This window comes from Sapajus apella, unplaced genomic scaffold (assembly GCF_009761245.1).
Source record: "Sapajus apella isolate SASKATOON/1434 unplaced genomic scaffold, GSC_monkey_1.0 scaffold43, whole genome shotgun sequence".
Classification (NCBI taxonomy): domain Eukaryota; kingdom Metazoa; phylum Chordata; class Mammalia; order Primates; family Cebidae; genus Sapajus; species Sapajus apella.
Genome location: NW_022436983.1, coordinates 18,488,918 through 18,559,342, shown reverse-complemented (window position 1 = coordinate 18,559,342; position 70,425 = coordinate 18,488,918). Strand labels below are relative to the sequence as shown.

The window sequence follows — 70,425 nt, the reverse complement described above, 5'->3', positions numbered from 1 at the left end:
GGGCGAGCGGGGCTGCACGGCTCGGGGCCCGGGCCCGCAGAGATCGGCCGCGCGCCGCAGCCTCCCCTCGGGCCGAACCCTCCCCGCCGCGCCGGGGCCCGTGCCTTCGCGCGCTGCGGCCGCCGGGGCCGTCACATGCCGTCCGCGGCGTCCCGGCTGTCCGCGCCGAGGGGCGCCCGCAGGCCCGGCCGAGCCGCCCTCAGCCCCCCAGCCTCCTGCCCGCGCTGGTCGGCGCCCAAAGTTTCAGCCTTAGAAGCAGTTTCCGGAGGGGACCGAGGCGACGGAGGGCTGGCGTGTCAGCGTCGCCCCGAGCGCGCGCACACCCGCCTCGGTCGCGACAGCACCCGGGCTCTCTATCAGGACACGTCCACAACTTTGCTCCACCGCGGAGCGGGCGCCAGGAGCCGGGAGCGGCCGCCAGGAGCCAGGAGCGGCTAGGGAGCGGGAGCAGGCACTTCCGAGCCTGCGGGTGCAAGGGGCTGCCCAGGACCCCGAGAGTGCAGGGATGCCCGGGTCCGGAGCCGCGGCTGGGCGGCTGCAGCTGCGCCCGGGAGCGCGGGCTCCCGCCCCTCCAACTCAGCAGGGCGCCGGGCTCCCGCTAGGATCACCTGTTCCCGGCCCCGCCGGCTCCGCGGAGCGCGCAGCCCCGGCCGCGCCTCCCCCGCGGCAGCTGTCGTCCTCCCAGCGGCAGCTGCAGACGGGCCGCCGCCGCCGCCGCCAAGCCTGCGCTCCACACGCGCACACAGCCGCCCGGCCGCCTCTGCCGCCGCCGTAGTCCCCGCCGCCGCGGCCGCCGCTCCGGCTTTCACTGCGACAGCGCCCGCCGCCCCGCCTCCTGCCGCCCGCCGGCCACGCCCGCCGGCCACGCCCACGCGCGCGCCCCGCGCCCCCTCCCGCCGCCGCCGCGCCGCAGCCGGGCTGAGGGCCGCGCGTCCGTGGGCGGGGCGGAGGCCGAGCGCAGGCGGGAGCGCAGCCCGCGCTCCAAGCCCCGCCCTCCCCGAAGGGCCCGCGTCGCGCGCAGTCCCCATCCGGCCGGCGCCAATGGTCCTACGGCGCGGGGCTGGCGAGGGCGGGGGTGGGAAGCGCAGCGAGGGCATTGGCTGCATCTGAGGGATACCCGCTGGGCCGTAGTCGCCCATTGGTTACTGCCCAGCCCTCGCTGGACCCCAAACGACCGAGACCACCCCACTTCCCGCCCGCGCGGCTCGGGTTAGTGGCCCCCGGAAGAAGGCCGGAGACGGGGCTGCTCTGGAGGCTTGTGCAGGTCGTTGGCTGACCTCTCTCGCCCCCCAGTGCCAGCCCGGGGTTGTCAGGGAGCTGACAGCCCGCGCCTTGGGGGTGGCCCCGGGCTTCTCAGCGCTAACGCGGAGCCGCGGCGGTGTTGCTTGTGGGGAGCCACGCCAGAGAGCTGTGGCGGCGGCCGGGTCGGCGGAGGCGGTGTTTCCACTGGCCCCCGCAGACCACCGCTTGCCTACCCTTTCGTACAACCTTAAGCGGGGCCAGGGCCCCTGAGTGAAGCATGGAGGGAGGCTGACCGTAGCCTTGAGAAGCCATGAAAGGAAGAGAGCCCCAGGCGTGTCTACAGCAGACCACACACATCCTGTGACCGAGGTGTGCCTTGATGCCTGCGTGTGTTTATGTGCACATGTGTGCGTCTGGGCATAGACACCTGTGCACACAGAGACTGGCATGTGGGTGTGTACAATGCGCTCAAACATATGCTTAATTTGGGTGTGGACACCCACGTGATTATAGCACAGTATGCATACACATATATGCAAATGAGTACAAACATGGACATGTGCACCCGCATACCCACAGACACTCAGGCAACAGATACCTCCAAAAACATGCCAGGCTGAACTCCCAGACACGCGTGTCCTCAACCCCAAGGCCCTCGCACCTGCCTCCGTGGACTTAGTCTCTGCATCTTCCCTTCCTGTTAAACCTAACCCAGGGCAAAGCAACATTGTGCTGTGTGGGTCTTTCATGCAAAACACTTTATAGAGACAAATAACAGCAGAGGGAGAAACAAATTAAGAGGTTTGTAATAGGCAAGAGGGAAAATATCTACTTTCAGCTGCAATTTAGAATGAAATGCAGCGTTGACGAGACAGAAAATACTGCAGGGAAGCCTTTCCCGACAGAAGAAGCGGGCCAGGCAGGCTTTCATCTCATAAATCTTGCTTCTTCCCTGAGGCCTGCTGCGGATGCGCGGCTGGGACTCAGTCATCCGTCTACCTCTGGCCAGACCACTGACAGCAGACCCACCCTCGATGTTTAAATATCCCTGGCATGCAACTTTCTCTCAACTGAAATTAAAGTGGAGTAACAGGTGCAAACATTTTGGTCCCTGGAGATGACTAATCCTCCCCAACCCTACAAATACACGCAGCTTAAATAGAAAATTCTAATTCAGATATTTCAGTGTCTTGTGAGTTTGCTTGGCAGGTTGATGCGGGGCCAGCTGTGTACATCAGAGATAAGCCTGTGACCCATTTGGGTACAGGAGCCCAGAGACCTGGCCTGGCCTCACCCATGTCTCCAATACCCAAGCATCGCCTCACTGGGTCCCGCTGCAGGAAAGGGCAGCCTTGTCTTTGGATAACCAGGCAGGGACCCAGCATTCATTATAGTCATCATCTGCATCGTTCCTCATTGTGAGTGTAGGGGAATCACTGTTCACTCCCCTGTGAACGTAGGATCCAGAAAGGGAGAACAGAGCTGAGTCTCGGAAGGAATTGTCTGTTTGAACTAGATCCTCACTGTGATGTGACACTCTGACCAAACTCGGGTGTGCTCTGTGAGCCAGGGTAGAAAGAGAGGCTGCAGCAGGACTGACATGACTTTCAAAGTCAGGCTACGAAAACCAGAGGCCACAGCACGTAACTCCATTTCAAAGTGATGGGATGTTGGTGATCACACCATGTTGTTGATACCATCACTTGCTAGGGAGATACCAGTCTCTCTAAAAAGCTATCTGAAAACCCTAGGTGTCCCCTTGCCCTCCCTCTAGCCCCCAGAGACCTCAGACATCCTGTGGCTCTTCTTCCACTGACTTTTTACTGTTGGTGTGCTGTCCCAAAGCAGATGCTGAGTTCTTCACCATGGCTTGCTCACTTCTCTAACTGCCCCAGGTCTTAACCACAATGCCTTCCAGATGGGCACTGTGTTTGCTCAGTAAATGATTGAATAAATGAGTGAGTGGATGTCCATTTCGCAGATGTGGAAACCGAGGCTTGGGGAATGGGACAACAGTGAACTAACATTTTTTATGTACCAAATACATATTGTCTCATTTGCTTTCCATTTATTTTTATGGTAGGTAATTATTAATAGCCCAGTTTTACAGATAAGAATACCGAGGCTTAGAGAGACTGGGGATGAGTTTTAAGTGTCTGTATTAGTCAGAGTTCTCCAGAACAACAGAACCAATAGGCTATACATAGATATATAAAAAGAGATTTATTAGGAGGGATTGACTCCTTTGATTACGGAAGGCTGAGAAGTTCCACAGTCTGGTGTCTGCAATCTGGAGGTCTAAAAAGCTGGTGGTGTAGTTCCAGTCCAAGCCAGGAGGCCTGAGAACCATGACAGCCGATGGTGTAAATCCTAGTCTGAGCCTGAAGACCGCAGAACCAGGAGAGCTAATGTCCAAGGGCAGGAGAAGACGGATGGTCCAGCTCAAGCACAGAGCATGGATTTGCCGTTCCTCTTCCTTTTTGCTGTGTTTGGGCCATCAGTGGATTGGATGCTGTCCACCCACATTGGTACAGGCAGATCTTCTTTACTCGATTTACTAATTCAATTACTAATCTCTTCCAGAAATTCCCTTACAGACACCCAGAAATAACGTTTTACCAGCTGTGTAAGCATCCCTTAGCTCAGTCAAATTGACACACAAAATTAACCTTCACAGCATCTTTCTCAGTTTAATTCAGAAATTCAAGTGGAACTGGGAACAGAAACAAACAGGTATTTCTAAAAAAATCTATTTATCTGTCAACAAATATTTATTCCAATTAGATGCAAGGTATTGCACTAGTTTTGGACACAAAGGTGAGCAAAGCATGGTCCCTTGTTATTATTGATTCATTCTTCCAGTAAAAAACTACTTATTGAACACCTACTATGTACCAGGTACAGAGAGGCAGAGGATACAGCCATGACACAGATGCAAAGCCTACCTTCATGAAAATTCTTATCTAAAAGGCAACAAACACAGACCAACCTGGCCCATCAGGAAGGGAACCACCAGGCACCAGGCACTGCACTAGTGCTTCACTCACATCCTCTCTGACCCTCGCAACAGCCCTCTCTGAGGTCGGTCTCAAGATCCCAGTTTAGCAGATGGGGAAACTGAGACTCAGGATGTGACATGACTTGTCCAAAGCCACACAGGGCAAATATGAGAAGAAATCAGGCCCATCTAATCACAGAATCTATGTGCTTTCTGTTAGTGATATTAGCAACTACTAAGATTGCTGGAGCACTAATGATGTGATCGGCCCTTTTTAAAACATGTTAAAGACTAACTTGGCCAGGCGCAGTGGCTCCCGCCTGTAATAATCTCAGCACTTTGGGAGGCCAAGGTGGGCAGATCACCTGAGGTCAGGAATTCAAGACCAGCCCGGCCAACATGGTGAAACCCTGTCTCTACTAAAAATACAGAAATTAGCTGGGTGTGGTGGCATGTGCCTGTAATCCCAGCTACTGGGGAGGCTGAGGTACAAGAATCGCTTGAACCCGGGAGGCGGAGGCTGCAGTGAGCCAAGGTCATGGCACTGCACTCTAGCCTTGACAGTAGAGTAAGGCTCTGTCAAAAGAAAAAAAATAAATAAAGACTAAACTAACTTATTTGATCCTTGCAACACCTCATGTGATGGGTACCATTAAGTACAGAGATGTTAAGGAACTTACTCAATGTCACACAGCTGGAAAGTGACAGAAGAGAGATTTGAGCCCAGACAATCAGGATCCAGAGCCCTCTATGCCTGTCAGAGTCTGCTGTCCCCCTCTTGTAATGCTGTGAGAGCAGGTTCTATAGGTGGTGAGATCAGGGAAAGAGCACTGGCCTCAGGCAAGATCAACACAGACTTGTTGGGAGGATTATATAAGTTCATTAGTCATTCAACAAGCAGTTACAAGGCACCTGATACATATACCCAACCCAAGGCAATACACTAAGTTTTAGGGATACAGTGATGAGGAAAAACAGACACATTTCTCCCACCATGGAGCCTACGGTCTCATGGGAAAGATGAGTTTAAACAAATAACCTCCAAAGGAGTATTCAAGCTGAGATGAGAGAGAAAAAGGAGAGAGAAACGTTGCTCTAAGAGCAGGTCACAGTGGATCTGGACCCAGGCTTCATTGGGTGGGCCAGGGAAGGCTTCCCCTAAGGATGAGTGCAGTTACCTAGGCAGTAGGAGGGTGAGAATGCCCAGGCTGAGGGGGCAGCACAGGCAAAGCCCCTGGGTTGGAGGAACATGGTACTTTTGAGAATAGAAGTCAGTGGGTCTGGAGTAGAGAAAGTGATGGAGAAAGACAAGTGACATCGAATGAATTAGGGCAGGAACGGGAATGTGAAGGGGGAGGTGAGTGGGCAGATTCAGATGCACATTTTTTAAGGTTACTCTAGCTACAGTGTGCAAAACAGAATGGAAGGCAGGTGTGAATGAAAGGGGTACCTTTCAGAGGATATTGCAATAGTCTGTGCTGGACTATCTGGGAAGTGGGAGACGGACAACACCAAAGGATCCAAACCATATTTAGAAGCTGAAATTGACAGGATTAGGTGATGGCTTGAAATTGGGCAGTGATGGAGAGGGAGGTATCTCCCAGGGTCTGGAATGTGCCTGGTAGGGGTATTTGTCGAGATGGAGCAGTGAACCAGGCTGTAAGGGATCCCCCTTCAGCTCCTGCACTGAGGAGGCAGCTGGGCAGTTGGTGCAGAATCTGAATCTCAAATGGTCATTAGTCTCATTTAGAATGGAAGACTAGAGATAAAGCCAAGCTCGAGCCAAGAGATAATCATCAGGCAGCTTCCTTAATGGCCACCAGACAAATTTGGCACCGGGCAGAAGAGACGCTAATGACTGCAGGAGGGGCTCCAGCCCTGAGAGTACACCAAGTTAGCCTTGAGAGACAAAAGGCCCAGTAGCTGTCCTGGGCTCACCCCAGCAGGCTTCGGGACCCCGCCATTTCCTCACTGTGCAGTGGGGCTCAATTTCAGGATCCTAGAGCCAGGAACACCTGGCACATGGCTTTTAAAATGACAGCATAAAGGTTTTATTTTTAACTCTTCTTGTCGGTCCTGCAGCAGAAGCAGCAGTCAGCTGGGGCTTTGCCGTGGGTTCTAGCACTGGGTGCTTAGTGGTTAGAGCAGGGGAATGGGGGGCAATTCTGCCCTCAGGGAATATTTGGTGATTTCTGGAGATAATTTAGATTGTTTCAACTGGGGGCGGAGTGCTACTGGCCTCTAGTGGGTGGAGGTCAGAGATGCTACTGCACATCCTGGAATACACAGCACAGTCCCCCACAAACAATTATTGGGCCCCAAATATCAACAGTGCAAAGGGTTAAGAAACCCTGGCTCAGAGCCAAGGCTGTGAAGTCAGACAGGTTCAAGTCTGAAATCCTGATTTTGCCACATATTGGCTGGTCGATCTTGGGCAACTTATCTGACCTCTCTGAGCCTCAGTTTCTCCATCTGTCAAACGGGATTAATACTGATACTCGGGACTGGGCGTGGTGGCTTACACCTGTAACCCCAGCATTTTGGGAGGCCGAGGCGGGCAGTCCACAAAGTCAGGAGTTTGAGACCAGCCTGACCAACATGGTGAAACCCCATCTCTACTAAAAATACAAAAATTAGTCGGGCATCGTGGCACATGCCTGTAATCCCAGCTACTCTGGAGACTGAGGCAGGAGAATCGCTTGAACCTGGGAGACAGAGGTTGCAGTGAGCCGAGATTTTGCTACTGCACTCCAGCCTGGGCAACAGAGCAAGACTCCATCTCAAAAAAAAAAAAAAAAAATAGTGACTCACCTCAGAAAGATGACGTGAAGATTAGATGAGATCACTGACTGTAAAGAGCTTGAGGGGAATGTTTACTCATCCTTCGAGTGAGCAGGGACTGGGTCTACTCCCAAAGCCAAGTCCTTCGTATGCTGGAGAAGGGAATGCAGAGTGGTAAGCATGAGGACCCTGCAGCCACAGTGCTGGGTCTCAGCTTGGACTCAGTCACCTACTAGCAGTGACACCTTGGGCAAATTGCTCACTTTTTGAAGCCTCAGTTTCCTCATCTGTGAAATGGAGGTGATCATAGTACCCAGGATGGAGAGTGGATGTGAGGACTTAGGAGCTAATTTTTGTAAATATCTTGGCATAGTGTCTGGTACACAGGAGCACTCAATAAATAAGAAGGAATGTTACAAAAGACAAAAAGGATCAGCACTGCCTCATTTCCTAGTGGCAGGCAAGACAGCAACCCAAACTGCTATATTGTAACTCAAAGCTTCCAGAGATGCTAGAATTTCAAATACTCTGTCCATGGTCCCTATGAAAACTTTCATTTGTCAGACTGTACATACCAATTTTCATTTTAGAAGATATGGTCCCCGTTTGGATGATAATAGTGGCTGTTTAGGAAGCCCTGTTGTGCTAAGCACTGCTCAGAGAAGCCCCTCCTCTCCAGGAGTTTCGAGATCATTCAGCCCAATGGTGGAATGTTTCAGATGTGCAATTTAAGGATCAGAGCCTGTAACTTGCAGTTAGAGGCAGAGCAGACTCGAGAGCCTAGCAGTACTCGAGAATCCCAGCTGAGACCGCTTCCACAAGCACAGGAAAGCATCAAGGTTCTTCCTGTTCCCATGGTCCTGGCTTATGTTTACCTCACTAACATTGTGAGGATAAAATGAAATAATCCATGTTAATGTCTACGCAGTGTGCCTGGCATATAGCAGAAACCAAATGTTAGATATTATTATTTACGGTCCTGGCACTTTTTAAAGGGCATGTAAAATAAATATCTTTGGATCTCATAAAAATACATTTCCAAAAGCTTACATCAAGCACCATAAAGTCAGAAATAAAACAGTCTCTCTAAAATGCAACTCTGACATAATTTAGTCACCTGGTTCCCCTTGCTAATATCAAGGAGTTTTTGTTAGTGTGTGTCTGTTTTTTAAATGTCCGTGAGTTGGGGCTCCAGGTTCTACACAGGTTGTCAAAGTATCTGCCCCTCTAGGGTTAGATTGGTAAGAAGGTCTCAAGCCATCAGGCAGGTGTTGCTGGGTGAACACCACTTGGACCTTACAATCATGGGAAGTTCCCTTAAAACATCCCTTATGCCATTCAAGTTTTTTTTTGAAGCAGATCCATAAGCCAGAGTGGCAGAAGGGCATCGTGGTTGTAGCTTTGATTCTCATAAATCCACATTTGCCTCTTCGGGGACATGTAACCTTGGGCAAGTCACCTCCTCTGAGCATCAGCTTCCTTCGCAAGGATGACAGTACTCAGCTCAGAATGTTAATTATTAAGAGAAGTAAAGAAGAGCAAGTTTAACATTTGAGGTTGATATAGGAAAGAGGAGAAATACTGGGGTTTGAAGGAATCCCATAGATTACCTTACTTGTTCCCAAGTGCCACTTCTGCCACTTGATTGGGTGACCTGGGCAGGTCACCCACCTGCCTTAGACCAGTTTCTTCATCTGCAGAGAGGTCCATAATACCTTAAATGAGATGACCCACGGGCAAGCACTTTGTTAGTGATAAAGCCAAAAAGACATATTCATCGTAGCTGTGATCCCTTTTCAGAAAGAATTGTCAACATTCCACAAATATTTATTGTGCCTCATGCATGACATAAAAAAATGTTTAAACATACCCTAATATTGAAATTTTTAAACTTTTTAAACCTACCATAGTTCTTATTTTATTCCATTCTACTCCTTCAGAATTATTCTATATATTTTAAAGAAATAAACTGCATGGAGCTAGTCATTTGCCCTGTTCACAAATAGTTCCAGATCACGGCCTTTGGGGCACTTGGTAAGATTGCCCCGCCCCCTTGTGGTTGAGTGGAGACATGTGACTAGTTGTGGCCAATAAGCTGTGAGCAGAAATGACAACTGTCACTTGGAGGCCCGAATGACAATTGTCACTTGGAGGCCCGAGCATTTAATTGAGGGTATCGTATCCCCTAGAGCTGCGGCTGTCCCACTAGCAAGGCAGTGGACAGTGATGAGATGGCAGCTGCACCCTCAGCAGAGCCCCGTGTGACTGTGACCAGCAGAGCCTTCTGAGGACCTACCCTGGCTGCACTGGCATGGGGCTTAAATGAGAGACTAATGTGTGCGGTGTTGACTTCTGAGTTCTGGAAACAGTGAATTTTTAACTTTTCAAAAGTTTACTTTTAGAGTAAAATTAATTTTAATAATATATTTTATTTAACCCCATACATCCAAAAGATTATCATTTCAATCTTTTCTTTTTCTTTTTTTTTTTTTTTGGTGGGAGACGGAGTCTCGCTCTGTTGACTAGGCTGGAGTGCAGCTACGTGATCTTAGCTCACTACAACCTCTGCCTCCCAGGTGCAAGCAATTCTCCTGCCTCAACCTCCCGAGTAGCTGGGACTACAGGCGCATGCTGCCATGCCCAGCTAATTTTTGTATTTTGGTAGAGACGGGGTTTCACCATGTTGCCCACGCTGGTCTCAAACTCCTGAGCTCGGGCAATTCACCTGCCTCAGCCTCCCACAGTGCTGGAATTACAGACGTGGGCCACCTCGCTGGGCAAAATCATTTTTTTTTTAAATCCTTTGTGAGGCCAGGCACAGTGGCTCATGCCTGTAATCCCAGCACTTTGGGAGGCCAAGATGAGCGAATCATTTGAGGTCAGGAGTTCAAGACCATCCTGGCCAACATGGTGAAACCCCATCTCTACTAAAAACACAAAAAATAGCTGGGCCTGGTGGCGCAAACCTGTAGTCCCAGCTACTCAGGAAGCTGAGGCAGGAGAATCACTTGAACCCAGGAGGCAAAGGTTGCAGTGAGCTGAGATCATGCTATTGCACTCCAGCCTGGGCAACAGAGAAAGACTCCAACTCAAAAAAAAAAAAAAAAAAAAATCCTTCATGAGAAAAGTTATATATTCTTTTTTACAAACCAAGTCATAGACTGTACTGTGGCTTTTACATTTATAGCTCATCTCAATTCAGGCGAGCCACTTTTCCTGTGCACCGCCAGCCTCAGTGGCTTATGGCTAGTGTCTATGGACGGCCGCGTTGTACAGCAATTTATCATCCCCTAAAACCAAAACTCTGTACTGCTCCCATTGCCCAGGCCCTGGTAACCACCATTCTACTTTCTGTTTCTGTGAATTTTGCTACTCTAAGCACCTCATGTAAGAGGAGTCATACAGTATTTGTCTTTTTGTGACTGTCTTACTTCATGTAGCGCAGTGTCCTCACGATTCATCCATTTGGTAGCATGTGATAGAACTTTCTTCCCATTTAAGGCTGAATAACATTCCATCATGTGTATCTGCCACATTTTCCCTGTCCGTTCATCCATCGATGCACACTTGGTTTGCTTCTATGGTTTTTGTCATTGTGATGCTGCTGCTATGAACATGGGTATGGGTATATAAATGTTGACTCCTTTTTAATTAATTTATGACTGTGTGTGTGTTGTTGTTGTTAAAATGGGATTGTACCATGCTCACTGCTTAGGCAATCTGGTTTTTTTGATGTACGAATATATCAGGAGCATTTCCATGAAATTAAATATTCTTCTACTTCATTGTTCTGAACAGCCAAATAGTATATCTCATGTGGCTCTTGATCATTTATTTATCCAATCTGCTGCTGTCAGACATTTAGGTCATTTCCAATTGTTAACTACATTTGACAAATAGTCTCTCCCTCTCATCATGCCTCATCTCTAACAGAGTGGACAGTAAGAAGACACATTCAGTTGGAGGATGGTGTGGTCACCTCAGGGCATCCACTGTCACCAGTGTTTTGCCACAGAAGACCCAACTTCTTTGTAGCTGTAGAGGGCACAGCCTTCTCTGGGCATTGCAAGGAGAGCTGTGCACTGCTGTAAAAACAGTGTTGGAGTCCAAGGGCTGTGAACAGTACCAGGTCCTGCCACGTTCCAGCCCTCGGACAGCCTCTTTTTTTTTTTTTCCTCTTTCTTTTTATTTTTTTTCCTCTTTCTTTTTATTTTTTTTCCTCTTTCTTTTTATTTTTTTTCCTCTTTCTTTTTATTTTTTTTCCTCTTTCTTTTTATTTTTTTTCTTTCTTTTTTTTTTCTCCTTCTTTTTTTTAAAAAAAAAAAAAAACTCAAATTCAAACATACTCCAAGATCAGACAGCCTCTTGAGCCTCAGTTTCCTTATTTGGAAAATGAGGATAATGATACTGGCCCCTTGATATTATTTATTATTATTATTATTATTATGTGATGGAGTCTGGCTCTGTCACCCAGGCTGGAGTGAAACAGCACGATCTCGGCTCACCGCAACCTCTGCCTCCTGGGTTCAAGCGATTCTCCTGCCTCAGCCTCCTGAGTAGCTGGGATTACAGGTGCGTGCCACCAAACCCAGCTAATTTTTGTATTTTCAGTAGAGACGGAGGTTTCACCATGTTGGCCAGGCTGGTCTTGAACTTCTGACCTCATGATCCACCCACCTCGGCTTCTCAAAGTGCTGGGGATTACAGGCATGAGCCACTGCGCCTGGCCTATCCATTCATTTGTTGATGGACATTGAGATTGATTCTATATCTTGACTATTTGAATCATACTGCAACAAACATGGGAGTGCAGATATCTCTTGAACATACTGATTTGATTTCATTTCCTCTGGTTACATACCTAGTAGTGGGATTGTGGAATCATACAGTATTTCTATTTTTAGTTTTTTGAGGAACTTCCATACTGTTTTCCCTAATAGCTATTTTTTTTTTAAGACAGTGTCTCACTCTATTACCCAGGCTGGAGTGCAGTGGTGGGATCTCAGCTCATTGCAACGTCTGCCTCCTGGGCTCAAGCAATTCCCCTGCTTCAGCCTCCTGAGTAGCTGGGACTATAGGCACCTGCCACCACACCTGGCTAATTTTTATATTTTTAGTAGAGATGGGGGTTTCATTATGTTGGCCAAGCTGGTCTCAAACTCCTGACCTCAGGTGATCTGCCTAAGGTCACATAAAGTGCTTGTGACATGCTTTCAAACCTCCCAGAAGCACACGTGCTCTCCTAACCAGCTGAAAAGAAGCCTCTAGCAGGGCACAGTGGCTCACGCTTGTAATCCCAGCACTTCGGGAGGCTGAGGCAGGCAGATCACTTGAGGTCAGGAGTTTGAGACCAGCCTGGCCAATATCATGAAACCCGGTCTCTACTAATAATACAAAAATTAGCTGGATATGGTGGCAGGTGCCTGTAATCCCAGCTACTTGGGAGGCTGAGGCACAAGAATTGCTTGAACCTGGGAAGCAGAGGTTGCAGTGAGCTGAGATTGTACCACTGCAGAATGAGACACAGCCTGGGCAACAGAATGAGACCCTGTTGGAAGAAAGGAAGAAGAAAGAAAGAAAGAAGAAAGGAGAGAGAGAAGAAAGAAGAAAGAAAGGAAGAAAGAAAGAAAGAGAAAGAAAGAAAGAAAGAAAGAGAGAGAGAGAAAGAAAGAAAAGAAGTGAGAGAGAAAGGGAGAGAGGAAAGAAAGAAAGAGAAGGAAGAGAAGGAAGGGAGGGAGGGAGGGAGGGAGGGAGGGAGCCTCCAAAGGTCAAAGCATGTAAAGGTAGATACCTAGGCAATGGACCGTTCATTTGGACAAGGGAGTGCTGCTCCAATCTCACCTGTAGGTGGCCAGCCTTCTCCGGTGTAGGTGATGTTCACTGTGCTAAGGGAAAGTAGGCGAAGGTATTCCTGCTTCTGTTTACCCACCTGGAGTCAAGCACCTTTAGCCAAGACAAACACTCCCATAGGACAAGGGCCAAGTCATTTCAGGGCTATGTCCTCTGCCCCTGGGGTTGCTAGATTTAGCAAATAAAAATACTGGACAGGGGCCGAGGGTGGTGGCTCACACCTATAATCCCAGCACTTTGAGAGGATGAGGCAGGTGGATCACTTGAGGTCAGAAGTCCGAGACCAGCCTGGCCAAAATGGTGAAACCCAGTCACCACTTAAAAAAAAAAAAAAAGCTGGGCAGGAAGTCCAGTTAAATTTCAGATAAGCTACAAAAACTTTTTAATAAGTATGCTCCATGCATTATTTGGGAACATACCTATACTAAAAGGATACTTATTATTTATCTGAAATTCAAATTTAACAGGGCTTCCTCTATTTTTTCTGACAACGCAAGCTGCCCTTAGCTGACTACACCGCACACAGGCTGGCACACGGTAGGTATTGATTGAGGGAGGGATGTGTTTCACCTTTGAACTGGGGGCTAAATCAAAATTTTACGTTTCACTGGGTCAGAGAGGACTTTCTAGTTACTGCCGTGAGTTTTAATTATCAAAATGAAACTGTTTAACCAAAAGCCAAAAGGGAACAGAAAGCCACAGATCTGCCTGAATTACCGGCAGGAGTCAAGAAGGGAAATCTCTTCTTTATAGAGCAAGTTTGCAGGTGGAGGAGAAAACGTAAGGCCATTTCCTCCTTGTCGCCGCTCAATTCCAGCCTATTCAATTCATTTATTCAACAAATATTTATTGACTGCCTACTGCATGCCAGGCACTGTTCAACAAATCAATGGAATTATTCTGATTATCCTTCTTACTGTCCCATTTGATTAAAGAGGAAAACTGAAGTCCAGAGAAGTTAGGTGACCTGCCCAAAGTAACACAGCAGGTGGGTGTTGGATATAAGATTAACACCCAATATATCCAATACCCGAGCCCTTGCTCTTTCCATTGTGTGACTGTAGAGGTACGAGACACTCTGAGTGAGGCACAGAGAACAGAAGGATCTCGTCAGGTAGAACTCACGCAGAGAGGCCACAGCCCCTCAGCCAACACCCAGTATTATCCTTTACCTCTGATGCATCTACCTGGCTCCCCTTTAATCACTGCACCTTGTCCCAAGTCACACTCAGCTCTTGACTCAACAACAGCAATAATTTCCAGGCTAGTCCACTTCTCTGGCTCCCTCCAATCTGTTCTTCACACAGAAGCAGAATGATCCATATGAAAGGTAAATGCAATCATGTCACCTTTCTACTATGTCACCTTTCTACCATGTCACCTTTCCACCTTTCCACCTTTCTTCTTTCTCTTTTTCTTCCCTCCCTCCCCCTCCTTTTCTTTCTTCTTTTTTTTCTTTCTTTCCTTCTTTCTTTCTTTTCTTTCTTTCTTTCTTTCTTTCTTTCTTTCTTTCATTCTTTCTCTTTCTCTTTCTCTCCTCTCTTTCTTTCTTTCTTTTTAGGATGATGCTTCAGCAAATGCTGGCAAGAACAAAAAACTCAGAGTGACAGCAAGTGCAGGTAGAAGGTCTCAGGGCAAGGTCAGAGGCCAGAGAGCTTGGCTCCAGATCCCAGAGAACATCAACAGGCTGAGTTTCAAATAGAGCTGAACTATATGGAGTAAAAATATCCCCAAAAATGCTGCCTTCCACTCAGGGAGCAGAGAGCCATTGGCCCCGTGTATCGGGGGAGAAAAGCATCCCGTGTCTCTCCTCTGTGGGATTGCCAATTTCAGTGCAAAACCCACAATCACAGTGAACAAAGTCTGCTCAGCTCTCATAATTTTAACATAATTTTATAAGGCAAAGAGAGAGCTAGCTATTAAGGGAAGGGCTGGGCATGGTGGTGGATGCCTGTAGTCCCAGCCACTCAGGAGGCTGAGGCAAGAGTCTGGAGTTGTAGCATACTGTGATGACACTTATGAGGAGCTACTGCACTCCAGCCTGGGCAATATAGTGAGACCCTGGCTCTAAAATATATACATGTGTGTAACACACACACACACACACACACACACACACACACACACACACATATACATAAAAAAAATTTTTTTGAGACAGAGTCTCATTCTGTCTCCCAGGCTGGAGTGCAATGGTGGGATCTCAGCTCACTGCAACCTCTGCCTCCTGGGTTCAAGCAATTCTCCTGCCTCAGCCTCCCAAGTAGCTGGGATTACAGGTGCCTACCACCATGCTCAACTAATTTTTGTAGTTTTAGTAGAGATGGGGTTTCATCATGTTGGCCAGGCTGGTCTTGAACTCCTGACCTCAGGTGATCCACCTGCCTCCTAAAGTGCTGGGATTACAGGCTTGAGCCATTGCGCCTGGCCTTAAAATATATATATTTTAAAAAGAGGAAAACAGGAGAAGAGAGGAAGCCATTATACAGGAGGGAATTAGAGTACAATTGTCATCCCTGCCTGCCTTCCCTCAGCAGCCAGAGTTTCACTCTGTCGCCCAGGCTGGAGTGCAGTGGCAGTGGCAGTGGCACGATCTCGGCTCCCCACAACCTCTGCCTCCCAGGTTGCAGCAATTCTCCTGCCTCAGCCTCCCAAGTAGCTTGGATTATAGGCGAGCACCACAACACCCAGATAATTTTTGTAATTTCAGTAGAGAAAGGGTTTCAGTTAGCCAGGCTGGTCTTGAACTCCTGACCTCAGGTAATTCGCCCATCTTGGCCTCCCAAAGTGCTAGGATTACAGGCGTGGGCCACCACACCTGGCCCATATTTGATTTTTTTTTTTTTTAATGTAGTATCTCCTCAGTTCATGAACAGCAAATTGTAGCATTTGCCTTCCCTAAGCCAGACCTGGGAATTCCTAAAATAGAAGAGTAGCATTCACTCTTCCCTGGCCACCACAATTCAGGTGACTCTAAAGCCAGAAGATACTTGGCAAAGAAAAATGACAAGACCAGGAGACCTGAGTTAGTGACCCAGCTCTGCCACTTACCTGCTATGGGACCTTAAGCAAGAACCTCTTTCTCCCGAGCCTGCTTCCTTGTTCATAAAACTAGGTCATCGGATAAGAACAAAGACTTTAAATCTTTTTCTTAGCAGCAAAATCTCTTGTTCAAGAAAATGTTACACATGCTTATTCTGTGGTGGAATGGGGATACAGAGGCCAGGAGAGGTGACTCACACCTGTAATCCCAGCACTTTGGGAGGCCAAGGCCAATGGATCACTTAAGGTCAGAAGTTTGAGACCAGCGTGGCCAACATGGTGAAACCCCATCTCTACTAAAAATGCAAAAATTAGCTGGGCATGGTAGCACACACCTGTAATCCCAGCTACTCAGGAGGCTGAGATAGGAGAATGACTTGAACCTGGGAAGAGGAGGCTGCAGTGAGCCAAGATTGCATGACTGCACTCTAGCCTGGGCAACATAGTGAGACTCCATCTCAAAAAAAAAAAAAGAATAGGAACGTTGGACTCAGCAAGGAGACCATTCCCAACCTCCTTCTGTGAGAGGCCCTTCTCTTTGAGTGAAAACAACACTGAATGAGCTGATGTCTGAGGATGCTTTGAGCCCTGCCATTTTAGAAATCAATACATACTTTCAGGAACTGGAGGATTTGGTTTGAGAAAGAAAAGGTTCTGCACTGCAGCTGGCTCACCCTGTGACCTTGCTTAAGTGCCTTCCCCATATAGACCTCAGTCTTGGGGACTTTTGGACTCCTCTAGTTCAGCTCTATTTGAAACTCAGCCTGTCGATGTTCTCTGGGATCTGGGGCCAAGCACTGGACTTTGCTGTCCAAGTCCTTCCAGCTTTGACACTCTAGGCCTCTGCCCTGGTAAGGCTGTGGGAAAAGAAGACCCAGGGAGGAGTGTATAGGGGGAAAGGGTATTTACAAATAGGTGAAAATCTGTTACAAAAAGGTGAAAAATTACCTTAAAAATAAGGTGATTTGGCCAGGCACTGTGGCTCACGCCTGTAATCCCAGCACTTTGGGAGGCCAAGACAGGTGAATCACGAGGTCAAGAGATTGAGACCATTCTGGCCAACATGGTGAAACTCTGTCTCTATTTAAAAAAAAACATGTGATTTTTCAGAGATTCCACTCAGGGACAATCCAAGAAGCAACTCAGCTAGGACTGAGGTTTGTACAAGGTAATAAGACCCCAGATCAGAAATCAATTAAAGAAGTCATGGCCAGTTTCTGTGCTAGAAAGAATAGGAGGATAACTAGGGGACTGTATTATGTGGGATTGTATTGTGTGTGATAGATGAATAGATAGATAGACGGGTGGATGGATGGCTAGATGGATAGATGAATAGGTTAATAGATGAACAGATGGATAGATGGGTAAGTCGATAGACAGGTGGTGGAAGCTTGGATGGACATATGGATGAACTGATTGATGGATGGATGGATGGACAGATGGATGAATGGATGGATGGTTTGATGGATAGATGGACAGATGGATGAAAACTTGGGTGGATGAATGGATAGATGGAGATCTGAATGAAATTTAGGTAGAAGAATGGATAGACGATTAATGGAAGGTTGGATGGATGAGTAGATGAATGGACAGATGAATGGAAGATTGGATAGACAGATGGCTGAATGAATGGATGGATGGATAGATAAATGGACAATGAATTGATGGACAGGTAGGTAGATGGAGGAAAGGATGGGAAATGTTTAGGAGCGTAGTTTGGTGGAGAGAATGGGTACATATATTTGACAGCTGGGAAGATGTTCAGATAAATGGGCAGGCAGATGCAAGTTGGTAAGTAGATAGGTTTGTGGATGCATAGGCAGATAAACAGAAAGGTTGGTGGGTGAATGGGCAGGCATGTGTATGCCCAGGTGGGTGAGTGGATAAGTAGGTTTTACAATGTAAGGGGAATGAGAGGACAAAACTTGATTGATTGATGACTTGTTCGCTTGTTTGGTTTTCTTAGCCATCTGCCTCATTTCCTCTTCCATGTCCTACTTCCATTCAGCCAGACACCTGAAAAGTTAACAGCAAGTTTCTCTATTTGTGGAAATCATACCACTTATAAGATTATTTGGCTGGGCATGGTGGCTCGCACCTGTAATCCCAGCACTTTGGGAGGCCAAAGAGTGCGGATCACTTGGGGTCAGAAGTTTGAGACCAGCCTGACCCACATGGTGAAACCCCATCTCTACTAAAAATACAAAAATTAGCCAGGCGTCGTGGCGGATGCCTATAATCCCAGCTACTCAGGAGGCTGAGACAGGAGAATTGCTTGAATCCAGGAGGTGGAGGTTACAGTGAACTGAGATTGCGCCACTGCACTCCACCCTGGGCAACAGGGCAAGAATCTGTCTCACAAAAAAAAAAAAAGATTATGTTATGTAGTTACTGAAATACAGTAATCTTAGAAAGAACGCAGACAGAACATTCCATCTGGTGCTACCATGTCTTTAACACTTTGTTGACACTTGTGACTCTCCCTTTTTAAAAAGAGAAAATAGACTCTGAAATCAGAGTCTCAGACAGGCAATGAAATATAACATTGCAAACAGTCCCGGACTTAAATGATGGTTCAACTTACAATTTTTTGACTTTATGATGGTGCAAAAGCAATGGGCATTGAGTAGAAACTGAACTTGGAATTTTGAATTTTGATGTTTTTCTGGGCTAGCAATATGTGCTTTGACTTGGAGCCACAGCTCACAGTCAGCCACAGGACTGTGAGGGTAGACAGCAGATACTCCACTGTGGACAGGCTGCCAGCTGACTTTGCCCAACTGTAGACTATTTTTAAGTGTTCTGAGCACATTTAAGGGACATGAGGCTAAGCTATGATGTTCAGTAGATTAAGAGTATTAAAAGGATTTTTGACCTAGGATGTTTTCAATTTACAATGGGTTTATCGGAATGTAACCTCACGTTAAGTCAAGGAGCATCTGAATTTTGTTTTCATTTGGTTTAGTTCTACTGTTACTTTGTGTATATCACACAAATTAGGATAGTGTTACAAAGGGTTTCCTTTTTATACGAATGTATTTAAGTAAAGTGATTCAGCTATAAGTAAAATATGAAGCAAATAGTATTTATCACAAGAGATGCTGGGTATGGCAAAGTTCCTGGAGACATCTGCAGATATTTGTTCTGGGCATGTCATGTCCAGACTTACGGGTCACTCCAGATCCTTCACGAGCCCACCCTGCTCAGCCCACCCAGTCTCTTCCACACCTCTCCTGCTCTCCCCATTCTCATACACACCCATGAATCTTCTTTATTTTCTACCCACTTGCCAGGCTCTCTCTTGCCTTCAGAACTTTGTACTTGTACGCTCCTCTATCCTGAATGCTCTCCTTTTTATTTTTATTTTTTTTGAGATGGAGTCTCGCTCTGTCCCCCAGGCTGGAGTGCAGTGGAGCGATCTTGGCTCACTACAACCTCCACCACCGGGTTCAAGCAATTCTCCAGCCTCAGTCTCCCAAGTAGCTGGGATTACAGGCACACAACGCCATGTCCAGCTAATTCTTGTATTTTTAGTAGAGACAGGGTTTCACCATATTGGCCAGGCTAGTCTCAAACTCCTAATCTCAGGCAATCCACCTGCCTCAGCCTCTCAAAGTGCTGGGATTACAGGCATGAGCCACCATGCCGAGCCCTCTCTCCTCCCCTTTAAGAGAATTCCTACTCAGCCCTCGGATCTCAGTTTAGATGTGGCATCATCCAAGAAGCCTTGCCTCGTCCTCCCAGCAGGGCTCCAAGTCCTTCCTCAGGCTCCCAGGGCAGCCTGCACCACCTCCATCACACCGCCTGCGGCCCTCGCGGGAGACAAAGCCTGACTAGCTGCCTGCACTGCTGAGAGGGGCCTGGGGAGGACTAGGACTCTGTCCTCACTCACTCATTTGCCATAGTTTTCCCAAATGCCTGCTTAGGTGCCAGGCACTGTTCTAGGTGCTGGAGATAGAGCAGTAAACAGGACAAAGTTATTTATTTATTTTAAAAAGTGGAAAAACTGCCAGGGGCAGTGGCTCGCACCTGTGATCCCAGCACTTCAGGAGGCCAAGGTGATCAGATCACTTGAGTCCAGAAATTCAAGCCAGCCTAGGCAACATGGCGAAATCCCTTCACTACAAAAAATACAAAAATTAGCCAGGCATGGTGGCATGCACCTGTAGTCCCAGCTTTTCAAGAGAGGCTGAGGTAGGAGGACAGCTTGAGTCTCGGAGGTAGAGGTTGCAGGGAGCCGAGATCGTGCCACTGCAGAAAAAGAAAAAATAATGTATTTTGTCGAACTTCCCTTCTAGAATGAAGAGGGAATCAGATAAAATGAATAAAAACAAATACATATATTTGTGTGCATGTGTGTATATATACATCTTACATACATTTTCCACTTGTAATAAGCCCTTTAAAGAAATTAAGGGAGGGCTTGGTGGCTCACAACTGTAATCTCATTTTGGAAGGCCAACGTGGGCAGATCACCTGAGGTTAGAAGTTCGAGACTAACATGGCCAACATGGCAAAACTCCATCTCTGCTAAAAATTCAAAAATTAGCCAGGCATGGTGGTGTATGCCTGTAAATCCCAGCAACTCAGGAAGCTAAGGCAGGAGAATTGTTTAAACCCAGAACTCAGGAGGCTGAGGCTGCAGTGAGCTGAGACTGCACCACTGCACTCCAGCCTGGGAGACAGAGGGAGACTCCACCTCAAAAAATACAAATAAAAAAATAAAACAGGTTTAGGGATTTTTTTATTTAAGGATAGTGATGGCAACAGCAGCTGCCATTTTATTTTATTTTTATTTTTAAAATTTTCTCAGCATATTATACCTCTGTGTGGCTGCTATTTTTGTGTGGGGTCAAATGAGGCCTCTCTGAGGAGGTGACATTTGTACAAAAACCTGAAGGAAGTGAGGGAAAGAGAAACAACGGAAGAGAAAGGGTGAACTCCCCAGGGGAAACCAGCATGGCATGTTTAAGGTCCATCTAACTAGGTTTAACTGCACACTGCACGCCTATATACCTGGGCCCGACCGCACACAGCACGCCTGCATAGCTGGGCCCGACCGCACACCACACACCTGCATAGCTGGGCCCGACCGCACACCGCACGCCTGCATAGCTGGGTCCGACTGCACACTGCACGCCTGCATAGCTGGGTCCGACTGCACACTGCACGCCTGCATAGCTGGGTCTAACTGCACACTGAAGCAGGGTGAGCTTCCAGGACGCAGCAAGCCTGGGTCTGTGACACCCATTCTGGGGTTCAAGGAGGAGGGTCCCCTAGGCCTGAGAACATGTTCTGAGCAAACAACAGGGAGAAAGCCTTCTTTTCCAGCATGCCAACCGACTCTGAGTCCAGCCTGAGAGACTGCCAACGTTTGCAGATATACTTCCTGTTAACATTTACCTTGGCTGATGTTTATTAATTGGGTCTATTAATAGACCTTTTTTTGGCCTTTCCTAAGGAATAACTTCTAGAAGAAGCATTCCTCCCCAATTATGCCCTGCCTTGCACAATGCTTCGGGTTTGCAAATTGCTTTTCCATCCTTCTCTCTTGATTTATTCATTTACTTATCCATAGCACACAATTATTGAGCAGGGAACAAGACAGACTCAACCCCTGCCCTTGAGGAGCACATATTTTTTATGAGAGACAATTTTGGAGGCCCCTGGTGGCTCATTTTCTTCCTGCCTTTGGTAGTTTAGCAGAGCTGGCTCTGCTGGACCGGGCCAGTCTGCAGGGAACAGCTGACATCAACTTTGGTGGATAGCAGTGTTCCTGCACGCAGAGGACTCTTCCTGAGTCCCAGCATGCAGCCCTGGGCCTTGGTGTATTAGTCAGGCTCTATGGAGACACAGAACAGACAGGATATAGAGAGATACATATATAAGAGGGTATTTATTATGTGAGTCGGCCCACACAATTATGGAGGCCAAGAAGTCGTATGATCTGCCATTTGCAAATGGGACAGCCAGGAAAGCCTTTGTGTGATTCAGTCCAAATCTGAAGACCCAAAAACCAAGAGCTTCAATGTTGGAGGGCAGGAGAAGATGGATGCCCCAGCTCGAGAAGAGAGAGAGAGAATTTACCCTCCTCCAGCATTTTATTCTATACTCTATATTATTCCTCCATTCTTTCATTCTGTGAGAGACTGGATGGTGCTTACCCACATTGGTATGAGTGGATCTTCTTTACTTCGTCCATGGATTGAAATGTGAATCTCTTCTAGAAATGCCTCACCCATGATGATAATGGGTTTACCAGCTATCTGGGCATCCCTTAGCCCAGTCAAGTTGATGCATAAAATCAACCATCACGCTCAACAATCATACTCCTTAGTGCTGCTCACTCCCAGCCTTTGATATATTTCTTTTTTTTTTTTTTTTTTGAGACAGAGTCTTGCTGTCTTGCTGTGTTGCCCAGGCTGGAGTGCGGTGGTGCGATCTCAGCCCACTGCAACCTCTGACCACCTGCCCCCAGTTTCAAGCAATTCTCCTGCCTCAGCCTCCTGAGTAGCTGGAACTACAGGCATGCGCCACCACACTTGGCTAATTTTGGTATTTTTAGTAGAGATGGGGTTTTGCCATATTGGCCAGGCTGGTCTCGAACTCCTGACCTCAGGTGATCCACCAGCCTCGGCCTCCTGAAGTGCTGGGATTACAGGCATGAGCCACTGCACCCAGATCATTCTACCATAATATTTTGAAATAAATTTTAAAATAGAGGGGGAGAAGTATCCCAGAACCAGAGAACGCACCCCCAAATACTGGAGTCAGTGGGCCAAGGACGTACCACCTCAGTCAACATCTGATGAAAGAATAAAGAGCTTCCCCTATTTGAGACAGAAGAAAAGTGAGACCCAAGGGGAAGCCATGGCACTGCCCAGGGCCGCACAACAGGGCCAAGGCAGAGATTGGGACCAGAACCCAGATAAGTTCCACCTCTGGGAAACCCAGGCCTGCACTGGGCGGGGCTGGATTTCACCAAGCCCCTCCCCATCTGTCCGTCTCAGTGGGATGAGGCCATTGCCCAGGAAGCTGGCCAAGGACTCAAACATCCAAGACAGAGCAACAGAGGCGCTTCCAAGGGGCAGTACTGGTAGCTTCGCACTTGAACCTGGGCTCTACAGGGCTGCCCCCTCCTGGGCTGTATTCCTAAGGCCACACTTCCTCCCGCTAACCCAAATCCTCCTCCCTCAGCAGGAGTACCAGGATGTGGTCCAGGTCAGCTTCTCCCTGGGGAAGGCACTCAGCAGGTCCCTGCCCCTCCCAGGGTATCCGTTTCCCCTTCAGCATACTCAGGTTCCATCCAGCTCTGCCGTTCCCACCCCTCAATTCTGCGCAGGCCTTGCTGACATGGTGTCTTGGAACACTTAGCCCTTCAGGTGCCCTAGTCTGAGGGAAGAGACACCCTGCTGTTAGAAGCCTCAGCCCGAGGTGGGAGATAGGGCCCTGCGTACTGGAGCTCCCGATGTGCTGCAGGAGCAAGAGCTCTGCCCTTAGGAGCCTCCAGCCCAAAGAGGGACACGGACCACCCCGGATTCAGGAACTCCTGGTCTGATGGGGGAAACCTGAGCCATCACAGCAGTCTCCTGTTGTCAGTGCATGGGCCCTGGTTGGTAGCTCTCTTTTTCAGAAACCCTCACTTCTCCCTGGCTCAGAGGCCAGGGGCCCATACCTACTTCTCTGCTTCTCAGAACTCACTCCTTCTTACTTTACTCTGCAGTGTCCCGCCCCAGGCTGCTGCCTACAGCGGCATCATGACAGACTGCCCATGTGCTGAGGCCTGGTAGAGAACACATGTTCCTGACACCCCATTTGCTTTTGATGAGAAGCTCTCCAGTCCAGCACGGCACCCCCTTGGTCCAGGACCGGCCCCCAAGCAGGCCAATGGCAGTATCATCTAGAATTAGGAAGCACTCAGTGTAGACGGGCTCTTCCTGCCTTTGCTAAGGCCAACAGACCAAGGCTGGCCTAAATTTCGGGAAGCCCCTCCAGAGCCTGGCTCTGAGCCATCCAGCATTCATGGTGTCCAGCCAGGTTCTCATGGTATCCCAAAGCCTGGGGTTACTACTGGTGAAGAAACTCAGAGCCTGTTCCCATATATTAAATGAGGCTCATAAAAGGAATACCTCTTGAAAGATAGTTGTGGACCAGGTGCTATGGCTCACACCTGTAATCCAGCACTTTGGAAGGCCAAGGCTGGAGGATCACATGAGACCAAGAGATCAAGACCAGCCTGGCCAATGTAGGGAGACTCCATCTCTTCAAAAAAAAAATTAAAAAGCCAAGCATGGTGGCTTATACCTGTGGTCCCAGCTACTTGGGAGGCTGAGTGGGGAGGATCACCTGATCCCAGAAATGTCAAGGCTGCAATGAGCTGTGATTGTGCCACTGCACTCCACCCTGGGCAACAGAGTGAGACCCTGGTTCAAAAATAATAATAATTGTGAAGATTAAATTGAGATAATGAAGCCAAAATGTTAGCACAATGTCTAGCCAAGGTGAATATTTTCTGGTTTTTTGTTTTCTTTCTCTCTTGACATTCGAACCCCTTTATTTTATTTAGCTTTTTTGTTTCAGAGATACTCTTTTACCCAGGCTAGAGTGCTGTGGTGCAGTCACAGTTCACTGTAACCTTGAACTCCTGGGCTCAAGCCTCCCAGAGTGCTGAGAATACAGGCAGGAGCCACTGTGGCAGACTCAAGCCTAGTGAGCATTACAGGAGACAGCTCCATCTTCCCCATGCAGAAGCTGATGTTCACCCTAGTCAGCTAGGAGCAGGCATGAAACCAACTCCATCCACCAGGAGCCTACCCTGAATCTGTGGAAAACAGACAGGACAGACAGAAGCAGATATCTTCTGCAGGGGCACCCTGCCTGTGTGTCCTGACTGCCAGCCTCCCTCAACAGCTGTTCTCTCTCTGAGCCCACTTCTCCAGCTGATTGCGTGAGCTCCTTGGTGTCTTTCCAATAAGTTCCTTTCTGCTTAAATTAGTGAAGGTCAGTTTTCATAGTTTTCAACTCAGAAACCTGAAGGGTTTGGAAATTGGTTGGAGGGGGTGGGTTTCCAGCTACATACCCTCAGGGAAATGGTGATCTGGTCTAGTTGGAGCTGAAGGAAGGGAAAATCCAGTTAGTGTTCAGGGATGAGAATCTAGCAGCTGTGGTACGTAGTGGTGAAACAGCTAATTAAGTTATATTAATTAATTAAATTTTGGCCTGTGGCCATCTGGAAAAAAGTGCCATTGAAGGCAGAGCTTTGAGGGTCTGAGTCCACACTGCCATTGAGTACGTGAATGGCATGAAGATTTCAGAGATGGGGTAGCCGCTTCCGTGGCACTGGACAATTCAAGGAAAAAGAATAACAAGCTGAAATCCCTAAATTCTTGGCTCAAGGCATAGACTGGAGCCTAGGAACTTTCTATAACTGGGCTGAAAAAAATTCTCTTATCTTTTGTGGCAGCAGGATTAAGTCTGTGAAAAACCAAATGTAAAATCTGACCCTTGGCATCACCACATTACAGCGGCAGCCGCGCTCACAGCCTCCTCCTCCTCTGCCAGCTGCAGAAATCCTATCAGTTCCTCCGGGCTGCTCCTGGGTTTTCTTCTCTTCTTGCCCAGCAGTCCTGCAAGGTGTGGGATGCTTTTGGCTCCAAGTAACAGAAAACAGCGCACATGGAGGTGGATCCGTGGTGCAGATCTGTGAGCAGGTGCTTTTCGCTCCCAGCTCTGCTGTTCTCAGAGCTGGCCTCACCTAGCGAGGTGCTGGAGCCGGCTCTTTCTGGCTTGCAAGAACTGCTTGTATGCATCTCAACTCCAGGTCAGTGCTGTCAGGTTGGTAGCCTGACACTGGCCATGGTGGCCATATTTATACTAGGAAATCGACAAATGCTACAAATCAAGGCTTTAAACAACAAATGGAGAGGTGGCATACTGCACTGCTAGCTTCATCACAGACCTGGTCCTCCGAAGGGGGTAGCACAGGTCACGTAAGACAAAGTGACAAATTTAAGAAGCCGAATTTCTCATTTCTACATGCCAGCGTAATTTCACAAGCCCCTGATTCCGTGACAACATGCAGCTCTCCAGAAAGATGCTTTAAAGACAAAATCCCTATGTCTCTTGCCCGAGTCACTATATTCTTTAAAAGATAAAGGACCCCACACCAGGCACGGTGGCTCATACCTGTAATCCCAGCACTTTGGGAGGTCAAGGTGGGTGGATTGCTTGAGCCCAGGAGTCTGAGATTGGCCTGGGCAACATGGTGAATCTCCATCTCTACAAAAAATAAAAAAAATAGCCAGGTGCAATGGCGTGTGTGCCTATAGTCCCAGATACTCAAGAGGCTGAGGTGGAAGGATTGCTTGAGCCTGGGAGGTTGAGGCTGCAGTGAGTCATGATCACACCACTGCACTACAGTCCAGCCTGGGCGACAGAGTGAGACCTTGTCTTAAGAAAAAAAAGGACAAACAACCCTAGTCCTTGCTTTTTCCTACACATAAGGTAATGATGTCTAATGGGGTTAGTGATGATGCCTCTGTAATCTGTCACCAAATGGACTCTTGCACCCAAACTTGGATGTGATATTTTGCTCTACTGAACCTCCACCAGCTGCATAGCAGCAGTGGAGCTCAAATGCTTTGCCAGCATTGCCTGGCAAAATGTTTCTGGGGGCTGCCTGAGGGCCATAGGCCTCTGTCTACAGTCATCAGTAAGACTTCTGCATAAAACTAATTTTAATTCTTTAAAAACTTGATTTTTGTCTTTAGTCGACAGTCTAAAGAAGTGGGTCCACTTCTTTACGTGCTCAGGAGAGAAGGACAGAGAGAGAGACAGAGAGAGGAAACTCCAACCTCCTTGAGAACCAGCCCCAGGGGATGGCCTGAGCAGCCTGGCTCCTCTCACCAGGATCCCCCTGGAGCTAGGGTGTGGGACCAGTTTTCCCTGAAGAGCAAGAGCTCTGTTGGGGTCAGATCTCTGAACAAAACTGCTTTTTTTCAGGGAATGAGGAAAGAGAAAATAGAAGCGGGAGGAGGGGGGAGGGGGCTCACCCACACCTGTCGCTTCACTGATAACAGAGCTATGTCCCCAGCCCAGATGCCGCCTGAGCTCGTGACTCGTATAACCGAGGACCTGCTGGAGACCTCCACTGCGGCAATCCTAACAACAGTTCCGATAGCGTGTGCACATGCACTGACACGTGCCAGGCACTGTTCCAAGTGCTCTCTGCAGATCATCTCATCCACACAGGAACCCCATGAGTAGGTCCCACCATCACCCCCATTTACAGATAAGGAAGACGAGGCTCCGAGGAGTGGTACAACCTGCTCAAGTCACCTGCCAGATGCCAGGCCTCTGATCTGAATTTTCGCTATACCCTGTCCTATCCCCGCCAGGTGCCTTGAACACTCCACCTTCCCCCATACCTGCTTGGAGCCCTTCCCCTCCTCGTCTAAGCGAGGTCTTGCCACAGGCCTCCCTGCTCTAGAAAGCCTTCCTAACCCACGCCAGGCTCGACGCCCATGTCTGACTGGCATGTGACTCTGCCTCCTGCACTGGGTGTGGTAATGTCCGGCTCCTCGTCTGTTGCCTGCATGAACTCTGAGTTCCTTGAGGGCAGGAACCCAGCCCAGGACCTGCGCATAGGGCCAGGACCATCTGGTAAGAAATAGGTCAGGGAAAGCCCACCCACGCCCCAGTGGTCCCGGCACTCACAGTCCCCCCTGCCTAGCCATCCAGGCTGGCATCCCGGCAGCCCCTTCCCCACTCCACCTCCCAGCTGGGTCTGCTCCTCACACTCAGCAAGGCTCTCCTCACCTCCATTCATCAGCCTCCTTCCTGCTCTACTCTTTTATTAAGATTCTAATTAAATAATTCTAATTAAATGTAATGAGCTGAATCCACAAACTTATTGCAATAAAGTGGCATTCAGGACATGCTTCCTCCTGATCCTTCTCAGGTGGTGGAAGCGGGGATGGCACAGGGTCTCTGCTGCCTGGGGTGACTCAGTGGGGAGAGGACCAACTGTCACGCTCACAGGGACATTGCCACGGGCGGGAACCATGGGCTGGACACCCATGGCCTGGCTGAGGCCTTTCCATGTGCAGCCACCCCACGGCTCCCTGCGCTGGGCAGAAGTCCCTCTGCTCTCAGAGACAGCAGGTGCGGGCCTGGACCACACCACTGGCTCCTCCTCGGCTCTGTGTCTCAGGCCAGTCCTAGTGCCTCTGCCTGACAGCACCATGCTGCCTCCTCCACACCAGGAGGGGCAGCCCCCACTCCAGGCCTACACTGGGGGCTTGCTAAGCCTATGGGTGTGTCTGCCCCTAGCCCTGCTCTCTGAAGAGGAAGGACGCCTGGGCCTCTGTGTGACCTCGGTCAAGTCCCACCCCAAATCTGGGCCCCATCTCAGTTTTCCCTGGCGGACAGGCTGGAGTGGGTGGGGGAGAACCTCTATGAAAGAGAAAGTGGATGGTGTGTGGGGTTAGGCCTGGACTCCAATCTTGGCCGGGTTCCTTCCTGGCTGTGTAGCCTGGGGCAAGTTGCTTCATCTCTCTGAGCCTCAGTAGTAATAGTCACTAGTGGCCAGGCACCCAAAGCCAGGCACTCTGCTTTCCTTTCACTGTCTCATGCTGCCACCTTTGGGGTTTTTTTTTGGTTGGTTGGCTGGCTTTTTTTTTTGAGACAGAGTTTCGCTCTTGTTGCCCAGGTTGGAGTGCAATGGTGCAATCTCAGCTCACCACAACCTCTGCCTCCTGGGTTCAAGTGATCTCCTGCCTCAGCCTCCCAAGTAGGTGGGATTACAGGCATATGCCACCATGCCTGGCTAATTTTGTATTTTTAGTAGAGATGGGGTTTCTTCATGTTGGTCAGGATGGTCTCAAACTCCCAACCTCAGGTGATCCGCCTGTTTCAGCCTCCCAAAGTGCTGGGATTATAGGTGTGAGCTACTGCGCTGGCCTACTTTTGTTTTTGTTGTTTTTTTTGAGACAGAGTTTTGCTCTTGTTGCCCAGGCTGGAGTGCAACGGCTCAATCTCGGCTCACTGCAACCTCTGCCTCCCAGATTCAAGCAATCTTCCTGCCTCGGCCTCCTGAGTACCTGGGATTACAGGCACGTGACACCACGCCCGGCTAATTTTTTTTTGTATTTTTAGTAGAGACAGGGTTTCACCATGTTGGCCAGGCTGGTCGCGAACTCCTAACCTCAAGAGATCCACCCACCTTGGCCTCCCAAGTGCTGGGATTATAGGCGTGAGCCACTGCACCCAGCCTCATGCTGTTACTTTTGAAGTCAGACTGCCTGGTTCAAATCCAGGCTCTGCTCATTCCCAGCTGAGTGACCATGGGCAGGCAAATCATACCACCTCTCTGGGCTTTAATTTCCTCTTCTGCAAAATGGGGCCATACCCATTCCAGAGAGTTACTGTGAGGAGCCAATGGGGCTGGGCACATAGTCAGTGCTTAATTAATCTCCACACTAGGCCCAAGAGGCCAGTCCCCACCTCTGCAGATAAGGAAACTGAGCAGCCATTTGACTAAGGTTTTGGAACTAGGAAATGACAGAGTGAGGTTGTTTGTTTTAGACAGGGTTTCATTCTGGCGCCCAGGCTGGAGTGCAGTGACGAAATCACAGCTTACCGCAGCCTTGACTTCCCAGGCTCAAGTGATCTTCCCACCTCAGCTTCCTGAGTAGCTGGAACTACAGGTGCATGCCACCATGCCCAGCTCGGTTTTTTGTGTTTTTTCTGTTTGTCTGATTTTGTTTTTTGTATTTTTTGTAGAGACAGCATTTCTCCATGTTACTCACGCTGGTCTCAAATTCCTGGACTCTAGTGATCCACCTGCCTCAGCTTCCCAAAGTGCTTGGATTACAGGTGTGAACCCCATGCCCGGCCAGAAGTGGGATTTGAGCCCAGGTCCTTCTGACTTCTAACTCCATGCTCTTTCCACAGTGCTAGAGTCCTGGCTTTCCCAGGAGGCCCCCAGGGTTAGGGATCTGACTCTTCCTTGGGGTTGGCAAGGCCCAAACATCATAACAGTCTTCCCACCCAGGTAGTGAGAGCCCTGGTCCATCCTTGTGACCCAGAAGGGAGGTCTCCAGGTTTAAAGCACTGCATCTGGGGACCGGGACAGTGAGTCTTCCCTACCTCAGCTGTCAGAGGCCCCTGGGGAAGAGACCCTGAACCCAAGTCCCCAGTAAGCACAGGCCAGTCCTGCTGGGTCTTGGGGGCTGTTTCAATTCATTCCAAGAACTAGAGCTGAGCTGTGGACTGTCAAGCAAGCATGACCCAATGACAAGCCAGAGTCAGACACACCTCACTGCACCCACTACGGACAAGCAGGAACCCACAGGCACGCACAAGGAAACACAAGGCCTCCCACCCCCAACTCACGTACTTACCTTGAGGTCTACATGCCCATGGCAGATACAGGCCCCCGGAGCCAACACAGACTCACTCACACATGCCCAGAGAAATGATACAGCATGCCCAAACACTCGCTGCATCAGCCTCTCACACGGCTGGCAGGGACCAGGAGACACCAGCCCCCGCATCACACGGGGATACATAAATCTCCCACACAGGCCACTGCCAGAGGCCCACAGACACCCACAGGGCTCCCGACACACAGATTTGGGCACCACCAAACTCAGGCCGCTGGCCATCCACACCTTCTTTTCTTCGACAAACCTGGAAACCCCCAATCGGACAACAGAGCAGAAGGAAATGTGGTTGCCTTTTCAACGTTTCACATGCCTCCTTTCAAGCCCGGAGGTTGCTCTCTCTTGGGCCCAACCCTGGATGACAGCTTCAGTCTCCCAGAGCCTCAGTCTCTGCATTGCCCCTGGCTGTGCAGCCTTTGTGTCCTGAGACCCCACGCTGAATCCTGCACAGGAGGGCTGAGCCTTGCTACTGCCCTGTGGTCCAGGCCTGTGCCTGCTCCGAGCCCAGTGCCCAGCTCACCTTCCTCCCTCCTTTCCAGCCTCAGACCTCCTCCTGCTCTTGGCAGATTCCAAAATGCAGTCCCGGGGCTTTGCACTTGCTCTTTGCCCTCTCAGCTGCTCTTTCTCTGGGGCCTCCATGCCTCCTCCAGGACTCTGTCCAATGCCCACCACCCCAGGTGCAGCAGCGCCGCTGGCCGGGCCACTCCCTGTCCCCTCCCCTGCCCTTTTTCGGAGTGCTTACACCACACCTGTTTTTACATATTTATAAATATTCATACATTTTTGGGGGAGCATCAGCTCCACAACTATGGGGATTTCTGTTTTGTTTGCTGCCATGTTCCAGGCGCCTGGCATGCGGTGGGCACTCAATCGGCGGGCATCGGATGAATGACCCTTGTCCCAAGCCTGGCTCAGAAAGAGGCAGGAGCAGACTCCAGCCCATGTGAAACAGCCCTGGGGTGCTGTCCTAGCTTTTCACATCTTGGTCAGGTCAGTTCATAGCCTCACATGGCTCTCCTAAGGGTTACATGATAATGTGAGTGAAGCCTCGGCATAGCTCCTGACACTGTAGGTGTGGCAGCCAGGTTTCCTCTGAGCTAACTTCCCCCAGCTCTTTTTACCCTCCCTGCCTCCCAACAGTGTCAGGGTGGTGGTGTGCCAGAGGGTCTGCTGCATCTCAGCACCATTCCCTCCCTTTCCTGTGCCCTCCTGAGCCACAGGGGCTGGATGCCTGCAAACCACCTTTCCCAACTTGCTGCCAGCAGCTTCCAACCAGCTCTGCCCCAGAATGGACCACTGGGACCTACAGGAGCGGCAGCAGCCAGATCCCTGAGCCCCTGCAAGGACCACCTGGACCCTTGCCCTGCCAGGGCGTTTGTGATCTGGCGCACTTCACTTAATGCCTTCCTCCTGGAAACAGCTAGACTGGAATGCTTTCCTGATGAGACAGTGAAGTCTGCCGAGTTTTTCCCGAGGGCACCATGTGGTGGTCTCCACGTGGCGGGGCCTGAGTGTGCACCTGGGAGCTGGTAGGACACACCTTGTCTCCCCCTCACCTCGGCTATCCTGGGTGGGCTTTACCACTCAGGAGAGACTGGTCCTTTCCACCACCACCTGCTCCTCCCACTCCCCAGGGCAGCCCCTCTCTGTTTGGACTGCACCTTTATCCTATTTTACAGGGGAGGAGACTGAGACACAGGCTACTAAGTTGTTTCTGTGGCTAAAAAGCGACTGCTGTGGCCCCAGAGGCTGTACTCCATGCTCCCTCTTCTAGGCATCTGGCCAGCAGCTTGAGCTGCACATGAGACTTCGGGGCCCTTGAGGGGGGCAGTGGAGAGAGATAGATGATGAGCTGGTGCTCAGGACATGCTCGAGAATCCACCAAGGTCCAGCCTCTTCTTATCATCACATCCAGTTCCCTGCAAGCGCGTCGCCCACTGCAGCTAGAGTGAAAGAGATTTCTCACTCCTCTCCACCGGGTGGATGGAGGACTGGGCATGGAGTCGGTGGAAAATACGGCCCAGATCCCAGCTCTCTTAACTGCCTGTGAGTCCCAGGCAAATCCTGTGCCCTCTGCGGGCCTCAGCTCCCAATTATAAGCACAGTGGGTGGGCTGGGGGTTCTTCCACCACTAACATTCTAGAATCTCACTTTGAAGACAGCATAAAAACCAAGATCTTTGGTCAGGGTAGAGGGTGGACCACACAACGTTTTACCAAACCAGGCCAGGCATGCCATGCCACAGGCTGTGTGTGACAGAGACCCAGAATGCCTAAGCCCAGTGCATACAGGGGAGCTGTCATAGGATGCATCTGATAGCCAGCAAAGTGGACCACCAGGCTGCAGGGGCTCCAGTGCTGCCCGCTAAGCCAGGGCTGCCCCTTCTCGCAGCTCTCATGGGAGCCAGGCTGGTTCTCCCCTCCTGATGACCTGACTCACTGGTGGCCGCTCTGTGCCAGGTGCTAGGCTGGGCACTGAGGCCATGGGGCGAATCAGACAAGCATGTCCTCAGGGAGCTCCCAGGCTAGCACATGCAGTCACCAATCATTCTGCCCTTCCTCCGAGGCCCAGCAGGAACAAGCCCCTCTTTTTGGAGCCTGCCCCAGCTTCCCCAGCTGCCCCAGCGGCCATACCTCAGTTCTGACTTCTAATGTCCTGCTGGCATGGCGCCAGTCCAGCCCATGCCCGGGAGCTTTCCAGGGCACCATGAACTATAACCCCTGAACTGCAAGGGGGTCAAAGGCAGCTGTGCCTCAGCCACCCTGTCAGGCCATGCTGGGGCTCAGCAGGTAGTCAGAATTGCTGTCTGGCAACAAGGACTCATGACACAGCCCACATCTGTCCCAGCCACAAACGCACCATCTGATCCATACCTCTGTGCTGCACACTTGGCTATGGTTACTCTGGGCTGGGTTCAGAAGTTCCTAAGCAAGGTCATCTTGACTTGCCAATGCCCCAAGTGACCTGCAGAGGCAGGGCCACCCAGCATGGTGGAAAACACACAGGCTCTGAGTCCCAGGCCTGCCTCCTGGTAGCTATGTGAGGCTGGCTAATCATGTAACCTCCACAGGCCTCAGTGTCATCATCTTTAAAATGGGCTAACAATACCTACGAGCACAGGCATTGAGCAGCAGCTTAAACTAGCTGGTATATGTGGGATGCTGCCCCCTACTTCCTGCCCCTCCAAGGCTGGCATTCACCTCCCAGAGGAAGCCTTCCTTCTCTGAGGGGCACCAACGCTCACTGTGGGCCCCACTGGCAGGCTCAGCAATGCCACTCAGGAAAAAACAGGGTCTCAATGCAATGAGACACAAGTCTGTGAAGTTCTAAACTAGGCATGTCCAGAGAAGTGGCCCCAAAGGTCAGCCCCTGGGGAAGATGTGGGGAGGATCTGCTCTGGCATCTAGAAGTCAGCCTCTGCCTGTGGAGACTTCCACTGGCCAGCAACTTCCAATGTCTTCTGTAGTAGCTGGGGGCACGGGCAAGGCAGAGCAGGACACAGCAGCTTGGCTGGGATTTGCCTCGATCTACACAGAGGGGCACAGTGCAGCGGAAATCCGGAGCTCTGGGGTCAGAGAACAGGGTTCAAATCCCAGATCCCCCTCTGAGTGGATGAGAGGCTTTGGTCAACTTGTTGATCTTCCTTCACCCTCAGCTGCCTCATCAGGAAAACAGGACTAGAACCACCTCCCTGGCAGCATGTGAGGTTGAGGACTAGTATCACCAGTGGCAGGTGCAAAGACCTAACAGGGCCAATGGTTACTTTTTTTTTTTTGAGATGGAGCCTCTCTTTGTCACCACGCTGGAGTGCAATGGCGTGATCTTGGCTCACTGCAACCTCTGCCTCCTGGGTTCAAGCGGTTCTCCTGTCTCAGCCTCCCGAGTAGCTGGGACTACAGGCACGTGGCACCATGCCCAGCTAATAATTTTTCTATTTTCATTAAAGACGGGGTTTCACCGTGTTGGTCAGGCTGGTCTCAATCTCTTGACCTTGTGACCTGCCTGCCTCGGCCTCCCAACGTGCTGGGACTATAGGCATGGGCCACTACGTCTGGCCAGGTTACTTAATATACAGATGGGCACCTGTTCCAACCCATACCTGGGAATGGTTGGGGGAGGCCAGGGGAAAACCAGGCCCCAAGCCATCACCCCAGATGTGGAATCTGCCCTGATTCCCTAGCCAGGCTTGTTGAAAAGTCCCCAGAGATTTACATGGGATGGGATCTCTTCCTGGGAGAGAAGACCCCAACATGCACCCAGTGAAGCTGAAGGTCACGTCAAGTCTGAAAGGCAACTTTGTTCTTCCTGGCTTCATCCCTTATGCATGAAAGAGCAGACAGCGGGTGCTCAGGATTCATAATTCGAGACATCCAGAGACTAAAGACATTGGCCAAATTTAAACCAAAAGATGAACTTGTTGGGTGTCTTTTCAGATTATGGAGAAAAGAAGAAAGGAGAGAATTTCTTAGTCATTCACAATCCACTCAGAATTCACAGGGAGTCAGCCTGATGCTGAGATAAAGGCTCTGCCTCTGGGTTCTGGACACTTAAGATACCACCATTTAAAAGGGATAAAGAGATACATGCCCAAGGGGACCCCCACAAGCTGCAGCTGAGGGGCAGAGGCCTGGGGAGTCCCCAGAGAGTGGCTGAAAGAACCTGAAGAACGTTCTGTGAAGGTCACCGCACAGGTCAACAGGAGTCCTAAGGCAGCATGGCCAGACTGGGCTCCTGGGAAGCCAGGACATGGTGGGGTGAGGGCCACACAGGTTGAAGGCTTGGCTGTGGCCCTGCCCAGCACTGGAAGCACAGGGGCCTTCCTCTCCCAGCCCTGGTGTCCTCAGCAGTAATGGGAGCTAATGCCATCTAATGACTTCTGGGCTCAACACGACTGTTTCAGTATGGCGCAGAGCTTAGCATAGCCCTTGGCACGCAGTAAGAGCTCAGTTAACACTGGTTGCTAACAATTTTACTTTTCCTTCTTAAAAGTATTTTTTGCCTTTGGCTCTGAGATAACCCCTGAGTGCACAAGTGTTCTACCAACAATGTGATGATGGTCACCACTGAGTCACACAAAACCGAGGTGGTAAAAAGGGGGGAGGTCATTGCACCCTTTTCACAGATGGGAAAACCAAGGCTCAAGAGGTGACTGATCCAGTGTCACAGCCTCCAAGTGGCAGAGCTAGGGCTAGACCTTGGGTCTCCCAAGTCACTGAAATACTTCGCACCACCCCCAACACACTGAAACCACACACCCTGAGTCTATCTGGGCCACGCCTGCACCGATGTCCCCAGTACCTTGACCCAGGCCCAGCCCACGTTCAGCCTGGGGCAAGTCTATGGAATGAAGATGTGTTGCAGATCCAAAAAGTGATGGAAATAATGGAGATTCTGCCTGGGGAAAACGCCCACGTAGACCACGTACACAACCCCATGCGCACCACAGGGGACTCACAGCCCCAGGCCAGGCCCCTGCCCAGGCTCAGAAGGTTCAGCCGAGAGACCAGATTCCTGGTGTGGCCTCTGTGAGTCATCCAGAGGTGACCTCATCACACACACACCCAGTCGCTGGGTGAAAAGGAGGCCCACTGGGCCTTCAACCCCGGGAACCTAAGGACCATCACCCCTACCCTGCTCTCAGTGCTGCCCCTGGGCATATGGCCCCACCCAGTCTGTGGTCACTGCTGCTCCCATACCTAAAGGTCAGGAGCTGTTGGACGCTGCCAACTGTCTGCTCCATCTGATGAGTGCAGCTTCAATGAGTTTCAAAAAGAGAACATTTATTGTTTGTTTTTTCCTCATTAAACTTTCACAAATAAAGCACAGCAAGAGTTATCTACAGACACACAGGAGGCACACAGCCAGTCAGTCAACCAGAAATGGAGGCAAAGGCCAGTGTGGCTCTCACAGAGTAGCGCCTCTCAGGAGCCCTGGCCAGCCTCATGCCAAGGCAGGCCCATGTCAGGCATCGCCCATGTCACCTTCTGACAAACACAGAGGCTGATGCCAAGGAGGTGGCTAGAGTTGGGCCAAGGAAGTTACCCTCAGATTCTGATAAAGACCCTACGAATCCCACCCCACCCTCAGGCACCTCCGTCTGATTCCAATGCTTAGTTAAATAAGGAAGTTCTAAGGGAGGCTGTGTATTCCCTGGGGCTAATGAAACTTGCTCCAACACGCTGGCCACTGGGAGGCACCTGGGATGGAAAAGATGCTCCAGGCTTTCCTGGCTTTCAGGATGTGGGAACCCCACGGGGGCAGAAGGGGAGGAACGAAAGAGATTCTAAAGACAGACTGCTGCTGGTATGTCCCGACCCAGGGTCACAGTGTCAGGAAAGAGAACAGCGTGATTCTGACAAAGTTGGACTTTGTTTCACCCTCGGAATTAGCACACTTCAAACACTTGTATTTTCACGGAAATCAACAAGAGAGACAGCTAGCAGGACACGAGGCTTCTGCCAGTTCTGTGTGGAAAGGCACCAGATGGTTGTTATGAAACACATTTTGGTCAGAAAATAGCTGGGGTTTTTTGGTTCCTGGGAGGACAACAAAGCTAGAAGAAAAGGAGATGCGAGTTGTGTGAGGCGGAGGCAGAGAAGAAAGCAGCTTTGGTATCAGACCTGGGTTCTACTCTTCACTCTACCCCTTCCACGCTTGAGGCCTCAATTTTCTCATCCGTAAAGTGGTCACAAAATATTTCCAAATAAATTGAGGTGTCAGGTTTCACACATCATCCCAGGAAGTACGGAGAGGCGGGGCACAGAGACACTCACACAGACAGCAGAAGAGGGGCACAGCCTTGCATGGAGGGGAGAAGGCAGGGAGGGGCTGGCCCTCGATGATCCCCCCTACCCCCCTCAGTCCCTGGGAGCAGAGAGCAGCCAGTTACACTGGTTCCATTACAGGTGGAGATCATCCCCGGGGGCTTAGGTCCCTTCTCCGGGAGGAAGGGCAGAAGGAAAGCTCCATTCAATGCAGCACCATGGAGGAGCCCTTGGGGCCACACATGCTGTGAATGCTTTAAAGTGCCAAGCTGTACTGTCTTTGGTCAGGAGCTGTACCTCAGTCTCTAAGAGTCTGGGGTCCAGGGCTCAAGCCCTGCCTGCTGGGCCCTGAGGAAGGAGAACAAGAGAACACAGTCCTCTCCTGAGGCTGTGGGTGCTCTCCTGTGCTTGGGGGAAAAAAATCACTGAAATCCGAAGCAGGATGCCCCAGGGAAAATCGGGTCCTTAGAAAGAGAGAAGGGGCTAGGAATGCTTTGGTCACAGTCCTGACACCCGCGGCCAGGGCAGAGCTTGCTCCAGGAGCCGATTACAGCACTGCACACGTCACGCAGCAGGAGACGTGCCTGACACAGACTGGCTTCCGAGCATCAGCCAGAAGTCACTGAATAAATATTCAAGGCATCTTTCGGTTCTCAGAGAAAGAGCAGGGCTTAAAAAAAATCTCTCCCCTGCCTGACTGGCTACAGCTCTGATCTTCAGGCTGACAGTGCTGAGGGCTGGGAGAGGTGGCGGGCGGGTCTCGGAGCCAGCTCCCCCACAGCAGGTGGCTTTGGTCCGTCACGTGTCAGGGCCGCTTGTGTCCGGCAGGCCCCGGGCCCTCAGAAGCTGAAGAGGTCATCCTGCTCGGTGCCGCTGCTGTCAGGCTTGTCCCAGTCGACAGGTGAGAGGCACTGGGTGTAATGGATGTCCTGGGCTGTCAGGCCAGTGTCCAGGACCTGAGGGTTCGTCCGAGACTGGGCAAGCCTGGAAGGCAGAGCTGGGTGAGCCGACAGCCTGGGCAAGGGGTGGAGAGTCCCAGGAGCCTGCCCAGCCTGGCCGGCTCCAGGGTCAGATGCAAGAGGGCATGAGTAGGGAACCGCAGGGCACGGGGCCCAAGAAGCAGGAGAGGCGGAGGAGCCTCAGATCAAAGCACCGCCCCTTGAGAGTCAAGCAGGTCAGAAAAGTGAAGGGCAGCCAGCATTGCACCCACCCCCGGGAGAGGCCACAGCACCCACAGTATGCCCCAGCTCAGGTCATGCCCAGGAAAGAGGAGAAGGGGCAGTGCTGGTAAAGGGAGTGGCAGGGGCAGTGGGGAGCCAAGCCATGGGAGGGAACGGAAGATTCTTTGGCTGTAACTGTGTCAACACCATGCTGTTCAAAAAATAAATTTACAAAGGGAGACAACCTACATGTCCAAAAGAATAGGGGAGAGTCAAGTAAATTATAGCCGCTTGCCTTAAGAGAATGTTAGGCAGTCAGTGGAAGAGGTGTTTACGAGGAGGTTTTAACAGCCTAGAGCAATGCTTCTGACACGTGGCTGTTAAGTGAAAAATCAGGATCCCAAAATGCAAATACGATGAGCAGATCAATGCAAAATAATGTATATGTATAGGATTAGCATGAATTAAGCCCAAAACTCTGGGCTGTGGGATTATGGGATGGTGTTACTTTCTGTTCAATGCTCTGCTGATTTTCAAAATTGTTTAATAAAGAGCACACGATGCTCAAGATACTGAGGAAAAAAGCAAAGGAAAGATTTTTTTCAGACAGGGGTTGTAGTCAGCCAGTGAGGCAGGGAAGGTGCCACCCTCTCCCTGGGCTGGACCAAGGGGTTTCCATCAGTCCCTGGCAAAAAGGAGGTGAGGAGGAGGAAGGAGGAGAAAGGGCAAAGACCCTGACTCCCTCCACCCACTGGACCAAAAATTGCTGACCCCAACCCCAAACAAAGCCCCTGGTGTGGGAAGGCTGCAGGAGGCTGCGGAGGGTCTCGGAGAAAGTGAGGCCTGAGGACTGGGGCCCAAGGCTCGGAACCCTGAGCTGCCCAGGCCTCTCTTCAGCCACAGCCTTCTTAGTGGCATGTCCCCAAGCTCCAGGAAAACAGGGAAATGTCACCACCCTCAGGCTTTACCAAAACACTCCTCACTGCGCCTGACCCTCCCTGCTGTGGAACACTCCAGGGGCTTCATGAAGCACATTCTCCCTTCCCCCTTTCATACATGCAGTCCTCTGGAGGGAGCAACTCCTGCAAAATCAGCCCATCTTTGAAGGCTACGCCAGGCAGAAGAAATCAACTTGAGCTGCAGTGTGTTCCACTCAGCTCAGACTGCAGCAGAGCAGCCACCAGGAACAGTTTCTGACTCAACTGTAAGAACTTTCTAACAACTCTGGCCAACACTGGAAGGGGTTTCCTTCCCAGACAGTGAGCTCCCTGCCCCTGGAGGCACTGGGGTGATGGAATGGGGACTGCTGCTCTGGAAGAGGTCTGAGTGGCTGTGTTCTCAGGCAGGGCAAAGGTGTCTGGCGGGGGCGGGGGGCAGGGGGAAGGGTAGCAGGACCTGCCCACACATGCCAGGTCCCCCACCCAGCACAGGAAGCTCACATTACCTCGAAAACGCTTCATCCAGGCCATCATCCAGCTCCTTGGGGAAAACAAATCAGGAGATAAGAACTCTGAGTAGGGGAGCCCACATTCACAGCCGGGACTTATCCCAGCCCTGAGTATAAGCTACAGGGACTCAGGACACAAGCTCAGGTGGGCGCCTGGAGGCACAGGCTCAGACAGGCCTCCTGCCTGGGTGCATTGTCAGCATCTCAGCCCAAGGACCCAAAGCTGGAAATGTGGGAGAGGAGAAAGGAGAAAGGGTACATCCTAGGCCGTCTGGAGATCCAGGTGGGTTCAATGCCCTGCTCCACCACTACCTGCCCTGAGACCTTGAGCAAGTCACTGCTCCTCTTTGAAACTCAGCTTGGGGTAGTACATGGGGCGGGGGAAGAAACTCAGCTTGTCCTTCCGTAAGAGGAGAGAGCTGGACCTGATGACTCCCATGGTTTTCAAATTCCAAAAGGAAGAGGGTGGGGAAGGAGGTTTTCTTGCCTTCACTTACTTCCAAAAGTCAAGCCAAAATTCCAAGCTCATGAGGGATAAGTGATGGCAGGAATCCCACAGTCTCAGTGGAAAAGCGATGGGTGAGGTCCCTCCCTGGCCTCCTGGTGAGGATGGGCAAGTGGCAAGGGTGGTTCCCGAACAGCAGAGAACAGGCTCGAGGGACACCTGGGGATCCCCCACTAGCCAGATTTTTAAAAATTAAAGAGATGACAAGTTAACGTGACTCTGCAACAGATCCTGGGCCAGAAACCGGACACTGGAGGGACCCCTGGAGAAATGTGTAAGTTCATAGATAATACAATGGCATGGTATCATGTTTGTTTCCTGATTCTGACCACTGTAATGTGGTTTGCAAGATGTTAACAACTGGGGAAACTGGATGAAGAATGAACAGGAATTCTTTGTACTACTGTTATAACACAGTCTGAAATTATTTCCAAATGAAAAATCAAAATTAAATGTTGGGTTCCTCGGGGAGATTCTGTTGGCTGAGGTCATCACCCTCACTGAAATGAAAAAGGTGAGACAGAGAGGTCAGGGGGCTTGCCCTGAGTCCCTGAGGGGGTCAGGGACCAAGCTGGTGACTGCCCAAGTCTCTGGCTCCTCATTCAGACAGCTGAGGGGGAGGAGTGTCAGGAGCGGGTTCTGCAATACCAGGAACAAGGGCGCCTTTGGCTGGTCTTGTGGTGGGCAGAGCCGTGGATGCTCAGGCCAAGAGGCTAGGCATTGTGAGGAGACAGCTGTGCTGGGAGCCAAGCCTATTGGGGACACAGCCTCAGGTTCAAAAGGGACATTGTTCATCCCCCATCCTGGGCCTGGGCACTGCCGGGCTGCGTCTGGTCCTCCCAGAGGCCCACAAGTCATGGGTGCCAGGGCCTGGAGCAGCCTCAGGCTTGCCCAGAGGTCAGGCTGAGGATTACTGATCTGCTGGCCACAAAATCACTCACCCAGACAACGCTGCTGCCACTCAAGGTTTGCAGCCGTGGCGCCTCGTCCATGTTGCTGGTGTTGGCGCTGACTGTGGACAGTGGGGCCTTAGCCGTCTCCTCTAAATCCAGCAGGTTCCCAGTGGCAACCGCTGTGAGGGATCCGGTCAGGTGTGTTAGTGGGAGATCAGCTCTTCCTTCCTGGCCCTTCCTGGGCTATACTGGCCCTGACCCTCCCCTAGGATGTGGCCTTGCCCAGGCCTCCCAGCAGAGCCTGGCCCTGGCACCTCCCCACAGCAGCTGCACAACTGCCCACAGAGTGAGAACCTGCCCTCAACTAATGGCTTAGACTGAAACTTTTGTATTCACAATAGTTAAGTTTTCTTAAGTGACCACACAATAGTATGTTAAAAATATAGAAAGGCAGACATATATTTATATATTTGCATAGGAACATATCTAGAAGAAAATGCACCAAAATAAATGATTTCTTCCCCTTATCTACATTTTCTAATTGACCTGTAATGAATGTGTATTATTTATTTAACAAAACAAAAGTGAAAACCCAAGAGGCTGTCCCAGCCCAGGCAGGAGCAGAACCCCCTGGGTGACACACAGACCCAACACCCCCTTTCCCCATCAGGACTCACAGCTCTTCAAGGGGGCAGTGCAGTCTCGGCGGGCTGCCAGGATGTCCCCTCCCTCTTGGCCGGCTTTGTCCCTCTTCTCTTTCTCTGCAGGACCAAGGCATAACACGTTGGAGTCTGAGACCCCAGCACTCCGTCCCCAGCAATCACTGGGCTGGGGGTGATTAGCTGTGGCCAGTCTCAAGGGGCAGTTTTAGGTTTCCAGCCGGAAGGAAAGAAACTTTTCAGATGTCAGTTAATCCTCACAAGGATCTTGGGGAGGGAGATGGCTGTTCCCATTTTTCAGATGGGAAAACCGAGACTCGGAACAGTGAAGGGACCCGCTCACAATCACAAGCCAGGTGGGTGATGAGGCTGGAAGTCAGTCCAGACCTGACCTCAGGGCTTTTATCTGCCTCCCCACCTCCCACCACACCCACAAGGTAGATGCAAAGTCTCACCTTCTTTGGACACCTGCCAAAACTCAAAGGCGACTTTGAAGGCTTGGGCTACGGTGAGGGTGACAGCCTGTGCCTGAAAACAGGAAGTGGGGGTGGGGAGGGTGCAGCGTCAGCCAGGGCAGAGCAAGTCTGCACTGGAGGGCCAGGGACCCCAGGCCTGGCCCCCTGGCTCCCTCTCTGCAGCTTCTGCAGCTCCATCCCAGGTCTGGAATGCCTGCTGGGCAGAGCAGGGTCCTGGCTCTTCCCAGAGCTCCAAAGCAACCTGGGGTGTAATAAGCCCACATACACGCAAAGGCAGGGGGAGCCCCATCTTCACCATCTCTGGCCCCACCAAAGTTCTCACCCTCACTCTAGGGCCCCTGCCTGCAAAGGCTGTTCACCTCTCCTTTTTTTCCTTCCCCTTTGGGCTTCCCTAAATTCAATGAACTGTGAGGCTTACTTCCTCCAAGAAGCCCTCCCTAATTACCTGTGGACTTAACTTAGCCCTTGGAATTGGAGAACAGAAAAGTCAGAATTGGAAGGGCCCAGCCATTGCCCCAGATAAGCCACAGTCAGACAGGTAAAAGTTAGGTTCCAGTTGCAACTAGGCTGGGGTTTATAACTGGATCCCACAAAGAGAATAGAAGGCTTGTCAATTTCTAGACAGGAGCAAGATGTCAATGAATGCTCGGGGACCAAAACTATTTAGTGCTATAACCCACCAGTAAGGAAGGGCCACACCTTGGCCCTTCACCCCAGGGGAACTCCCACCCACCCCTTCAAACCCAACTCAGATGTCACCACCTCTCCTGTGACCAGCCCCAGGCTCCTCTAGCCCCACCCACCTCCCTCTAGCACCATGTATATGAAAGTGTCACTGGCTCCCATGCCTGTGTTCCCCCCCCAGCTATGTGCACCCTAAAAGCAAGAATCAGTCTGAACTTCCCTGCACAAAGCCTCCCAGAGGTGGCAGCAATGCTGGGTGAATGACACTTGTCTGAGGGGCAGGCCTCATTCCAGCCAGGACCTATCCCCAGCCCATATTCATCTCAACATCTTTCTCTCTCAGCCATTCCTGTCCAGGGTTAATCAGCTCGGCTTCTGGGAGTGGAAGTCCCAGAGTTCGTAGCTATAGCCGGAAACATCTAGCTTCCTTCTGAAGACCTGGCTAAGAGAAGAAAGCACCAGCCTCTTTCAAGAGCACAACAAGTTCAGGCCTCACCAGCCTCAGCCCCGATCACTTCCCTCTCCCAGACAACTCAATTTAATTAAGAAATGAACCTGTGACCACTGCCTTTAAAACTCCTTTTAAAAAAAATATTTAAAATTCCTAAACAAGCTGACTGATCCGTGCCAATTAAACGTCACAAAGTATAAAACCTCATTTGAATGTCTCCATCATTTACATTTCTGATGGAAGTACAGGCACTTTATGACAAAACTTAAATATGGTAATTAAGTATGAAACTCTTCGCAGCTGTTTACAATTTAAGCTGTCATGTCTGAATCAAGTTTAATAGACCCAGTTACCATTGAGAATTGCCCATGAACTAAAAATATGGGCTAATTACCAGCCCAAGTCAGATCACTATCCACCCAAGCAAGGGCTGGTCACTCAATGCGGCAGGGATATGAAAACGCCATTATTTAAGGCTGCTGGAAATCTGGGGACACAAGCTTAGACTGCCTTTGCATAAATCTGCTTGTTCATTTGCATACATTCCTACCCTTTTGCCCCAAAGTCCCAAGCTGTAAGTTAAACTGAATACAACCTAAGATGTGGATGTGTGTGCAGGTGGCTGCAAGCCCAGGCTGGACAGGGACTGGGAGAGGGGTGGGGCCCTGCTTCCTGGGGCGGCTGCAGGAATCCGAGCACCAGCATTGGGTGGAGGGACTGCTTGGGCCTGCCCAGGTGGGGTGCCCGCCCTCCTGACTGCTCTGGCCTGCGGGTCTGCCTTATTATCCTGACTAGATGCTACCTTGTCCAGTTTTTCATGTTCCTTGTTCCCAGGAACCAGGCTGCTCATGGCTCAAAAGGGGCCAGAAACTCAGACCAAGACAGTCACGTGCCCCCCCAACAGCCCTGCTGCCCCAGAAGCATAACCTTGCACAAGGATCACTCCAGGATGCCGATGGTTGTGGGAGAGAGAGCAGCCCGGCCCCGCGCTGCTGGGTGAAACTGGGGGTAGCACTTTGCTTATCATCAGCCCAGGCCCGGCACCTGCACGGCAACCCTGAGCTCCTCCACCTTCGATTTGGAGCCCAGAAGCCTCCTGGTTGGGCAGATGGAAGAGATTCCTTGTAGAAACCCTATCCTGGCTGTGCCCAGCAGGACCAGGGAGGGGAGACTCGGGGTGGCTGTACTGCCCCAGAGTTGAGCTAACTGGTGGGTGATGTAGAAAGGAGCCCTTCTCCTCCAACTTGAACAGGTCATGAACTCATTCAGGCAGCCGGGCCAGGAAGAATAGGGATGTGGGGGCCCCCAGCCACAATGAGTGAGGTTTTGTCAACATCCTGACTCAAGGCCCTCAACAGCCCGATTCAAGGCTGGCTGCAAACAGAAGCCGCCTCACCACCCACCGCAGGGGAACCATTTCATTTTGTGCCCGCACGTATGTTAATCCCGTGCTGGTGTGCACTCCCCGCCCACCACCCGCCTCCTTCTCTCGGCCTGGCAAACTCCTCCTGCCTCCTCAGCCTTCAAAGCCCCATTCAAGGTGTCTCTGTCTCAGGGACACTGACCCTCCAGTGAGATTTACTAATTTATACCCCAGAACCAAGCCCCCTGGGTTCCAGGTACTGAATCCTGGCTGTTCGCTACCGCCTGGGATGTTTTCTTTATGGCTCAGGCCAGGATAAATGGTGCCCAACATCTGTGGCAGAGCTGCCAGCAGGTCCAGAGGCTGAGGCAGCCATTCCATCTCCTGTCTCCCCCAAGAACATTTCCACTCAGCTCGAGAATCTAGGATTCCAACATGATGAGGCCATCAACACACTCTCAGCCCGCGCTGGGCTAAGACCCTGAGGCAGCAGGTGATGTATTTACACCGTGCTGGGCTGGGCTGCCTTGGCGAGGACTCTTAAGGGCCTATTGAAGCAGGGAGGCCAGGTGGCAAAGGGTCAGCCATCAACCCAACCACAGAGAAGAACACACTAAGAAAGATGAAGAGTTTGGGTGTCTGGCAGGGCCTCTTCTTGCTGCCAGGTCTAGCTCTGTTTTCCTTGGTAGCTGACCTCATGGCCTGAGGGTAGGCTGATTTCGCTCAAGTCTGTCTGAAGTCCTCTGGCCACAAGCCAGGTCTCCCTTGTCACAGCTGGGCTGGGACCGCACCTCTCTCTTATTCCCAGACCCCCATCCCAGAGGAAGCCTCTGCACCTTGGAAGGGCCCTCCCACCCAGGGCCAGCTGTCCCTGCCCAGGGTCTTCCCTGGTCAGCGGGGAGAAAGAGATGAACAATGGGGATATAATGAGCTGTGTTTTCAAGTCTGTGTGGCCTCTGAAAAGACAAAGCCACGAGTCACATCTGTGGGAACTCACAGGAGATGCCACTTCACGAGGCCCTGGGCAAGTGGCTGGTGACACTGAGTCTGCAGGAAAGAAACAAAGTGTTCAAAAGAACCTGGGGCGTTTCAGAACAACCCTGGAGGTCACGGAGGCAACCTCATTCTGCTGAGAGGCAAACAGCCCAGAGAAGGCCAAGATCTTCTCCAAGGCAACACAGCACATCAGCCAGGATCAGACCACTGGACTGTCTCCTCCTCAGTGCCTCTTCCATGACACCTGTGGTGGGCTGAATCGTGTGTCTGCTCCCAAGATGTCCACATCCTAATCCCTGAGACCTGTGAGTGATGCCTTGCACAGCACACAGCAAGCAGGCTTTGCACAGTGAGTGAGGTAAGGATCTGGCAATGGGGATTATCCCAGATTACTCGGTGTATCCAAATGTCATCACAAGGAGCGCTGAGGCGGGTAGGAGAGTCAGAGTTTAAAATAGCAATGTGACGACGAAAGCAGGAGACTAGAAGACGCTACATTGCTGGCTCGGAAGATGAGGACAGGCCCATGAACCCAGAAATGCAGGTAGTTGGTCTCCAAGCGGGAGAAAAGGTAAGGAAATGGATTCTCCTCTAGAGCCTCCAGAAAAAAACACAATCTTGCCCACCTAGTTTAGACTCCTGACCTACCTCTGTCACACAATACATAAGAGAATAAATTTGTGTTGTTTTAAGCCATTAGGTTTGCAATCATTTGTTACAACAGCAAGAGAAAACTTACATGTAATCTGAAGTGTGCCCTGATGCGCAGCAGGAAGCGTGGGGGCCACAAAGACTATGATGTACCTGACACATCCTTTGATGACAGGGGAGGGAAGGGGATCTTGTCTCCTAGGTTCCAAGGGCTATAGGGCTTGGGGACTAGGGCTCTCAGCTGTTAACAGAGGTAAACAGGTGCCAGTACTAAATCAATGGATGTCAGGAACCACCTTCTAGGGAGAATGCTCAGATCCTGGGGGTCTCAGAAACAAAAGCTGCAGTGCCAAAGGTTGACCCACTCCACTGCTTGCCCCCAAATACAGGACAAATGCCCAATGACCACCAAGGTTCCCACTCATCCCAGCTAGATGTGATCAGGGAGGTGTCCTGGAAATGAGACCAGGAACTGTGAGCTCCCCAGTCACACAGGGAGGGGAAGGAATGTGGGTTTAAACACTCACTCTACCCCTGGCTAGCTGGGTTATCCTAAGCAAGACAGCTGGCCTCTGACAGTCTGTTTCCTCATTAAACATTAAAAAGAAGAAAAAAAAAAAACAATGGAGAGAGTAACAGTTCCCACCTTGCAGAGCTGTGAGGACTGAAGAAAAGACCTGGAAGCCTAGCACTGGAATGGACACACAGGCGGCACCGAGAGACAGCCACTGCCCTCCACACTCCGGTCACAGCAAGCCTGGTCCACTGAGGGCCATTGCCACCCCAGATCCCCAATCTCCCATGTCCGAGGACCAATCCCTACAAGGCCCTGTACCCACAGACCATATTAAAGACAGGAGATCCAAAACAACCTCAACCCAACAACGTTATAGAGAGAAAGGGGCCCAGGCATGCACTGGGGACACGGGCTAACCACTGCCCACACCAGTCTGACCGGAGGGTTGCCTGCCTGCCTGCAGCCCCACCACTGCACCCCTTAGCTCTTAGCACCCACTTGGGATTCCCACAGATTTCACCCTCTTCTTAAGTGATGGTCACCTTTGGGTCCTGCCCCCCACACCAGACGGCAAACAAGCAGGGCTGCCAAGGCCACTGGAGCCTGCCCCAGCCCTGGCCCTCCCCACTGACCATCTTCCGCTTGGTGCAGAGGAAGGCGTGGCACTCGAGGCTCTCGTTGTGCTGGCTCTGGGCAATGTATGCAAACACCTTGTCGTGTATCTTGTCTGCTGTGCAATAGGAGATCCTGAAAGGCAAGGGGGAGGTATCACCGGACCTGGCACGGGGGCCTGAGCACATGTGGGATGCCCTGCGGGGCAGCTCCCCTGAACTGCAGAGAACCTGCTGTCCCCACTCCACCAGGGCAGACTCTGGGAATCCAGCCTTGGCCTCCAGGCCGGGCATCTGGGCCATCTGTGCAGGAGGTACACACACCAGGCAGGCAGGAAGGACTGGGGTAAAGACTGGAAGCAGGGCACTTTCCCCTCTCCCTCCCATCCCACACCGAGCCACACCCCAAAAGAGTAATAGCTAAACCCTTACCACATACCAGGCAATGTGCCAAGAGTTTTCTAGATCTCACCTCATGTAATTCTCAAAGCTACCCTCTGAGATGGGTTCTATTACTATCCACACTTTTCAGATGAAAAACCTGAGGCTAAAGACCTGAGCCCACAGAAGTGGTGGCAGAGTTAGGACCTGAGCTCAGAGGCCAAGGTTGCCATGCTGCCTCTGCAGGCTACATGCCAACTGACTGGAAGGGGGAGCAGAGAACAGGACACTGCCCTGCTCACTGATGCCCTTCACCTGGCCTCTCCCATCCCACCTACCCTCCAATCCATGCCCTTGCCCAGAGGTCAGGTGAGATCCAGGTCCATCTCTCTCAGGGTGACTGGGACCATTTGCAAGTTCTGGAGCTGTGGCCAGGGGTGGAAGAGCTGGAAGTAGGGATGGGGTGTGTGTGTGAAGAGGACCCAACAAGGAGCCCCAGTGGGCCTGGGAGGAGACACACAGCAACTCCCTCTGTATAGAATACCCTCTCTGCCCCCAGTTGCCATCTGTAACCTTGGGGCTACCCAAACCCTTGGCCTCCCACCCTCCTTCACTTGTCTGGTCTCTCCTCGTTGCCTGCAGTCAGCCTCAGAGTCTCGATCAGGGGAGGGGCTGGCAGCCCAGAGGTGGGACAGGAATGCCATAGACTCACCCCTCAACCATGTGGCCCCAGCTTCAGTCACAGGCATTGACACCCCAGGGGGCAGAGCCTGAAGGTGCCAGGTCCCTGCCTACCTCTTCTCCATCCCAGGGGGTCCACCTTCCTGCTCTAAATGCTACTGGGTCCTTGGTATCAATAAACCAGATCCTGTTATTCTTCAAGCCCCAGCAAGGTGCCACCTCCCCTAGGAAGCCTTCCTGGATTTCTCCAGACAGACCTTTCCTTGCCTTCTTGGAAAATACCATGCTCTATCTCCTGTTTCCTCCCCACTATTCCCAACTAGAGTGGAAGCTCCTTGAGGGCATGAGCAGGATCAGAGTCCTCATCTGGCACAGATGCTGGCAGAATAGGTATTTGAAAACTGTTGACTAAAGGAAGGCAGGTACAATCAGGTTGGTGAGAGGAAGACATCAGCCGGGCCCCCACAACACATATCTATCGACCCTACTGGCCTGTGCACCAGCAGGCTGAGCCATCTGCTTGGAGACAAAGCACGAGGATGGAGGGATGCCTGGCAGACGGTAGCCTGCTGGACAGGGCTCCAGCAGGGCGTCCTAGTTCCAGTTCAGCCACTACACCTCACTGTGTAGCCTTAGGCAATTCCCTCTCTGGGCCTCAGCTTCTCCATCTGTAAAATGGACCTGAGCTGTCCCTTTCAGTTCTGAAAAGCTACAACAGACCAGCCAAGAGAGAAGTGGGGATAGCCTGAGGCTCCAAGAGCTGACCAGAGGACTGACCAGAAAGACCATCTATACTCTGGCCTTGGACTCTGGCTGGGGCCTCCCCAGAATGCCTGGCCAGATACCTAGAGCCGAGTCACTGCATTCACAGCAGAAAGAAAAGGCAGTGACTCTGCAGTTCTTTGCTCCAAGCCTGACTCAGCAGCATGCTGGGGTTGGGGGAGGGCTGGCTCAGCTGTCTTCTCCAACTGGTGATGATAAAAGCAGCAGCTGCCACTTAACCAAGTGCTCATCGTGAGCCAGGTGCTGTGCACTCAGCGCTTTCTAACAATGCTGTGCAGCCGGATCTGTTCCCATCCCCATTTTATGGACGAGGAAACTGAGGCTCCAAGGTCACCCAGGTAGGAAGTGGCAAAGCCCTTCTCTACCCACTGCCCCAAGCAGCAGAATGGATGGGCCAACCCCATGCTGAGCGTACCTGTAAATAGACACGTTCTCAATGAGCTGGTTGGTGAGGTTGTCCGTCAGGATAATCCCCCGTGGCGACACCTTCAGAGTCACCTTCTGCAGCTTCTTCCCACTGGCCTTAGCCTTGGAGACAGACAGGAGTCAGAGGAGCCTGCTGGCCTCACTTGAGACCCACCCTTGTGGCCTGCACCTTGCTGCTCCTCAGACCCAGACACGGGGCCCGCCTCAGCTTAGGCAACTGGCAGTGGCATGGGGAAGACAACTCGGCCAGTGCTCTCTTGTAACAGAAACAGGAGCAGCATCTGCTGCTCCCTGAGCACCAGCTATCTGTCAGGCACCATGGATCTGTAGTCATCCTCCTTCTCCCCAGGAGGAGATGGACTCAGAGAGGCTAAGGGACTTGCCCAGGGTCACACAGCTAGGAGGGACAGCAGGCTCAGCACCGAGTGAGTTATCACAACCCAGCGGGATGACTCCTGGGGACTCTGTTCCATCCAGCGAGCTGAGGGGTCCAAGGCCACCAAGGGAAGTGGATTTAAAAGCCCCATGCTTGCTCAGAGCTTAGGGAGGGGGCAATCTGCTCTCTGATGGGCTATCCTGTCTCTCAGGCCATTGGGCAGGTAACCAAGGGAAAGCAACCTCCCCACCCTTCCCGGCACTGATAAGTCACCAATGCATAGGTAGGGAGCCTGAGCTGGGGATGGGGAGGCCAGAAGAGGACATAATGGCTGGAGGGAAGCCACTGACCATGACCTTGCAAGTCCAATGGTTCCCCTCTGTCAAGGCCCCAAAGCTGGATGGAAGGAGACTCAAGGGCAGGGCCAGGCTCAGACACACTCAATTGGAGAAACAAGCTAGGACGAGGGGCATCCGGGAAGAAGCTGGGCCTTGGTCTCTGGTTCCCCCACCCTTCCTGACTGGAGTGCTCACTGTAGCCACGATCCTCTTGATGGCGGCTGCAGACAGCTCCTCGCCCTTGGGCTGCTCCACCAGCGTCATGCCCAGGTACTTGAGGCTGAACAGCATCCCCTCCAGCAGCGTTTCCCGAGTGTCTGTCCAGTTCTCAGGCAGCTCTGGGGCAGGACAGGGTAGGCTCTCAGACCCTGCAGCTCAGGGCCCACCACCAGAAACAGCTCTCACCAGTCTTCTTTCCCAGGAAACCCCTAGCAGGGGATGGGGGTCTCTCCCACCACTACTGTCACTTTTTTTGGCGGGAACTGAGTTTCACAGTCACTCAGGCTGGAGTGCAGTGGTGCGATCTCAGCTCACATCAACCTCTGCCTCCCAGGTTTAAGCCATTCTCCAGCCTCCACCTCCCAAATAGATGGTCTCAAATTCCTGACCTCAAGTGATCTGCCCACCTCAGCCTCCCAAAGTGCTGGGACTACAGGTGTGAGCCACCACGCCCAGCCTACCGTCACTTTTAATAAAGAGCTAATGCTTTCCAGCACATACCAAGGTGCCATATTAAGTAGCTTTTCATAAAATATTCATTAATCTTCATAAGAACCTATGAGGTCCACTCTTTTATCAAACCCATTGACAAGCACACGGAGGCCATGGAGGCTAAATCACATAACCAAGTCCACAGAGCCAAGAAGTGCAAGAGCCAAGTTTCAAGCCCAATTTTCAAGCCCACAGCCCTAACTCTTTACTTTAATGCTAACACTTGCTGAGGGCAAATCATACCATTTCTAACTGAATCCTTAGTGCAATCCTGTGAGGTAGTGGTTATCCCCATTCTACAGATTAGGAGACTGAGGCTCAGGGAGGCAAAGTCATGAGATGAAGACCACATACAATGAGTCAGACTTAAACCCTGAGTGGTTCCCACAGCCGCAGCCCGCACTGCTTTGCTCCCTGTGTGCATCTGTAGAGACCAATAGGGGCATGCAGGAGGCCAGGAAGGAGACAGTAGCCCAGGGAGAGCAGGGTAGGGTAAGGGTCAGTGGGGAGAGGGGGAGGTGATTTCCCAAATCTGGGAAGGTTCAAGACCCACTCTGCTTCCCACCCACTGCATGGTCCTGGGGAAGCCCCCTCTCCTCTTTGGGACTAACACTGCCCGCCTCTCTGGGCCGTGGCAATGGCGCAGAGCAGGGTCCACATGGAGGGTCCTCTAAAAGCACTAACCACATGAATGTCAGGAAATGAGAGAATGAGCCTGGCTCACTGGGTGGGCAAATGGACCAGGAGAGACATGTGGAAAGAGTGGCCCACGATGTGGGTGAGGGTCCTGCAGAGGCAAATGGGCATGAGGGGAAGTGAGGGCTGCATTGGCGGTTTCTGACCATCCCCAGCTCCTCTGAAGGAGCTGAGGCCCAGAGGCACCACGTCACTCAGCTGGGAAGCAATGGGGCTAGCACAGGAGGGGAAGTCTCCAGGGATCCTTCCGAGGATCAGTTCACAAGGATGAACGAACACACCGCACTCCCACCTGCCAGGGCCCCTGCCTGTCCCCTATCATCCCCTCACAGATGCTGCACTTGTAGGAGGTGTTTGTTATGACTGCACCGTTTTACAGATGAGAAAGAAAACTGCTCTTTAGCCTCACACACAATCTTGTTAAGGACAGAACAGAATCCAGTCAGGAATCAGGTTCAGGGGCCACCAGAGACGAGGCCAGGGCCAGCTTCCCTAGACCATCCCCCAGGGAGGGGCTGGGAGATGTCCTGGGCCCTCCCTGCCTCCTCCTGGGGCCTTCCTCCCTGGCTCCGATTGAAAACCCACAGGAAGAAAGTTTAGGTATCCAGGGCAACTGAAGCTCTGGCAGGGCTGTGGGCCCCTACTACAAGGCTCAGTCTGGCTCTGGAGTTCTGGCTCTGTCAAGAGCAAAAGTCTGAGTCCAGGTGGCATCACCAGGTCCCCTACTCATTCTGGATCCCTCCTGGCCCTCTCAGTGCCTCTCCTAGAGCCCTACGCCTCTCCACAGCCAAACGGAGCCTTGTACACCCACATTTCTCTGGATTTGCCTTGAGCAAGCCACTGTCCCTCTCTGAGGCCATTTCTTCATCTGAAAGAGGGTGCAGGTGTCAGGGCTGGGGAGCGTTCTACAGGAACTTACAGGTATACCCAGTTCCCCTCATGCCTTGAGATCAGGTGAGCAGGGACTTACTGACTGGTCATCCAGAACCCGGCATGCAGCTAGCACTCAATACTCGCTCAAGGAAGCAATGATGAGGACAACTCCATCCCCGGCTCTGGCCCCAGGCCCACTGACCCCCCAGCCCTAGCCCTCATCCCTGGGCCTCCACCCCAACATGAGGCCGGGCCCCCACTGAGATGACCCCAAAGCCATTGACAGACAAACACAAAATATGACCTCATCCTCTGTCCCATCAACCACAAGCCCATTTGATCCTCCAAAAGAATCTGAAAGTCCCTGAGGTGTCCCCAGTTCTGGGTTGAGTGATGGGGCCCTGGAGCAACTCAGACATAGACACTGCTCTCAAGCTCAGAATAACAGTACAATCATCAGGGAAAAACAGAGCTTTCATTTAACAAACGTGCAATGATAATAAAGCTGTAGCTATTAATATCACCTCGCAGCCACCTTGCAAGCAGGCATTCTTTCATTCCCATTTTGCAGAGAGGAAACTGAGGCTCAAAGGACTGACTCTAAAGCCCACCTTCCTGACCATGAGACCATACTACCTTATCATGCAGCAAACTACCTTAATTGTAGCAAAGATCAGGTTTTTGGAGCCAGAGGCATTTCCTCTCACCTGGAATTAGGTATTCCTAATATCTAAGGCTTCCCCTCTGTAGGCTAAGATACCCAGACTACCACTTTCAACCTGAGACCCATGTAAGCAAGGACAGTACTACTGTGCCTATGGCCCATGCCCTTAGCAGACATTGATAATCAATTGCAGCTCTACTTCCCTCTGATCGTTTCTCAGCATAAGGCCCCAAGCAGGCAATACTAATTGATCAACGCTTGAACATCTCATTATCCATTCCTACCTCTGGCAAACATTCTCCACTCTCCCTCTCCAACCTCCATTTTCACGTCCCCATTCTCCCATTTCCTCTGGTTCAGCCCTTCCCCGGCCCCTTTCCAAAGCCACTTCCGCTCCCTCCATTCCAAAGAGCCAAAGCCTGCCAAGGTCAGTGGTGATCTCTTTGCTGTCAAAACATTCCCTAGTCCTCCCTGGCCTCTGAAATGTTTGGCATTTTTCTGCATTCCTCCTTGCCTGGTTTGACCCTTCTCCTCCTCTAACTGCGTCCTTACAGACTGGCTGCCACTCATCAGCCTTAGGCCCTCAGCTCAAGCCCCTCAGTTGACAGATGATACAACTGGAAGCCCAGACAGGGATGGGACCTGTGCAAGGACACATGGCAAGTCATAGGGACCCTCCTCACCCCGACCAGTCCACTATAGGCAAGTTCCACAATGAACAGTGATTGTGAGGGAATTTTAAGTTTCCCTGTCTCTTCTTCCACAATATCCCTCCATACCCCCCCCCAGAAGCTCTAACCATGCAAAGCTTCTGTATCATAATGTGACATTTACTTTCTAACGTCTGTGCCTTTGCTCAAGTAGTTCCCTCCATCCTAAATGCCCTCCTCTCTTCACTTGCTCAAACCCCACACATCCAGCCTCTTCCAAGAAGCCTCCTTTGAGGCAACATAGCTTCATGGTTAACAGCATGGAACTTAATCCTAAAATATCAGCTCTGATGTTTCATGCCTGAGTGATCTTGAGTGAGTTCATTACCTTCCCTGAGTCTCAGTTTTCTCATCTTTAAAATGGGAGAAACAGGTCTGACTCCTGGGGGCTGTTTTGATCCTTGCATAAGTTTATAGAATGAGATAAAAAAATAAAGTGTCTTTAGCAGAGGGGCAGGCCCATGGTAGGTGGTCAGTACACCTTCCAATAGGGCCTCATCCCTCCTGTGGGCAGGCTGCTAGTGCCTTTCTTGAGTGCAAACCTCTTCTTCCTCCCATAGCCACACCACGCACTACCCGCACATGACTTTCCCTAAAAGAACCTGCCATTCATGTCTGCTTCCCCAGGACCTGGCAGGGAGGTGTACTCTGGCACAATGTGGCGTCCAGTCTGGTCCTGTTTCTCCTTTGTCCCCCATGTTCCCAGGCCCCACTGAGATGCCCCTTTCCCTCTAAGAGGCCACTTCCCTCCTGTGGTCTGTGCACACGATTCATCTCTTCACTAGATGTAAGGCCCTCGTGCCCACACCCTTGCCAAGAAACCAGCACCTGGGAGCTCTCAGTCAAGGCTGACTTGTAGGGCTCAGGGCCATACCCGCCCCACTCAGCAGCCACAGCCGGAGGCCTTCTTCCCAGGAGGAGCCCAAGGCTTCAGGAGGTACTCCCAGAGGCCCCCGGTCAAATACAGGCCTGAGTGCACAGCCCTGTTCCGGCCCTAGTTATTTTTGGCCCTGTGGTGGGTAATGACTGCGCTATTTTAACATTGCAATTTTACAGATGACCTGCTGCCGGAGTTAGCTGGGGACAGACCATATGCCTGGTCTAAATTACAGCTGTGAATGCACGCTCTTTCCTCATTAAGGCCCCCCCGAGCCACCAAGGAGTCAGAGCTGGGCTGAATGCCCCTGTGCCCCTTCTGCTGCTCCCAGAGACCCAGCCTGGCTGGTGTGTCTGCAACATCAGAGCTGCAGCCAAACCCAGGGGCCAGGGGGAGATTCTGACTGGGGCTCTGCCATCTAGCCTCCTCCAGCCTGGTGGGGAGGTGGCCTCAGAGGCCACAGAGTGACAAATCTCAGAAGGGGGCTCAAGCTCTGCCCTGACCCGGAGTGTGGCTGCTTCTCTGGATTGCAATTCTATCTGACAAATGGGTTCAGCCCCGCAGGAGCATCATCAGAAGTTTCTGGGTGTGAAAAGTACTAGGAAAATTTCAGAAGTCAAAGCTGTTGAAATTGACATCAAAAGAAAATAATTTTTTTTTTTTTGAGATGGAGTCTCACTCCATTGCCCAGGCTGGAGTGCAGTGGCACCATCTCAGCTCACTGCAACCTCCACCTCCCAGGCAAGCAATTCTCCTGCCTCAGCCTCCTGAGTAGCTGGGATTACAGGCGCATGCCACCATGCCCAACTAATTTTTTTAAAATTTTTAGTAGAGATGGGGTTTCACCATATTGGTCAGGCTGGTCTCAAACTCCTGATCTCGTGATCCACCAACCTTGGCCTCCCAAAGTGTTGGGATTATAGGCGTGAGCCACAGCGCCTGGCCAAAAATAATTTTTAAAATGATAACTGTAGTAGCTACCATTTCCTAAGTACCTAGTTACACAGTAAGAGAAAAATATGATATGGGCTCTGGAGTTCATAGTCACTGAACCTCCCTGGACCTTAGTGTCCTAACTTTAAAACAGGAACAAGACAGGCACAGTGGCTCATGCCTGTAATTCCAGCACTCTAGGAGGCTGAGGAAGGACTGTTTGAGGCCTGGAGTTCAAGACAAGCCTCAACAACATGGTAAGCCTTCATCTTTACAAATAATAAATAGCTGGGTGTAGCAGTGTATACCTGTAGTCCTAGCTACCCAGGAGGATCCCTTGAGCCCAGGAGGTCAAGGCTGCAGTGAGCTATAATCATGTCACTGCATTCCAGCCTGGGCAACAGAGTGAGACCCTGTCTCAAATAAATAAATAACGGGGACAATAAGAGTATCCACCTTGGCTGGGCACAGTGGCTCACATCTGTAATCCTAGCACTTTGGGAGGCCAAAGCGGGTGATCACTTGAAGTGAGTTCAAAACCAGCCTGGCCAATATGGTGAAACCCTATTTCTACTAAAAATATAAAAAAATCAGTTGCGTGCAGTGGCAGGCACCTGTAATCCCAGCTACTTGGGAGCCTGAGGCAAGAGAATCACTTGAACAGGGGAGGCGGAGGTTGCAGTGAGCCAAGATCGCACCACTGCCCTCCAGCCTTGGTGACAGAGGGAGACTCCATCTAAAAAAAACAAACCAAAACAAAACAAGAGTATCCACCTCATGGGGTTGTCTTGAGGATGAACTGAGTTCACACCCAAGGTGCGCTTAGAACCTTGTCTGGTACATAGCAAGTATCACAAGTGTGAGCTACTGTCATTACCAATGGTCAAGTCCAAAGAGCTTTTGTCCATGGCCATTCTCATATTGAGAAAAGAGTGAAGGATAGATCAGTGTGCCCATTTCACAGCTCAAGAAGCTCAGAGTTGGACCATGGCTCATGATTGACAGCATTGGGACTCCAGTACACACCTGCCTCCTGCAGCCCAAGCCCCTGGGTGGGGTCAGGCAGAGCCCTGCAGGGCTGCTCAAAAAGAGTATCTGACCCTCAGTGAGCAGTGGGTGACCTGTGACTCCTTCAAGCCACATGCCCCTCATACAGCACCCAGACCAGTAAGAAGCAGTCTCAGGCTCTAGTTCAACATTCCCTGCACCTGCTGTTCGGGAATGTTGGCTGGAACGCTCTTCCCAGATTCCTCCCTCCTGGGATTCACAGGTGTGTATCAAGTCACCTTCTCAGAGAGGCCTTCCCTGGTGCTGTCAGTGGCCACCCTTATGCCCTCTGTACACCATTTCCATGTTGTCACCTGACTGCCAGCACCTGCCACTCTGCCTGCTGGAGATGCTGTGGCTGGCACAGACTGGGGAATGAAGGCCTCCTATCCCCAGCAGTCCTCTGCATTGGGCTGCAGGGAACTGCCCCTCAGGTGGAACACCCCTGAAGAGCACATTCTCCACTGCCTCCTACAGTTCCCAGCACGGGGTTAGGTTCCAGGAGTCCCTGCGGTAATTTGCTTGCTTGCTTATTTATTTATTTGAGATGAAGTCTCACTCTGTCACTCAGGTTGGTGTGCAGTGGCGCAATCCTGGCTCACTGCAACCTCCACCTCCCAAGTTCAAGTGATTCTCCTGCCTCAGTCTCCTGGGTAGCTGGGATTATAGGCCTGTGCCACCGTGCCAGACTAATTTTTACATTTTTAGTAGAGATGGGGTTTCACCATGTTGGCCAGGCTGATCTCCAACTCCTGACCTCAGGTGGTCCGTCCGCCTCAGCCTCCCAAAATGCTGGGATTACCAGCCACCTCGCTCTGCCGGTAATTTGCTTTATATAATGTTCACTTTGTGGACTCCCCTTCCTTCTCACTTGTCCTAACAATTACTTCCTGCCATCTCTTCCCAAATAAATGACTTGCACTCCAATCCCTGTCTCTCAAAGTATCCAAATGAAGACACAATCCTGTCTAACAAAGCTGTCCTATCACTTCCTTACCCTGCTTTATGTTTGTCCTGCCACCAGTGTCCGCAACCACACCACTGATCCACCCCCTTGTCGTGATGCACCGGACTATAAGCTGGGTGTCCAATCTTTTAGCTTCCCTGGGCCACATTGGAAGAATCGTCTTGGGCCACACATAAAATACACTAACGATAGCTGATGAGCTTAAAAACAAAACAGCAAAAAAACCTCATAATTTTATAAATTTGTGTTGGGCCACATTCATTTGTAATATCTTTTATTATAAATATTACAAATAAACATGATTACATCCTCCCTTCCTTGCCTTCCACCATGAACTAGCTTTACTGAAACCTGCACCTTCTATTTCTTCACCCCTTCTCTTTGGGTAAGCACCACCCACAAAGGAGCCAGAGGGCCTGAGTGATCCCAGTACCTCTGGAAAGGGTGCTGAGGGGCCAAGGTGAGCCACTCTTCAAGGCAGCTGGAAGAAAAATGCCCGGCCAGGGACTGAGATCGAATATTGATGGCTCCCAAGGGGATGGGAAAGCCGTGTGTGGGAGAGGAAAAGAGCCCTTTCAAGGTCAGGACAGCCAGGAATCCACTGCAGGCATGAGGCTGAGTGGAAAGAAGCCTGGGGCACCAGCTTTGCTGTGTGGCCTCAGACAAGGCGCTGCCCTTCTCTGGGCTTGTTTCTCCACAAATAAGCAATGCTTATGCTAATTCTAGTGAGGACCTTGAGGGGAAGAAGCTCACAGTGGAGAGCAAGGGTCAACCTAATCTTAACTCCACTGGCTTCAGTTTGGCCTCAAAACTCGACCACAGGACCAGGTCCAAGGCCCAGCTGGGTCACAACCCTGAGCAAGGTGGGCCTAGCACTCCCACCCCGACATCCCCACGGCCCCCGCTCTAACCTGTGGCCACTGCCATCAGGGGCTGCTAGCCCAACCTGGGGTGGGTGGGGCCTGCTCCCAGCTCCTCCCAGGGCAGAGTCCACCAGGCACACTGGTAAGACCCCTGAGCTGGGGGAATCTGGAGCTCTGCCTCTTAGATGCCTGTGTCTGGGGCCAGTGATTCCCTGCCCTGAGTCTCAGTTCCTTTGCCTCTAAAATGGGCCTGCTCTGACACCTCACAGGAGTCAGTGAGAGAATGGAAGCAAAAACACAGTGTAAAACATAGTGACAAAGGTAGTAGTTACCATTTATCAAACTCTTTCTCTATGCCAGGCAGACGCAATTTCATTTAATCCCCACAAATAGTTGGAGACAGGCGCTACTGTTATTTGCAATTTACAGGTGAGGAAATTGAGACTTCATCAAGAGGGACAGGTGGGGCTCGCACAGCCCTCCTTCCAGGTCCAGAGGCTCCAGGACAGCACTCTGGGCTTCTGGGGCCTGGAGGGGGAGAGGTGCTCCTCTCCTTTCCTCCAATGGTGCAGACAGGCTCTGGGCCCCCAAAACCCGTCTCACCACAGTACTAATCATGCTGGCAGCGTCTGTAGGATAGGCAGAGGACAGAGAAGCAGGGGCAAGAAAGCCACCAGTTAGGAGGGAGCATCATTACCAATAATCTCCTTGACACTCCCGCCAGGTAAGAGTTTCTATCCCCATGTTGCAGATGAGGAAACCAAGGATCAGAAAGGACAACTGACTTGCTCAAGCAAGAGAAATCCTCTTCCACCATCCCAAGTGGCTACCTCTTCCCCATCCTCGGATTCAGAGATGTTTCTAGCTTCCCTTCCCTTGCAAGCCCCCATTCCTTCAAAACCACTTCCCTAGGGGCTGCCCCACCACCCTCCCTCCCTCATTCCTGGAGAAAACCGCAGGGTTCTCCCACTGGAACAGATGGCCATTCTCAGAAGTCCTGGTCAAACCTTGCCAGTTTTTAAAGGGCTATTCTGGGAGGCAATCAGTATTGATAAACGGTACATCCCTGGCCTAGTGTCCCAGCCCTAATGGGTCTCTGAGCCCACCCCACCAGCAGGCACCAGCCCACATTCCCAATGCCAATGCCAGTCTCGGCTGGGAGGCAGCCACAGCTGAACAGCAGAGTGGGGCCAGAGTAGGAGCAAGGCGGGCCCTCTAGGCCCAGACACGCTGGCACTCCAGGGACCAGGGAGCTCGAGCTGAGCTGCCGGAGCCCTATAAGGCCAAGAGGGGATGGGGTGAGGGAGTGCCGTACTGTCAGTTGTTTCCTGGTGAGGGGAGAGGCTGTGGCCCGAAGTGGGTGGCAGGGAGGTGGCAGTGTGCAACAGTGCTGGGCTTTGACTCCAAAACCCGCAGGAAGGTGTGACCCCAGGCAAGCCACTCTCTTCCCCCACCAGAGAGACCTGCACAGGTCTGCGGCTTCAGGCTTCAGGGGAAGGTGCCAGGTAACAAGTTCCCTGAGCGTCACCAGAGACAGGGGGAGAGAAAGGAGCCCGGGGGAGGCCCCTCCCAGCCTCCCAGACGCCACATGGAGAGGTGGCGGCGAGTCTGCCGTTTGCCTGGGCGCCCAAGGGACTTCGGAAGTCCGAGGGGAAAGGTGCGAGAGAAAACAGGTTTCAAAAATAGCCGGGACGCCAGCCTGGACTCGGCTACAGGAAGGGACGTAGGGGTCTAGATCGCCTGATGTGGGGCTCTCACGAGGCACCCCAGGAGGGGCCTCGCTCCCAATTTCAAGAACGTATCTGCGACTCCGGGCTAACACCTGGGTGGGTGTCTGGACACCCGGAGTCAAAAGTTGGCCCCCTGGGTCGGGCAGGGGGCGGAGGAACGGGCCAGTGGGCTCCCGCCCGCCGCAGCAGCTGGCTGGGGCGCAGGGGTGCGGGACGGGGGCATCTTCCCAAGCCCCTGCGCCCGCTCCTCCTCTCCCAGGCACCGACGCCGAGCGCCTGCCACCCCCTAGCTGGGCAGGATAGCGGCGCTGGAGGTGCCGCGGGTGGCGGGGACCTCTTCTCCCCACCTGCACCCCACCCCATGCCGGCTGCACCTGGGGACGCCGAGCTCGGGCTCCTTCCCCAGCGCTGCCCCTCCTCGCAGCGGCACCGAGCGGCCGGGGAGTAGGTGCACAACTTGACCCCGGCCGGCTCCTGCCCCGCAGGGCCGGGGAAGGGCCACGCAGGGACCCGAGCGCCAGCCAGGCCCCGCCTCTGCCCAACTTGGCCGCACTCGGGGCGCCAGCTGAGGCCCCGCGCGTCTCTGCCCGACCCCGGCCCGGCCCGGCCCGGCGGACGCGCGCACACTCACTGCGGTGCCGGCCGCCGCCCCCCAGGCTCTGTTTGGCCAGGCTGGGGCTCCGGATCAGCGCCCGCCCCGCGGACTTGAGCGCGTCCATGGCCCACTCCAGCCGTCGCCGCCGCTGCCGCCGCCAAAACTCCGTCAGGAAAAACTTTCCGCCCGGCCCTGCAGCGCGCGGGCTGCGCGCTCCTCCCCTCCCGGCGCGAGCTCTGGCGCAGCGTCCGACGGGGCGGGGCGAGGGAGGACAGGCCCCGCCCCCATGCGGCCCCGCCCCGCCCCGCCCGGCCGCTGTCTCTGAGCCCGGGTCCAGGCACCAAGCGCTTCTGAGGCGGCACGAAAACACCTGGAGATAGCGAATCGCAAGCCCTAGACGCCCTCGCTTTCCTCCTTCTCCCCAATCCCCACCCCGTAGGGCCTGAGGGTCTGAGAGCAGCGGCCTAGGGTTTCCAGTGACCATTTTACAGGTGGGGAGACTGAGGGCTCCAGTGATGAAAGGTCTTTTTCAGGTACAAGAGCAGGGCGATGTCCAGGGCAGTGGGAGACTTAGAAGAGAGTGGAGGCTGTAGACCAGAGATGGCCAAACTTGTGGCTTCCTTAGGCCACATTGGAAGAAGACGTGTTTGGGCCACACACAAAATACACTAACGACAGCCGATGAGCTAAAAAACAATCGCAAAAAAACCTAATTGTATGTCTCTGGGGGGTGTGTGTGTGTGTGTGTGTGTGTGTGTGTGTGTGTGTCTGGTGTGTGTGTGTGTGTGTGTGTGTGTGTGTGTGTGTGAGAGAGAGAGAGAGAGAGAGAGAGAGAGAGACAGTTTCACTGTCGCCCAGGCTGGGAGTGCAGCGGTGTGATCTCACTGCAACTTCCACTTCCTGGGTTCAAGGGATTCTCGTGCCTCAGCCTTTCAAGTAGCTGGGATTACAGGCATGCACCACCATGTCCAGCTAATTTTTGTATTATTAGTAGAGACAGGGTTTTACCATGTTGGCCAGGCTGGTCTCAAAGTTCTGACCTGAAGTGATCTGCCTGCCTCGGCCTCCCACAGTGCTGGGATGGCTGTGAGCCACCACACCCAGCCTCAAAAATCTCATAATGCTTTCAGAATGTTTACAAATTTGTGTTGGGCCCCATTCAAAGCCATCCTGGGTCGCATGTGGCTGGTGTGCCACAGGTTGGACAAGCTTGCAGTGTAGACGCTTGTTAGGTACAGGATAGGTATATAAAAGTTTGCCGGCCGGGTGTGGTGGCTCATGCCTGTAATCCAAGCACTTTGGAGGCCAAGGCGGGCAGATCACCTGAGGTCAGGAGTTCAAGACCAGCCTGACCAACATGGTGAAACCTCGTCTTAAAAAAAAAAAGTTTGCCCTTAGCAAGTCTAGCCAGGCACTTTACCATTCCAGGCTACTTCCTGGTACCACCTGGGCACACTGGGCCACCCCATGTCCACTCCACCTCCCAGGTAGCCTCAGAGATGGTATGATCTGGAATGTGCCCCTGACACTGACTTGCCGTATGACCTCAGGCAGGTCCTTCCCTCTCGGAGTCTTCTTTATCTGTGAATGAGAGTCAATGCTATCTCTAGTGATCCTTCCAACCTGCCAGGACCGAGAAGCTGCCTGACCTTGACCCAGACCCCACCACACTGCTCCGCAGGAGCGTTTGGAGGGCAGTCTGAAACCCAGAATTGCTCAGGCACAGATGTTCTAACTCCAGGACTGGGAGGATTTGGTCTAACTCTCTAAGATGTTGTGCCTTCCTTTCAAACTGTGCCAAAAGGAGCCAGAGGGAGGACAGACCTATCTAAGCCCCAGCCTGGCTTCTTTCAGAAGCGGATGCCTCAGGCAAGGCCAACTTTAGCCTCTGTAATTACTCCCGGCTCAGAAGTCGCAGTCCTGAGAAAGACAGCCCTGTGCTGTCCCCAACTGGAGAGGGCGGCCTCCCTGACATTCCCCTGTTAATAAACCAAGTGCTTTGTCAGCCAGTCTGTCCTAGTCTGTCCTTCGCTTCCCCAGCAACACTGCTTAGGGGCACCCACTTTACAGTTGAGAGCCCTAGGCCAGGGAGGGAAGCATTCACTGGGCATTCAGTCTCCAAGAGCCAGAGATTGGGATCAGACTCAGGCCCACAGGCCGTGGGGTAGAGTACAATGCCAGGACAGAAACTACCTGTCCTTTTGGTGGTTGTGAACTCACCCTTCTGAGCCTCATCTGTAAAAAAGGCAACTATACCTATTTCACAGAGCTGTCCATAAGGATTAAATAATCGGAGTTGGAATGGATGAATCCTGTTCTTGAGAACCTACCTTTAAAGTTGCCTCCTCCAAGAAGCCTTCCCTGACTACCACCCATGGATTAAGTTTCTCTGTGGGCCCCACAGTCCTGAACTTTCAGCATTGCAAGCATTGCTGCTGCCTGTTTCTACTCTTCTCATCTCCATTAGGCTTTGTACCCTCCAAAGACAGGAAGTTTTTCTGATTCATTTCTGAATCCCAAATGCCTAGTAAGGGGTCCAAATGCCGTTGGAACGCAGTCAATGTTCCTGTCTTCCCTCCCTCCTTTCCTCCCCGTCTCCTTTCTCCAGCTTTTCACCAAACCGGGCTGCCTTCTGCAAAAGGGCTGTGGCAATAGGTAGGTGGGTCCACAGGCTGAGTCCCCCAACTCACTTATCCTGAGCCAGCTAGATTCTGGAACAGTAGAGAAAGCATTCTGGAGCGGGGAAGAAAAGCGATCACCCAGGGCAGGCTGGCCAAGGGCAGCTGGTAGTGTCCGGCTGGCAGGGAGCACCATATGGGCCTGATAAGCAGGAAGGTCTCGGAACGCTGCATGTGCAACGAAAACTGTTTGCCGGCCTTTGCGTTTTCCCGGAGATGGCTTGCTGGGAGCTGTCAGCCATGTGTCCCCTGCAGAGGGGCAGCCTGCTAGTGCCCCTTCTGCCAGTCCCAGAAACAGAAGCAGAAACAGAAGGTCAGAGCTGCAAGTCGCCTCCTCTGAGGTCACTGTGGCCAAACCCTCATTTCACAGATGAGGAGCTTATGGCCCAGAGATGGACAGGGACTTGCCCAAGGTTACACAGCAAGCCAGGAACAGATGCCAGGTTTCCTGCCTCCAACCTTGGATGCTTATAACAACAAGGAGGAGGCGAAGAAGTAGGGCTGGGCTTGGTGGCTCACGCCTGTAATCCCAGCACTTTGGGAGGCCAAGGCGGGCAGACCACCTGAGGTCAGGAGTTTGAGACCAGCCTGACCAACACGGTGAAACCCGTCTCTACTAAAAATACAAAATTAGCTGGGCATGGTGGCACATGCCTGTTATCCCAGGTACTCGGGAGGCTGAGGCAGGAAAATAGCTTGAACCCAGGAGGCAGAGTTTGCGGTGAACTGAGATTGCGCCATTACACTCTAGCATGGGCAACAAGAGCAACTCTGTCTCAAAAAACAAAATAAAAAGAAGAGAAAAAAAAGAAAGAAAGGGGAAAAAAGAAGCCCTGAAAGTAGCTCAGTATTCAAGAAGGACTTATAAGGGGATTTTTCTTTTCTCTTCTGTGTTTTGGTTTTCTGTTTATCTGCCCTAACTTCCCAAACATTTCTACAGTGATCACGTTCCTTTAGTAATCAGAAAAAAAAAAAAGAAAAAAACAAAAACAAAAAAAAAACAGTAAAAGGGGTGGGGAGCTACCGATGGGAATAAATGGCTTTTGTCTTTGGTCAAATGGCATCTGAGCTACAGTCTTCTTCATTCTTCCTCAGTGGACCCACAGGACCCGGGTAGGTAGCGGATGCCAGGGAGTTGACAGGACTCAGCCTCTCTCCAGCCATCATGTGGGCTTGCAGTGGGACCAAGACAAAAGCCGAGTCTGGGATGACAGGCCCTGGTTTCCTCAGGTGGTCTGTCATCCCTGCTTGTCTGAGCCAATCCCTCCCACTGTTCCCCATCTGTAAAATGGGACTTATTAGTGGCAGACACCAAGCACACACCGATGCTGGAGCCGGGATCCAGGCTCCCCTACTTCTTTACTGCATGGCCTTAGGCAAGTCACTTAAATTCCATGGGCCTCAGTTTCCTCAAAAATGTAAAATTGGTGCAATGGACAGAATGTTTCTGTCCTATCAAAATTTGTATGTCAAAATCCTAATCTTCAAGGTGATGGGGCCATTTGGAAATAATCTTTTCATGGAAGCAGAGCCCTCATGAGTGGGATAAGTATAAAGAAGACCCCAGAGAGATTCCTGGCCTTGGTCACTCTTGCAGTGAGAACACGGCCGTCTATGAACCAGGAAGCAGGCCCTCACCAGACAGAACATGCCAGCACCTTGAACTTGGACGTCCCAGTCTCTAGAGCTGTGAGAAATAAATTTTTGTTTGTTTATAAGCTAGTTGGTCTTTGGTATTTTGTGAGAGCAGCTGAGTAGACTAGAACAATGGGGATTACACCTCATGGAGTTGTCGTGAGGATTAAGAGTCCATGTTGGCTGGGCACAGTGGCTCACATCTGTAATCCCAGCACTTTGGGAGGCTGAGGTGCGCAGATCACCTGAGGCCAGTAGTTTGAGACCAGCCTGGCCAACATGGTGAAACCCCGTCTCTACTAAAAATACAAAATTAGCTGGGTGTTGTGGCATACACCTATAATCCCAGACACTTGGGAGGCTGAAGCAGGAGAATGGCTTGAACCCAGGAGGCAGAGATTGCAGCGAGCTGAGATCACGCCACTGCACTTCAGCCTGGCGACAGAGCAAGGATCCATCTCAAAAAAAAAAAGTTAATGTTTGTGAAGTTAATGTTTGTGACATGTTTAGAATTCTGCCTGACGTATAGTAAGTGATATATGTGTTGCCTATTTTAATAAAACAAAAATTGCTTTTCTAACTGGGTGAACAACGAGGATGACATGGCTGGAGTATCTGTGAATATCATAATTCTTGGCTGGTCCCCAGGGAAGGGAGCTCTTTCTCAGGGCTGGAACCAGCACAGCCCGGTCTGAGTGGTGGGCAGGCTAACATGGCACCCTCAGCGGACAGAGTAGGGTTGCCGCTCCCTCCCTGGGGCCAAGGTTGGAGACAGCCCTTTTCCAGGGAGGCGGAGGGAGCCTGGGTTACTTACTGTTGAGCCACGAGCTCCAGGGCTCTTACCTTGTACCCAAACTGCAGGGCCCTTCCTGTCTGCTGGGACCCCGGACCTGACTGTCTCAACCAGTTGGCTCTGAACCCATCCTTCCTCAGACCCTTCCCTGCAGCAGCTTCTTCCGGGAAGATCCAGCCAGACTACCTCAACTCTCCTGGCCTCTCCAACTTTGCCCCGAACAGCTAGTTCGCCTCCTCCCTAACACCCCCGATCACAGCCACCACACACCAGTATTCTCTCCAGCACACACACTCCGAAACAACTGTTAGACCTTGGAGCTCCAGACACCTTGGCTCTAAAACAAATCCTCCATGTGTGTGTGTGTATATATATATATGTAACCTTAGCTATCTCTGAACCTCAGTTTCTGTATAGTGGGCATAATACCTACCTTAGAGGGTTTTGTAAGGCTTCTGTAGGATACTGTGTGGAAAATGCTTAGTCTAATGTCAGGTGTGTGGCAAGCATTCAGTAAATGATAACAGGGCTGGGCATGGTGGCTCAGCCTGTAATCCCAGCACTTTGGGAGGCGGAGGTGGGTGGCTCATCGCTTGAGCTCAGGAGTTCGAGACCAGTCTGGGCAACGTAGCAAAACCTCATCTCTATAAAACAAAATTTTAAAAATTAGCTGGGTGTGGTGGCACACACCTGTGGTCCCAGCCACTCAGGAGGCTGAGATGGGAGGATTTTTTGAGTCCGGGAAGCAGAGGTTGCAGTGAGCTGAGACTGCGCCACTAAACTCCAGGCTGGGCAACAGAGCCCCTGTCTCAAAGCAAGAAAAATAAAGATTAAAACTGTTTAAAAAGGTAACTCTGGTTATCATTGTTATGACTGTGGTGAACCTGTTTGCCTCTTCCAGCAGCTGGCCATGCCTCAAGCATCGGGGCTGGAGATCAGCACTCACTCCAGGGGCTCCTAGAGCCGCTGATCAGTGCCCGGCACAGAGGAGGTGCCCCTACACATCCAACGGCTTAAATTCTGTCCTCTCGTTCTCAGAGTGTCTGGCAAGTGCTCAAGGAAGAAGGAGGAACAGCAGGTGGAAGAACAGCAGCCCCTAATGGGGTTGAGGAGTACTCCTGAGGGCCCCTCAGTGCTGGGACCAGCAGCTGTCTCCTCCCCCAGACTGGCATCCACAGGGAGATCTCTGAGCTGTGGAGCCGCTGAGCTAATTAAGAATGACAAAGCACCGTGTAATTGCCAGCAATTGATGAGTCCCCTGCCTCTTCCTGCCCCTGCCTCCCTTGTCCTCCTTGGCACTGTCTGGCCTGGAGGTCATCACACAGGCGCGGAGGCAGGCAGAGTGGTGTGACTGAGCACAGGCTGCTGTCAGGAGACCTGGGGGCTGGCAACCTCTGCCACCCTCTTCCGGTGAGACTCCGGGCAAGGAAGTTCCTTTCTTAAATTGGCTCCACTTCCCCTTTTCCATCTGCAGGGATCTTGACCTTGTGCTAGGAGAGGTAGGAGGAGGGACAAAGTGAAGGGGCCAGGCCAAAGGGACCCTGCTAAGAGGCTGCTGCACCTTCCAGACCGGCTGAGTTCAAAGCCAACAGCCCCAGGCCTGAGTCCCAAGCCCCGCTCGGCAGCACACCTACCTACTGTCTCCATGCAGCGCGTTCCTCAGCTCTAAATCGGGACTTGCCTGAGAGCACTTAGCTCTCACTAGGACAGCCTGCGTTTGTCCTGAATCTGTGCTTATAAAGAGATCCCTGGACAAGCCCCCTCCTATCAAAGAGAGTATAGATATTAAGAGTTGAGAACATTTAGAACAATTTGACAGAGTAATTTTATGTCTCTTGAATCTCATTTTTAAAATTAGGCTTGTGGTTTTTTGTCTTATTTTATTTTATTTTTCTAGTAATTCATTTTCCTTATATTTTACAAAAGCATTGGTCTGTGATGGATTAGAAATTGCAGTGGCACAATCTCAGCTCACTGCCACCTCCACCTCCCGGGTTCAAGAGATTCTCCTGCCTCAGGCTCCCAAGTAGCTGGGACTACAGGCAGGCAGCACCACCCCCGACTGATTTTTGTATTTTTAGTAGAGATGGGGTTTCACCATGTTGGCCAGGATGGTCTTGATCTCTTGACCTCGTGATCCCCCTTCCTCGGCCTCCCAAAGTGCGGGGATTACAGGCATGAGCCACCGCGCCCGGCCAGATTAGAAATTCTTTTAAAAACGGTCCTGCTCCACTGATGCTTTGAGAAGCACTACTTAGGGGACTTCGTGAAACAGGCATGGTAGCAATCACACCGTGATATCTCTGTAGTTCTAGTGTTTGATTTCCAGAAACTTTTAACTTCTCCAAAGCCTGTGGGATAAAGACCAAATCTCTTAGCCCGGCTTTCAAGGCCCTTCTCACTTAAGTCCCAACCCACCTTCCCATCTCTCGTCCTCCCCAGCTACGTACCCATGTGACTACCCTGCAACCCTTTCCCCCTAAACTCCCTGTGTCCTCCTCCTCCTCCATGCCTTTCCTTCTACCTGGAACGCCTTTCTCCACTTTGCCCTCCAACTAGCAAACTCCTATTCATCCTTCAAAGCCCAGACAAAATGTCACCAATCCTGGGAAGCCTTTCCCAATGCCACCCCAGCACTCACCCAGGTGGGGTTGCTCCCTTCTCCATGCTTCACATGCAGCATGTGTGGGGGCCAGACATTGCTGTGGTTAAGGCTACAGGCCCAACAGTCAGAAGAATGTGAGCTTCAGACCTGACTTTGCCAGCTGGACGATCCTGGGCCATCGACTTTATACTGCAATCCTCATTTTCCCCTCTGTACAGTGGCGTCTAGAGGTGATGTGTGAATAGTTTTCAGCACCATGGCACACAGTGGAGACCTCAGATATGACAGCTGCTGTCAGTGATATCCCTTTGGTTCCTAACGCTCCACCTTTTTTTTCTTTCTCCCTACTAGGCTGGTTCCTCCTTGAGAGCAGGGACACTTGAGAGCGTCTGATGTGCCTGAACATTTCCTGCACCCAGCCCAGGGCTCACACGGAGATGTGTGTTGAATGTGGGTCTCTGGCCGCTCCCTGCTCCATGGCGCTGGCAGCTGCTACTTTGTCAGTGGCACGCTGATTAACCCAATTTCTGATTCGTAGTGTTTGCCAATTTCCATGATGCTAACACACCCACCACAGCCAATTTCAAGTTACCAGAAGTTTAACAACTATCTTGCAAAACTGCTAAATATTGAACCACCTGCTCCTTTGAGCCACCCGGCTCCTGCACCCCTCTGGGTGTGACTATGCCAAGCATAAGGGCAGTCGGAGCAGGCTTGGGTCTCCGTTGACAGACAGGCTACCTTCCACGCCCTCTGCCCAGCCAGCACATTGAGGCCACCCAGGGAAGGGCCATAGGGTCAGCCATGCCCCACACAGAGGCCTTCACTCATCTCCCTCCCAAGGCCTCCAGCCCTTTTGTTCTCTGGGATAAAAGCCTGTGAAGTTGTTCATCTCTCTCCTCCCACAGAAGAAAGAACAGAGGCTGCTAAGGGGCCTGGTAGATCCATTCGTCACTGATTCTTGGGGACCTGGGCAAACGGGTGCTAGCCATGCAGTCCACAGGGCCCAGTTTGCAGTAGCCCTGTCCCCACAGCTATTGCAAGCAAATCTAGCTAAACCTGGTCATGGTGTCCCTTGGTCACCGTAGGGATCAAAGAAGGCTTGTACACAACCTCCTCTGGACTTTTTCTTATGACCCATTTGTCTCCCAGGCTCAGAAGGGTCCCTACTTGGCATTTTATGCTCTGTCATTACCGTCCTGCAATTCATCATAATTTCTTTTATTATTATTATTATTTTATTTTTAGATGGAGTTTCACTTTGTCACCCAAGCGAGAGAAGTGCAGTGGCATGATCTCAGCTCACTGCAACCTCTGCCTCCCGGGTTCAAGCAATTCTCTTGCCTCAGCCTCCCCAGTAGTTGGGATTACAGGTGCGCACCACCACGCCCAGCTAATTTTTGCATTTTTAGTAGAGACAGGGTCTCACCATGTTGGCCAGGCTGGTCTTGAACTCTTGGCCTCAGGTGATCCGCCTGCCTCAGCCCCCCAAAGTGTTGAGATTATAGGTGTGAGCCACTGCACCCAGC

General features: G+C 51.6%; 2 protein-coding genes across 3 annotated transcripts in view; both read right to left on the bottom strand.

Moving 5' to 3' along the window:
- MAN1C1 (mannosidase alpha class 1C member 1) overlaps positions 1 to 702 on the bottom strand; it is a 174,507-nt gene extending 173,805 nt beyond the window's left edge. Inside the window, exon 1 of the mRNA XM_032300879.1 lies at positions 1 to 702. This exon is cut by the window's left edge and continues 762 nt beyond it. The gene's annotated coding sequence lies outside the window, so the exon portion shown is untranslated.
- A 35,414-nt stretch (positions 703 to 36,116) lies between these two features.
- Positions 36,117 to 61,422, bottom strand: LDLRAP1 (low density lipoprotein receptor adaptor protein 1). Of its 2 annotated transcripts, none has more exons than XM_032300880.1 (9): positions 61,222 to 61,422; positions 50,715 to 50,857; positions 49,795 to 49,907; positions 47,556 to 47,670; positions 42,241 to 42,313; positions 41,804 to 41,887; positions 41,175 to 41,305; positions 39,726 to 39,760; positions 36,117 to 38,105 (listed from the first exon to the last, which is right to left on the bottom strand). In XM_032300880.1, the coding sequence occupies exons 1-9, from the start codon at positions 61,307 to 61,309 to the stop codon at positions 37,961 to 37,963; spliced, it is 927 nt and encodes a 308-aa protein (XP_032156771.1). In that variant the 5' UTR covers positions 61,310 to 61,422; the 3' UTR covers positions 36,117 to 37,960. The 2 variants fall into 2 exon arrangements, with proteins under 2 accessions (XP_032156771.1, XP_032156772.1); XM_032300881.1 differs by having other exon boundaries at positions 41,175 to 41,302.
- Positions 61,423 to 70,425: the final 9,003 nt, after the last annotated feature.

Coding starts and splice junctions, on each gene's coding strand:
- LDLRAP1 (XM_032300880.1), bottom strand. CDS start 61,309: ATGGACGCGCTCAAGTCCGCGGGGCGGGCGCTGATCCGGAGCCCCAGC. Junction 50,858..61,221: donor GGGCGGCGGCCGGCACCGCA/GTGAGTGTGCGC, acceptor GTCCTGCCCCAG/AGCTGCCTGAGAACTGGACA. Junction 41,306..41,803: donor CACTGCCCCCTTGAAGAGCT/GTGAGTCCTGAT, acceptor GATCCCTCACAG/CGGTTGCCACTGGGAACCTG.